This window comes from Apodemus sylvaticus, chromosome 4 (assembly GCF_947179515.1).
Source record: "Apodemus sylvaticus chromosome 4, mApoSyl1.1, whole genome shotgun sequence".
In the NCBI taxonomy this organism is placed as follows: Eukaryota; Metazoa; Chordata; class Mammalia; order Rodentia; family Muridae; genus Apodemus; species Apodemus sylvaticus.
In genome coordinates, this window is record NC_067475.1 from 110,519,422 (window position 1) to 110,590,571 (window position 71,150).

Sequence of the window (71,150 nt, forward strand, 5' to 3'; positions counted from 1 at the left end):
TTTCCTTCCCCCTTTCTGCCAACTCTCAATTTGCCTGTTTTCCCTGCTTATAAACTGAATGCTCTTTTAAAGAGTAGAATGGCGTCTATTTCTATTTCTCTCATTCTTGCAGTGGAGTTTTTTCTGAGTCATATTCTACATTGTTTTACTTATTAGTCTTGCATTACACCCTAATGTCTTATAAGTGAGTGCTTTTCATTATTTTTCTGTTTCTTATTCTTTGGCTATTTTTCTTTGTAAAAACAATTGCACTTACATTTTTTGGGCGTTAGGCAGGGGCAGGGAGAGGCAGTCACATGTCACAGCCCATGATAACCTTTAAGAAACTGTTGTCTCCATGTTCCACTATGTTCATAGCAGCCTTATTTATAATAGCCAGAAGCTGGAAAGAACCCAGATGCCCCTCAAAGGAGGAATGGATACAGAAAATGTGGTATATTTACACAATGGAATACTACTCAGCAATTAGAAACAATGAATTCACAAAATTTTTAGGCAAATGGTTTGATCTGGAAAATATCATCCTAAGTGAGGCAACCCAATCACAAAAGAATATTCATGGAATGCAATCTCTGATAAGTGGATATTAATTAGCCCAGAAGCCCTGAATACCCAAGGCACAAATCGCATAACAAATGACCCCCATGAAGAAGTATGGAGAAGGTACTGATCCTGGAAAGGATTGATCTAGCATTGGAGGGGAATATAAAGACAGAGAAAAGGGAGGGAGGTGATTGGAGAATGGATGGAGAGAAGAAGGTTTATGGGACATATGGGGAGGGGGGATCCGGGAAAGGGGAAATCATTTGGAATGTAAACAAAGAATATAGAAAATAAAAACATTAAAAAAAGAAAGAAAGAAACTGTTGTCTCTAGTTTATGGGTCTTAAGAATCAAACTCAGGTTGGCAGGATTAGGAACACATACCTTCACCCACGGAGCAACCGTGCCAGTCTCTGTTTATTTTCTATGCACATTTTAGGAGCATCTTTCCCAGATTAGAAAGATTGGGGGTAGAAGGAGAGAAACAAACCTTGTTAGTAGTTTTATTAAGTTAATGTTAACTTGTAGATTAGCTCAGGAAGAATTAGCTCGTTTCATGAGTTGGGCACTGTGTCTAAGGTCGTGTTATGCCAGTCCACCCTCCAAGTTCTGCTTCAGTCTTTATGTTCTGCAGACCTAACATGCTTCTCCTAAAGTCAATCTCTATGTGCCCTTTCTCTTTACCAGTGAAGAATTTTCTTCATTATGTCCTTACATCTATTCCTAAAAACTATTCACTTGTATGCAATCATCAAATTGAATAATTTACCATCATAAGATTGGCTGTGATTTTAAAATTTTATGATCAGTTCTTCTATAATAGGGATAATTTTAGTTACCGTTTTCCAATATTTATCTCTCTTTTTTGGAAAATTTTGCCTGGAATCCTAAGAATAACACAAAGTTACCAAGTTTAAAATCATAGACATCCCTGTTCTATCAGATACTGAATCTTGATGGATGGACAGTGACTAACTTGTACATGCTTAGAAAGAATGAGATGAGTTTATCTCATAAATGCATACTCTTACAAAATTCAAAGCAGTGGAAACCACAGGATTGTTCTCTCTCCCTCTCTTACCTTTCCCTTTTTCATCTGCACGTGTCCTTTTTCTCTCTCCCCCGCCCACCTGGCTGGAGGAATTGGTCTGGTGCTGCTTGTATTCAAATGAAAAACTCTGTACCCTAAGATCTTCTTGTTCCAAGACAAGTGATCCTCACATATACCAGCCTTTGTTGTGGAAGCGTTGCCCGACAAGTTATCCATGACTGGTTAGTAAAGATGACCTCAGCCTATAGATGGGCAAAAGAGAGCTATGCGGGGCTTCAGGTCCCGGGATTGGGCTTTCAAGCAGGGGCCATGAGAGAAAGAAGACAGGAGGAAGACATCACCATGTGTAGGTGGATCCTGAGCACATGACCATGAGGACCCACCTGTGGAGTAGGAGCAGCCCAGGCAGAACATAGGAAATGATAACTCAGGTCATTGACAGGGAAATAGACAAAGTAGTACAGAGGGTTGACATCTGCTCAGCTCTAAAGCTTTTAAGCTCATTATAAATATAAAAGGTTTTGTGTCTTTTATTTGGGAGCTATATGGTCTAAGTAGACTAAAAAAATAATATTTGCCACAACAGCTAACATCCCTTGAACTTGTCTACATATTGGAGTAAGATGATAGTTTGATCATAGTTCCTCATCTGAATGCTGCAATTCCAACCACTAACTGGTATTTACCTTCAGTGCAGAAAGCAAGGATTCTCACTGTTTAGTTATAGTTCAACCAGATGATGTTGAAATGAGGTTCACAGTACCAGCAGGCTGCCTGGGGTGGGGAGCAGCTACCTAACTCTAATTGACTTGCTCACGTCTTTCAAACGGCAGTTCAACAACAGTGTGACAAACAAACACTTGTAGGGAAAGAAACACGCAGTTCAGGAAGCTACAGATCACTTGGTTGTGGCTTTGTGGGGAGCATATAAGTTTCCTGAGGATCCTTTAGCTTAACGGGAATTCTCCAGAAGCAGAACCTGCAAAGGGGATTCCAATGTGTTCCAATGTGTAGCCCTGGAAGTCCATTAAGAGAAAGCTGGCACCTCACACCCTGAAGAACAGATGTGCCTCTGGGTGAAGGTTTGCATTGTCTCCTCCCTTAGGAACTGATCCAGGTGGAAAGGTCAGTTGTCTGGCTAAGGGAATAACCCTCAGGAGATGAATTCACCTAGCACTAAAGGAGAGATGGGAGAAATAGCTACACCTTCACCCTAGACAATGTTCTTTTCTTTCCCTGAACCCTTGTCTCAAGCGGTTGCTTACAGAGCTACAGCCAAGCAGCTTCCTTAGTTGACCTGCCTTTCCGAATTACTCAGAAACAGCTAACTTTACCTTTTCTTCTTTCTGTTTTCTACACATTTTCTCTCCCTCTTTCTCTAAACCCTCCCCACTACCCTTTACTATGTGGTGGTTTGTCGGCTATGGCTGCTTGCTAAACTTCCATGCCTAACTCAGAAAAGCCAGCTGCCAAGATTGACAGATCTCCTGCCTCAGGTTTTTTTCTCATAAATTCTAATGAAATTGTCCTCAAGGTTCCTTTTGAGAGGTTGGTCTTATGTTCTTTTACTAATGAAACTACGATCTTCTGTGGGGACCCTGATTCCTTAGTAACATAGAGACTCTGGTAGGACTCTCCTAAAGGTCCAGGGACAAATGCATGACACTTTCAGATGTAGTGCTCTTAAAATACAACTATAATGGCAGAAGAAAGGACTGAGCAAGGCTGTAAATATAAAGTCCATCCTGGAATATAAGGAACCTCTGCACAGCCACCTACTGTATTAGGTAGCATTCTCTAGAGTCACAGAACTTGTAGGATGTTTCTATAATATATTAAGGGAATTTATTGTCATGATAGTCTGTAGTTCAGCTAAGCCAACAATGGGCAGCTGTGGATGGGAAGTTCAACGATCTAGTCAGTCCTACAAAGCTAGTTGTTTCAGCTGGTCTTCTGTATAAGCTGGAATCCTGAAGAAGTAGGTTCCAACAGATGTGCTGTCAAGTAAATGCAAGCAGTCGAAGAAGAGTGATCTTCCTTCTTCTTCCAATGTCCTTATTTAGACCTCCAGCAGAAGTGTGACCCAGTGTGTGCCGCCATGTCTGAATCTTGAACTTGCTTTGTCCCAGGTGGGCCTTAAACTCAAAGATCTGTTTGCCTCAGTCTCCGGAGCTTAAATGTGTGCACTGCCTTGTCTGAGCTTAAGCATTTCATGGCCACTGGGCCTCAAGAGCTCCATGTCAAGATCTGGGTCAGAAGCCTGTGTCTTCTAGCCTCAAGATCTGGATCTCAGGTGTGCCTTCCATTTCTGGATTGTAGTTCATGCCACATGTAGTCACACCCTTAAGATAACAGGGTGATCTTGGCAGTCTTAGAGCAGTCATTCATTGAAAGAGTGCTTAACATCTGGAAAGTGCCACCCAACAACTGAAGACGATTTCTTCTTGTCACTTTTAGCAGTTGACCAACACGGTTGCTGAGGGAGGTGGGTGGAGGGGAATATTCAGAGAACCAAAGCATTAGCTGTATTCTGTGCTATTATGCTCTCTATCAAAATAGTGAATGCAAGGTTACCACTGTGTCAAAACACATTTGAAAATTATGTGATGTGATGTGTGTGTGTGTGTGTGTGTGTGAGAGAGAGAGAGAGGCACTCAACACCCCCCCCCAATTATACTTCCTACTCCCTCAAATTTCTTGCATCTGGAACTCAGGCAGGAAATGAGAAGGGACTCATAAACTGCCACATAAGTGTGTGGGAGTTTGTTTTCATTTGTGCTGTTGTTGCTGTTACTTTGTTTGGGGACAGAGTCTCATTCTACACCTCTGACTGGACTCCAAGTCATGACAAGCCTCCTTCTTCAGCCTTCTGAGCGCTGAGGTTACAAGCAAGAGCCACCACTGGATAACCATGCACCAAGTACCTATCATGTAACTGGAGTTGTGCTCAGTGCTGTTAAGAATCAAAGATAGTGGTCCTATCCTACACCGGATGTAATTCAGGAGGAAGGCAGATGTATACCTATGGGGAGAAAAAAAGATCAGACACTGAGCTGAGTGCCTCATACAGAGGATTAGAGGAAAGATTTTCAGCTCTAGGGAAATGCTTGCACTTTAACTTGAGCAATGGTGCGTCGTACCATCACTCGGTGAATAGGGTTTGAAAATAATTCCTGGACTGGAGAGATGGCTCAGCGGTTAAGAGCACTGGCCACTGACTGTTCTTCCAGAGATCCTGAGTTCAATTCCCAGCAACCACATGGTGGCTCACAACCATCTGTAATAAGATTGGATACCCTCTTCTGGTATGTCTGAAGACAGCCACAGTGTACTCACATACATAAGAAAGAAAGAAAGAAAGAAAGAAAGAAAGAAAGAAAGAAAGAAAGAAAGAAAGAAAGAAAGAAAAGAAAATAATTCCCACCCAACATTGGTTGGGCTCTCCCACATGTTCTGAACCACCATTTCCCCAGCTCACCTTGCCGGCAGGACAGATTGTAAGTAGAGAGTTACTTGGTGTCCAGGTTTCTTTTTCACTGGTCTGAGGAGTACCTTCTCATGCCAGAGACTAGAACAACAGTTCTCAGCCAGAGGGTCGAGATCCCTGTGAGGGTTAAACATCCCTTTCTCCCTGGTCACATATCAGATATGCTCCATATTGGATATTTTCATTATGATTCATAACAATAGCACAATTACAATTGTAAAGCAGCAATGAAAATATGTTTATGGCTACAGATCACCACAGCATGAAGTTGTGTATAAGTTTGCAGCGTTAGGAAGGGTGCACCGCAAAAAAGGGTGATGGCTCCATGCAGGTACTATCTTGACCTCTCTACATCCTATGAGTCATGTGGATGTTGTCCTCGGCAATATTTGGTTTAAATTAAGGCTCATTCCATGAGAGGGATCCTATTCTCTACACTGCCTAGATAGCCCTGAGATGTTGGGTAGAACCAAACACAACTGATAGGAAGAAAGAAAGAAAGAAAGAAAGAAAGAAAGAAAGAAAGAAAGAAAGAAAGAAAGAAAGAAAGAAAGAAAGAAAGAAGGAAGGAGGAAGGAAGAAAAGAAGGAGGGAAGGAAGGAAGGGAGGGATGGAAGAAAGGAAGGAAGGAGAAATGAAGGAAGGAGAGAAAGAGGAAGGAAGGAAAGATAAAAGAAAGAATGAAAGAGAAAGGAAGGAAGCACAGAAAGAGAGAGAGAAAGAAAGAAAGAAAAAGAAAGAAAGAAAGAAAGAAAGAGAGAAAGAAAGAAAGAAGGAAAGAAGGAAAGAAAGAAAGATTAAGTGATTTCTAATAATATTCTGCTATACTCATAGATTGGTGCTTTGTTCAGGTGTCATCAGAGAAGTTTCCTCTGGCCACAGAGCAGAGCAGGTGCAGAGACACATAGGCAGGCGACACACAGAGAGAGTCTAAATTTGAGGTCTCTGTTGCATCCCTCCTCTGGGAAATAAGGGAATCCAACAGAAGACTGGAAGGAAAGATTGTATGAGTCACAGGGGATGGAGGACAGCAGGAGAACATGGCCTACTGAGTCAACTACTGAGCAGGGCTCACGTGGCCTCTCAGAGACTGAAGTGGCCAGCATGAGACCTGCATGCATCTGCACCAGGTCTTCTGTGTCTATGTATGCTATGGTTGTTAGCTTAGTGTTGTTGTGGGACTCCTAACAGTAGGAGCGGGTATATCTCTGACTCTCTTGTCTGCTCTTGGAACTCTTTTCCTCCTATTGGGTTACCTTGTCCAGCCTTGATATGAGAGCTTTGGCCTTGTCTTATTGTGTTTTATTTTGTCCTGTTTAGCTGTTGGAAAGAAAGAAAGAAAGAAAGAAAGAAAGAAAGAAAGAAAGAAAGAAAGAAAGAAAGAAAGAAAGAAAGAAAGAAAGAAAGAAAGAGAATTCCTACTGACGCCAAGAGGGGTAGAAAGAGATCACAACAGCAAATCATTCTGAGTAGTACAAAGACTAAAAGAAATATCAATTATATTGTGTTGCTGTGCAGCAGATTTGATTATGCAAGGATGGGAAGGGAAAGGCCACTTTCATTTTCCTGGCACAACTGGGTATTATTCTGTAAACCCATGGCAGAATTGGATACACTGCCAGAGAACAAGTACACAAAGTTGTTATGGAAACTAGAATGCTTCCAGGCAGACATTTTACAAAGAATTTGCAGGGCCACCTCATTCAACAAAATCAACTTTCTTTGCTTCGCTGTACGCCACTGCACCCTAATGAAGCCCATATTCTGATGGGTTCTTTTGCTAGGCTTTTCTTGACTGATAAATTCAAAGGTCAGGGAGGGCAATTACAACACCCAAGTGTCACTTGTGTGTAGGATATTTGTGCTATGTGTCAGAAGCCTGCTCACACTTGCCTCAGCCATTGTCAGGTGCGCTGGTTTCTGTAATCTGAGAACCAGGTGGCTGTCGTGATTGTGCTGAGAGAAACATTCCCTCCCACAGAGCCATGGTCTAGGCTGTCCCTGCTGGGATACCGACCTTGGATGTGCTGCTTTATGCTCTTTCAAGTCGCTGTGGAGACAGACAATGACAGATGCCACTGCACATCCATTTGGTGCTCAATTGTGAATTGGAAATTTTTTCCAACTATCTTTAAAAACAGGGTGGTTTCTTTTTCTTTTTCTTTTCTTTTCTTTCTTCTTCTTCTTCTTCTTCTTCTTCTTCTTCTTCTTCTTCTTCTTCTTCTTCTTCTTTTTTTTTGTCTTGCTTTTGAGAAGATAACTTCATGATGAGGATTTTCATAGCCTTTGAAGGATCTTTTGAGGCGTTTGATGTTGAAGCGCATACGTCAGTGGGAGCTATCAAGCAGATGGTAAAGGTATGTGTTTGCTCAAGGGTCACTAGGATGTGTGTGGGTTTAATTACGCTTAACAGATCTGCATAGGATAGGGATATGATTGGGTATATTTTTAACACAAGGAACAAAGAGGTTTTGGAAAATATCACTACTTGTTTGCATACTAGATGATAAGAATATGGTATATTTGGGGATCTTAGATAAGAAAAACAAACTGAGCTAGTAAATTCTTGATGGTGGGCAAGGAAGCTCACTGTTAAGTTTCACTTCTCTTTAGTGAATTCATGGGTTGTGCCTGGACCAGATAGCTTACTGCAATTATTCATAAAAAGACAAAAGTATAGCACTAACTCTAGCACCTGCAAAGAGTGTGCCAGTTTTCAGACAAATGCCTTGTTTGGTAAGCAAACAGGTACAAGGAAACAAAGGATTTTGGAGACTTAGAAGACATCGGTGAACCTGTGAGCTTCAATTTTATTTGGTATTCAGAGAAAACTGAAGCTCAGAGAAGGCATCTTAGCTCAAACCACACTGCCAGGATAAGAAACAGTTATGAAGTATTTAATTTAGATGTGGTCATTCTCATTTATTAAGAAGTATATCTTTTAGCCGGGCAGTGGTGGCACACGCCTGTAATCCCAGCACTCTGGGAGGTAGAGGCAGGCAGATTTCTGAGTTCAAGGCCAGCCTGGTCTACAGAGTGAGTTCCAGGACAGGCAGGGCTATACAGAGAAACCCTGTCTTAAAAAAACCAAACCCAAAAAATCAAAAAAGTGTATATATGTATATCTTTGTTTTGTTTTGTTAAGATGAGGTCTCACTATAGAGCTCTGGTGGTAGACCAGGCTGGCCTCAAACTCACAGTTCCTGCCTCTGTCTCCTAAGTTCTGGGATTAACAGCATGTCTCACCATGCCTAGCTTTATTGAGTATTTCCTGAGGATTATTAGTATTTGGTAGATTATTACAATCTAGATATCACATAGGAGATAATACCCAATATGTTTCATGGATCTATGTGGAAGTATGATAAAGTCTCTCAGAATGTTAAATGCATAACATATGTAAGGTAAAAATAGAACCACATAACATCCACGTGCGCGGACACACAGACAGAGAGAGACAGAGAGAGAGACATAGAGAGAGATAACCATGAAGGGCAAGCGATGCACACTTATAATCCTAGCACTATGACCTCTAAAGCAGGAGAAATGAGAGATTGGGGCCAGCCTAGGCTACAGAATAAAAGAGTCTCTCAAAGAAAACAAGAAAAAAAGTGAATTGGATTTAAATATAATCTTCAACTAACAATCAAATTTATGATATAGTGGCATGGGGTATGGGTATGGAGTTTAATTAACATTAGCTAACAGGTTTTAGGCACTTAACAACTAATATACTTTCAAATTAGTGATAAGTACACAGGATATTCTGAAATATCTGCAACAACAGGAACATAAAATGAAAGTAAATGTAATTTTCAATTAGCAACAAAGACATAGCTACAGATAATGACTCAAATAAACAGAATGAAAGAGGGAAAAAAAATCTCGATTTCATGTAGAGTTAACAAAAACAAAGCTGTAGGGACTGGAGACGTGGTTTAGTGGTTAAGCGGTGGCTGTTCTTTCAGAGGACCTGGATTCAGTTCCCAATACTCACAGAGAGCTGTAGCTGCAGTTTCAGGCTCTCCAGTGCTGTCTTCTAGCCCAGGTTCTAAGCACATGTGTAGCAGACAGACAGATGACAGACATGCAAGCAAACACTCACACACATAGAATGCAGATAACACATTTTTAAAAGAAGGAAGGTGTAGGGTTTTTTCCCCCAGCTAAAATCTATAAGCTTATGGGAACAATAGGATCCAGGTTAGGAAGCTTACCCAGTCTTTCTTCCTTGTTCTAAAACAATTTAACCCCTTATGGGGAGGGCGGGGAGAAGGGAGGAAGAAAGGAGAGGAGAGAAGAAGAGGGAAGGGGAGCACTGTAATTACAGTCTGCTAATAAGGAGACGGGCTGTCTTCATAAGATGTCATTGCTCTTTAAGGATCATTTCCACATTCCTCTTTCTGAAGACAAACAAGGCAGGTGGTATCTTGAGCTCATGTATGCTGGAGCGGCCCTAAGGAACAGCTGGAGTCTGTCGGATGTCGGGATATCTTTCTGTTCAACCCTCAAATGCTTTGTTAAGGTATGATAGAATAATGGCTGCCTCAGATGTCTCTCTCCGTTTGGAGAGAAAGTTGTGAATGGTTCAACTAAGTAATTTCATAACTCAGAGAGAGCTTCCCATAGGCTGGTGTGGCTGATGCATACCTATAATCCCAGCACTTGTGAATCAGAGACAGGACAATCGTAGGTTTGAGGGCAGCTTAGGCAATATGGCAAGATCCTACCAACAAGAATATAATAAAGAGGGCTTTCTGTTCTCTTTAAATTTTTAGATTTACTTATTTGATTCTATGCGTGTGAGTGCAGAAAAGGATGTTGGTGCTAGAGCTTCAGGTGATGGTGAGGCACTGGATGTGGGTTCTGAGAATCAAATTCAGGTCATCTATAAGCAGTACATTCTATTAACCTCCCAGCCATCTTTCTAGTCCCCTAGAGATTATGTATTGTGTACATGCATATGAGAGCAGTTACCAGCAGAGGCCGGTGCCGTTGGATTCCCTGAGAGCTGGAGTTAGAGACAGTTGTCAGCTGCTTTGCACGAGCACTGAGAACCTGACGTAGGCCATCTACAGGAGTGTACGCACTCTTAGCCACTGAACCATCTCTCCGGCCTTCCTTGTCTTCTGGCTTCTCCTGGGTACACATGGTCTTCTGCAGGCTTCGTACTTGTAAAGGGCAGTAAGATACAGATGCGCTATTTCCCCATCCCTCGCGGCTCCATCTCTCTTTCTTGCCCCATCCCTTGCCATCTGCCCCATCCCGTCATCCCAGGACTCACCACAGACCAGAATGTCTAAGGGTTGGCTCTGAAATAACTGTACAGAATGGAGCAGATGAGGCCACTTCCTGGGTCATAAGGATTACAGGTGGCGGTGTGATGAAGAGGAAATTCTAAGTAATAATAAGAATGATGGCGTCTTAGTCAGGGTTTCTATTCCTGTACAAACATCATGTCCAAGAAGCAAGTTGGGGAGGAAAGGGTTTACTGAGCTTACAATTCCACACTGCTGTTCATCACTAAAGGAAGTCAAAACTGGAACTCAAGCAGGTCAGGAAGCAGGAGCTGATGCAGAGGCCATGGAGGGATGTCCCTTACTGGCTTGCTCAGCCTGCTCTCTTATAGAACCCAAGAATACCAGCCCAGAGATGGTACCACCCACAAGGGACCCTCCCCCCTTGATCCCTAATTGAGAAAATGCCCCACAGCTGGATCTCATGGAGGCACTTCCCAACTGAAGCTCCTTTCTCTGTGATAACTCCAGCTGTTTCAGGTTGACACATAAAACCTATCAGTACAGATAGGCAAGCATCTGTACTGTCTAGTTATGTGTTAACTTGACATGAGGTAAAATTATCTAAAATGAGGGATCCACAAATGAGGAAATGACCCTATCAGACTGGCCTGTGGACAAGCCTGTGTGGCACGCTTTTGATTGATAGTTGGTGTAGGAGGACCCATCCCACAGGAGGTACTACCACATTTGGGTTGGTTCTATAAGACCAGAGACTATTGGGTTATATCCTTCAGTGATGGACTGTGATGTGAAAGTACAAGTCAAAATAAATCCTTTACCCAGCAAGTTGCTTTTGGTTATTGTGTTTATCACAATACTAGAAACCCTAAAACAGTGTCTATATCTGAGTTCAGACAAAGCCGCCATTTGGACTAGATATATATACAGGAGAAACATCTTTCCCATTTTGGGGGGAGGGGGGTGTCCTTAACTGATGGTACATAACTTGGAATCCTGAACTCAGCTTTCTTCACTAAGCACTTGACAGAACCCTAACCCTAAAGTATACAAACTGTGTACTTTGCAGTTTCCTGGGCTCAATATCTCCAATTTTCAGTTAATTTTTACTGGGACAAGTGACCCAACTAAGAGCTGCTGTTCAGGCCAGGTGCCTTATGCTCTTTTTCAACCCCTGTAAGTCATCCCTTTTAAACATGACACTTATTCTCTCATATTCAGCATCAAAAATTTTTATGAGACCCAAAATTTACTCTCAATATGCTTATGTTTTAAAAAAAACACTCTCTCATATTAAAAATTAAGCACTAGTCATGAATGGTATTGCATGACTCCATTTATATAATTTTAATGTTTTCTGGGCATTTATTATTCATGTATTCTTTATATTTTTGAGGAATATTTAACTACCAAAAGTTGAAGTCACAGAGACTATGACTCTAATTTCATTCCTCTAATACTCAGAAACTACTTTTAAAGCACACCAAATTACCTTTCTTTTCTTTTCTTTTCTTTTCTTTTCTTTTCTTTTCTTTTCTTTTCTTTTCTTTTCTTTTTTAATAGCATCTTGCCATGTACCCAAGGCTGGTCTCAAGCTTTTGATTCAAGGTGTGAGGATTACAAGAGTATAGCATTACATCTAATGTCTTTGTCTTTTCTTAAACAGCTTCTCTGTATGCCTTTCCTGTAATATGTTCAGGCACTGTAGAGCCACACAGAATCAACTCCTTACAATCTCTAACTACTGTCAAATGACAATGAAGAGGGTCTAGATTTTTTTTAATTTGTTATTTTATTTGATGCGTGTGGTATTTTGCTTGCATGTTTTTCTGTGTACCACATTGTGCCGGATGCCCATGGAGGCCAGAAGGGGTGTCAGATCACCTGGAACTGGATTTGCAGATGGTTTTGAACTGCCATGTGGGTGCTAGGACCCATAATTCCAACTGGGTCCCCTGGAAGATCAGCCCTCAAGCCCTGTCCAGCCCCAAGGTTGGTTGGTTTGCTTTAGTTTAATTGTTGGGTTGCTTAGAGACAGTGTGGTAAGTTCAATTCTAACTTTTGAGCTGGCAGGAGGGATTTAATGGCTGGATATATAGAATGTATTAAGAGTGCTTTTATTTAACTAAGACCCTCCTTAGTCTTCATATTTAAAACAAATTTTATATATTTTCAACTATTTAATATATTCTTATGGTTCTCAATTCAAAAGATACAAAAGGATATTGTGAATTCCAGTGGGCAAAAATAAGACCACTATCAAGATTTAAAGTCAAATTTGAAGCAAGCTTTAATTAAATACTGGGCAGGAGGATACGTCTCTGGCCAGGTCCATCTCTAGGTCCCCAGAAAATGGCCAGAGGTAGCACCTTGTAGGGGCTTAAAAAGGCAACTAACTCCACAAGCTCACCCTGTTTCCCACCAGGTCCAGTCAGGGGCAAACTTCGATCCTGATGTATTTCCTGCCTTTGTATCTCCCACCCACATCCAATCAGAGACAAGAAAACACCCTGCTGTATTTCCTGCCCACATACCTCCCACCCACATGAGATCAAGCACATCTGGTGCAGGTGCAAATGGGTCAAACAAATGTGTTTAGGGAAGTGAAAATATAAATAGCCTCCAGAATTTAACTTCGGTGGTTCCCAGTTCCCTCCCTACAGCCAGTCTATATACATAGTTATACCAAGAAAAACATTTCCTAAGTCCTGCCAAGAAAACATCCCTCTGAGTGCTGCAAGCTCTGAACTGAACTCTAACCTTTTTATGGGGTTCAAACTTACAAAGCAGGGAATAGACTTTAGTGGCAAAACAGTTTTTGAGAGAATCCAGACAGAGCACGGCCATCATTGGCACGCTGACTGACACAGGGTTTCATTAGAAACTCGCCCTTGCCTTTATGAGAAGCTTACAGATCTTCCTCTTCTTCATTCTGTCCACTGGGGTCACATCTAGAGTTATTAGAAACAAGAAGGAAAATGGTGTCTTTAAACTAAAGAAAAATAATTATTTAACAGTTGATTCTTATTTCAATTAGACAGGCTATTACTAAAATCCACAGAATTTACTCTATGTATATGATAGCATCTGAAAATGGATTTACAATAATAAAAATTTCCCATTGAAAAAAGACCCCACGTCCTGAAGAATGCAGACATGTATTTGGTCTATCTCAGGTAACCAGAGACTGCAGTGCAAACACATTATTGCTTTGTTGCATAACTATATGCATACAAATATAAGTAAAATGTCCGTGTTCTGTAACATTTAATTATGTTGCTGTGTGCAAATTAGTTCTGCCTTCTGAGAATCTAGGAAAGCCTTTTAACTTATTTAGCATAAGTTAGAAATATAAAAGATAGAAACTCTTGCTGAAGTCAAAAGCTTACCAAATAAGTAGTTTTTTTTTTTTTCTAAAACACATACAAGTAGGGAGGCAGAGGCAGGTGGCTCTCTATAAGTTCAAGGACAGCCTGGTTCACAGAGCAAGTTCCAGGACAGCCAGGACTACACAAAGAAACCCTCTCTTGACAAAGAAAAACAAAACAAACAAACACACACACACACACACACAAAACCACAAAACAAAAAGAAAATACGAGTAGACATATGTCATGAAATTAAACCAGGGTACCTGCTTCTTTTTTGTTTGTTTGTTTTCAAGATAGGGTTTCTCTGTGTAGCCCTGGCTGTCCTGGAACTCACTTTGTAGACCAGGCTGACCTCGAACTCAGAAATCTGCCTGCCTCTGCCTCCCAAGTGCTGGGATCACAGGCGTGCGCCACCACTGCCCAGCAGGTACCCACTTCTTATTGTGCTTATATTTTTGTGCAGTTTATGAAGTATTGTTTATGTGATAAAGAGACCTTATGTAAATATTTAGCTGATGTACTGTTAAATACATTTTAAAATAATCTAATCCCCAGTTTTTGTGTATATGAAAGCATCCAAAGCCAAGTAAGAAAGTTAATAAAACAGTACATGACTACTGTTCAGACTTTACTGCAGGACACTGATGTTTTCAGGGCCTGGAGTCCCTCCTTCTCTAATCCCAAGGCAACACACTCCCTGATATTCCTGGATTTTTCTCTTTCTACAGCACTGTCCTTAGTTACAAGCACCAGAAACAAACCACAGAAAATTAAAACAGAAAAGAAACCTATTCAAAGCCTATTGGGCAGTTGCCAATATTTTGAGGAAGAACAGAAAGTCAGGATCTGCAGTTACCTAGCCGAAAACGACATCTAAATCCTGCCAGAGAACTAGTTCTGAGAGGCTGCCCTTGGCTTTGAACATTTTTCATTTTAAACTATTTATTTGTGTTTTTCTTTATGTGTATGTGTGTCTGGATCCCCTGAAAAGAGAAGAGGGCACTGGGTCCCCTAGTGCTGCAGTTCTAGGAGGGTCTAAGCTGCTATGTGGGTGCTGGGAACTGAACTCAGGTTCTCTGCAAAAGCAGCAAGTGCTCTTAACAGCTGGGCATGTGCACAGCCATCTATTACTCTTTACACAAGGCACTGGTCGGCTGTCAGCCTTGTGACCAGGCCAGGCTGCTTCTGGACCACTGTCACTAGGATAACCCCAAGGTCTGCTGTTACTTCTTGGTTTCTAATTTTTTTCAACAAAATGAAATATAATTAAATAAAACAAAATCATCATACCAAAGTTAGACAAAACAAGCCCACAGTAAAATAAAAGAGCTACAAGAGAAGGCACAAGAATCAGAGATGTCCTCTTTTTCACATTCAGGACTCCTGTGAGGTACTAAACTGAAAACTAACAGTATACTTGCAGAGGACCTGGCACAGGCATGTGTAGGCTGAGATTGCTGCTTCAGTCTCTGTGAGTTCAGATGAGCTTTGCTCGGTTGGTTTACAGAGCCTTGTTCTCCTGGGGTCCTGACCCCTCTGACTCCACTCTTCCCTCTAGCTTCTCTTCTGTGGGGTTCTTTGAGCTCTGAGGGGAGGGATTTCCCAGTGATGGCTCACTTAGAGCTGTGTGTTTTAAGCTTGCGCTGTCTCTCTCTGTCACATGTGCGTGCTCTCTGGCTGTGGATGTCTGTATTTTTTTCCTGTTTGCTGCAAGAGGAAGCCTTAGCCGTATATCATTAGGAGTCGTTTTATTGTTTTTTGTTTTGTTTTGTTTTTTAGACTAGTGTATCAGATTTTCACCCCAGATTCCTTGACTATGTAGACTCTGGTTCTTGGTTACCCTAGCAATGCCAGGTATGTGTTCTAGCGCATGGAATGGTATGTCTAAATCAGACGTTGGCTGGTTTCTCCAACAGTGTGTGCTGCCATGACCTGGCATGTTGTAGAGGCGGGAAGATTATAGATCCATGATTTTGTGTTTGAGTTGGTGTTTCCATTTCTCTTTTGGTAGCCTGTAGACTACCTTTCTGTGTCATAGACACAGAGTCAGAACAAAATTACAGAAATAACTGGTTGATCCATCTTCCAAGCACACCTTTTTCTGGACTGCTGCTGTCCAAAAAGGGAACATCTTTTGATTTCTCAAGTGGACTTCAGTTCATTTAACAAAACCAGGCGGCGTCCCTTCCCACTTTGTGCCCTCTGGAACAGGCTGGGCAGGTTGCTGCTTCTTTGGTTTCTGCAAATTTTTTGAGGCAGAACGATAGCAGAATTCAGATCCACACCAACCTCCATTTGTACTGTCTGGTTTTGGTAAGATATTTTCCATCTCGTTGCTAATGTACATATATTATTTTTAGTGTGTTTGCATCTACTTTTTGAAGACAAAAAGGAATTATGATCTTGAGATAGAATACTTTTGTTTGAACTGAAGAGTTGAAACTTTGAGTTTGTTCTTCACTATAGTGTACTGGTTTGTTTGTGGTTTTATTTCCAATGGAAAAAAATCTAATCTTTTTTGTTTGTTTGTTTTTGAGACAGGGTTTCTCTGTGTAGCCCTGGCTGTCCTGGAACTCACTTTGTAGACCAGGCTGGCCTCGAACTCAGAAACCCACCTGCCTCTGCCTCCCAAGTGCTGGGATTAAAGGCGTGCGCCACCGCCACTACCGCCCGCTGCCACCGCTGCCACCACCACCACCACCACCCAGCTTGTTAGTGCTTTCTTATTCATTTATTTATTTATTTGTTTGTTTATTTGTAACCCTGGGTGTTGGGGATTGATTGCAGAACTCCATACCAGGCAATCAAGCTCTTTATTACTAAGTTCCATTCCAAGTGAATTATTTGTTATTTCCACAAAAGAGAAAAAACAAATCATGGACACATATAGAATTAGATTTTGCCAGAGATGCTCGTTGGTTTTGGTGGTTGTTGTTGGAAGAGGTTGAAAGACCTGCTCCTGTTCAGTGTGTAGTTCACTGTCTCTTGTAAGAAGAAGTTGTGTGTATCATACTAAAAAAAAAAAAAAAAAAAAAAAACTTTTTATTGATTCTTTGTGAATCTCACATCATTCACCACAACCCCAGTCATCCCCTTCCCTCTCATATCCATCCTCAACCCTTGCAACCTCTGTCTCAAAAGAAAACAAAAAATAAAAATAACAAAATAAACAAAACACATCAGTAGTGTGTCACAAAGTGTCACACAGTATACACTTTTGTCCAAACATCTTCACTTGCAAATACTCATTGCAGTGAGTCATTGATCTGTTTCAAGACCTCTCGCTCTGCTACACTGTCAATACTGGATCCTTATTCGGACTCCCCTGGGATATCCTGTTGTTGCCCTATGTCATGGAGATTCTGGAGTTTTGGAGAGCAGGACTGGCCCCTTCATGCATTCCAGCAGTTCATAGATGGGGTAAATGTTGGGGTGGATCAACTCATAGCCCTAGACCTGGCTTGGGCAGTAGCTGAGTTGGTCAGCCTGCCAGTTCTCATGCACCCATACAATCAGGGCAAGCTTTCTAGCACTGCCTCTGCTAGTTCATCCACGTGCCACAGCTGGCAAGGGGTGGGGCCAGCCCTCAAGCTCTCCAACCCTCATGACCAGCTCTCTTGTCTGGTGCAGGTGGTGAGAGGCAGAGGAGAGCATTTCTCCCAGGCCCTGTTCCCCTCAGTGCTGCAGCCAGCTAGGGGAGGGGCCAGCTCTCCTGAGTGACACAGCTAGTGAGAGGCAAGGCCAACTCTGCACAGCTCTTGGAAATCAACTTGACCTCAAGTAGCAGGACAGACTAGGAACATTCACATGGCCTTTGATGGTGACATGGCCATGGACATCAACACAAACACCTGATGCTGCAAGGCCATGGAGCACAGTGGTATCACAAGCTGAGACTTGACCATGGCCTCAGATGGCAGCTCACATCAGGCTGTTCCTTGCCTCCCTCACAGTTTGTCCCTTCTTCATAGTGCTCAAACCATTCTACTTCTCTTTTTCTCCCATCTCTCTACCACATATTGGCACTTGCAGATAAATCATAGTGGCATCCATGACTGGCAGGCCACATAGAAGTGGGTGCCTTCTGCCTGCCTATGCCAGCTGCCACGTGGCAGCAGGTGGTCCTCTGAAAAAGCCCATTCTTATATGTGTCTAACTGTGATTTATTTATGGTTTTGTTTATCTAGTAGCATCTGTCTTAGTTAGGGCTTTCATTGCTGTGAAAAGACACCGTGACCAAGACAACTCTTATCAAGGACAACATTTAGTTGAGACTGGCTTGCGGTTATGGCAGGAAGCATGGCAGCACGCAGGCAGATATGGTGCTGGAGAAGCTAAGAGTTCTACGTCCTGACCCAAAGGCAGCCAGGAGAAAACTTTCTCTTCTGCACTGGGTGGAACTTGAGCGTAGAACTTCAAGGCCCATCCGCACAGTGACACACATCCTCCAACAAGGCCACACCTACTCCAACATTGCCACACCTCCTAATAGTGCTACTCCCTGGGCCAAGTATATTCAAACCACCACAGCATCTGACATACTTGGGCATAACTAAGCAACCTGTCTTAGTTTAGATGCTTGGGGAGGAATATCATGTATGGAGGCAGAAAGATGCCTTTGCTTTCGGGCACCTCTCTATAAAAATATTTATGTATTTGAGTGTGTGTGCATATGTGAGTACATTCATGCACATATGCTATAGTTTCATGTGGAGGTCAGTAGACAACTGGAAGGAGTTGGTTATCTCCTTCCATCATGTGTGTCTCAGGTATTGAACTCAAGTCATTAGAGTTGGCAGTAAGTGTGTCTATCCATGGACCCATCCTGTTGGCCCATAGATATCTTATCTTACAGAGAGATGCCTATTTTATGATGTTTTCTATTATATTATTATGTTAACAGGTACTATTTATTGGCATCTTCAGGGGTGGTAGGCAAGAGGCAAAAAGGTAGTTTGGTTCAACATGACTAAGTAGCCAGTGCTGGTTGAAACTTCAAGAGTCTGAACCTGAGTAGTTTCGTGACACTTTTTTTCTGGTGGTAAATAATTCAATCCCATGTGTACAATAAAAAGACATAGCTACATTAAAACTCTTTGTAAAAGCACATGTGATATGTCTATAAAGATCGGTTCTCTAGATCAACTACATGTGACGCCTTCCATAGAGATAGGTTCTATAGATTGACAAGCTTGTGATAAGGGGGTATAGGGAAGGATTCAGTGTGGTCTCAGCCACGCAGATAGCACAAAGGTCACCAAGCTACTAACCACAACTGTGCAAAGCCTTCTGGGTGAATAACAGATCGTATATCCCTCCCTTTGATGGAGTAATCCCGTATAATTAACATTCCTAGTTCTCCTACTGCTTCTCTTTAAGCACAAGGACCACTGTGCCTCCCACGGGCATCTATATGCTCCTTTTTCCATACATTCAAGGGCAGAACTCTCTTCTGTCACTACACCACATTACAGTTCAAACTACTAAATGAACACAACACAAAATTTATAAAATAGTAGACGTATGGTTACAATAGCACAATGGAAACTATTTTCTCCCTACATAAGAAATGCAATGAGCCTGGGATCTCATCTGTGTTCTTTGATAAAAGCTATGATACAAAGTACCAAAAAAGGGGGTGGGAGCAGACTTGAAGGCATTTCCAGAGACTTAAGATTCATTGGTAGCAATTTTTTCTAGTCGCTTCTGATTTTCATCTAAAGCTGCCAGCTCTTTTGCTGCCCCCCCTTGTTATTACTTGCTGCAGAGTTTTCTATATGTATGCACAGACTAGAGACCTTTTTCTTTATAATCATAGGATAATTACTATTCTGACCTGCTTTTAATCTTACTTATCTAATGTTATTATGTAGAAGTTTGCTGTTGAGATCAATTCAGTTAACTGGTAAGATCAACCTAAACCTCTAGAGTTTTGTTTACATGTTGTTACCTGTTTATTTGCCTTTCATTTGTCATTTGTTTGCATTAATTGATAAATATAGATTAGAGCGCACTAAAGAGAAATTAGGGGATTCTAAGGAAATAACAGTCTGGTGTTATGTAAATTATAATTTTTCTTTTTCCTCCACTAACTTTAAAAAATGTATATGGGGTTAGAGAGATGAGTCAGCAGTTAGGAGCACTGGCTGCTCTTTCAGAGGTCCTGAGTTCAGTTCCCAGCAACCACATGGTGGCTCACAGCCATCAGTGATAGAATCTGATGCCCTCTTCTGGTGTGTCTGAAGACAGCTACAGTGTACTCATACAGGTAAAATAAATACATAAATCTAAAAAATGTGTATGTATGTGTAGCTGCTTGTAAAATGTATGCTAATTACATCTCCCAAAAACTGCTTTCGTGAGAAGGTCCACCTGTAGCTTCTAGGAACCTGCTCCCAGTTGGTTCTGATTAGTAAAGATGCCAGCAGCCAACGGCTGGGGAAGAAAGACGGAGGTGGGATTTCTGGATTTTCTGGGCTTGGGCACGGGAGGAAGAAGGAGAGCCACCATGCTGGACCATCCACAGAGCCGGCCATGGACTAGAGCAGCAAGAAGAGAGGCCCGGAATACGGCTGATCAATTAGAGTTAAGAGCAGCCAAGACAGAACATAGGAAATAGAAAGCAGTAACTCAGAATTTTCAGGGGGAGGTAAATTCTAGCAGCATGGAGGTTAGGAAGTCTCTCCACTATTGTGAAGCTTAAGGCCCATTAAAAATATAAACACTGTGTGTGTGTGTGTGTGTGTGTTTCATTCAAGAACATCAACCATTTGAGGCAGGAAGTAACCCAGGCACACACACCACCACTACCACACTACCACATGTGTGGGGCCCACAGAGACTAGAAAAAACATCAGAGACCCCAAACTGGATTTACAGGTATTTGTGAGCTGCCTGGTGTGTTGATACCTGTGCTGGGAACTGAACTTGGGTCCTCTGGAAAAGCAGCAAGCGCTCGTAAACACTAAAGTCCCTCTCCACTGCCTCTTAATTACATTATATAGTAATTTCTGCCTGACTATAAATATCTCTGGGATAAACTTGGCAGATACTGACCTGAGGGAGCCAACGGGAAACATGAGTATTCTTACTGGGTGAGATTACCACAGCCTATGCTCAGAACACTTAGCACACTGGGTGCAGCTTGCTGGGCTGGCTTCATACATAACAGAAGCAGAAGAAACCCTGAACTTGTTCAACTGGTTTGAGTCAATGAAATGCGCTCTCAGTCAAAACACTGGAAACTCATATTTCATCAGTAATATGGTTCCTCTAAGCATTTCTGAGATGTGTATATTATATTATGACAGTGGTATCCGGGAAGAGGAATGGACTCAACATACTGTAAGTTTGGAGCAGGATCAGGCTCCAGAGAATGTAGCTTTGGGTTGGCTTCTGTCTTTTGAGACAGTTAAGTAGAAAACTTTCTATGTAGATGAGGCTGGTGTTGAACTCCTGATCCTACCGCCTCTACCTCCCAACCCCTCGTGAAGGACTTGGAACCCAGGTAGCCACTTCTGTGAGAGCCTCTGTGGTGGACACAGTGTGGGGCAGTGCCACTCCCTTGCATGTGCTCGGCCAATGGCAGGCGGCTGAAGGAAAAGGTCACAGTCCTGCAACCACTGAAGAGGAAGTAGAGCGGGTTTCACTTCTCTAGACCGCAAGAAAGGCACGCCTCTTTCCCCGCCCCCTTCCTGGGCTTGGTTGGTTCAACTGTTGCTGAGAAGTTTAACATTCCCCAAACTTAAAAATTTTTCTTTTAACTTCTGATGTCTCAATTCTACTTGCTTTCCTATTTGGACTCTAAAATAAAGGGAATAAATGAAACTTAAAAGACAAACAAGCTGTATTACGCATTTCCATTTTACAGTATTGGTATTTTGTATTCCATGCTATAGCAATAGTAAATGTATGTGTCTAGTGTGCTCAGTAAGAAGCAGACCACGCAGCCAAGGAAGAACACACACAGTGAGAAAACTGTTCCTTGTGCTCTTCCTCGGATCCCACCACCAGAGAGAACCCCAGAAAAGGGACTTTTTTAATTGGCCAAAGGTTAAAAGCCCACAGTCTCTCTGCATTAAACACAGAATAGTGGAGGAGTGTTCTCTGTACTGTTTCCTCTGTAAGCACATGACTCAAGCTGGCAGCACCCCACTTCTGGATCTGGATCTGTAGCATGAATGCCAGAGCCCCGAGCCTTCATCCCTTGACTCAAGCAGGCGCCATGTTATGTCCTCAGGGCGGGGAGTGAAACAAAACCACAGAAGAAAACTGGCTTTCTTTTTCCACACTTTACATACACACGTCATGGGAAGAAGAAAGGCTCAGAGTCCAGCGTCCCTAGCAACCTTCAGACAGTGAGTGTCCCCATTTCTCTCCTGCAGAAAGAAGACAAGCCCACGCTCTATGTGTTCAATGCTGTGACCAAGGAGATGATGCCAATAATGGAGAACACATCGATCCTGGATAAAAAGGTGTCTGACCTGAGAAGGCTGGTGACTCTGAGGTGTGGCTTCCCTGTGGGCGTCTACTGTCTCCGGACACCCGCGGGACTGGAGATGTATGACCGCAACACCCTCAAGGATTACCAGACCGATATCGGTACTGCCCGCCACATTTCATATCAGCTGCCACCCACAACCAGGGCTCTTATGCCAGGCTTTGCAGATTTTCCAGAGGGAACGGAAACTTAGGTTTTTATTTGCAGATTGTTAGGCTTATTTATTTACCCTAAAATAGCTAAGACATTATGTGATTTAACTATAAGAAGTATAAAAAGATGTAGAGTGACAACTCTCCCCGGCCTTCTGGCCTCCTGGCCCCCTGGGCCCCTGAGCACTCTGTCCCCTCCCTACAGGAAACCCTGGTTACTATCAAGAGTTAAAATTACAAATTACATCACTCCAAATGGAACTGTTGCAAATTGAAACCTCAGAAGGCACCCTGAGGATGTAAATTATCAATACTTTGCTTTTTCATCTGGGTCTGTAGAATAAGAAATTAAGGTCTCACAATTCTGCTTATTCCTCTATGTGATTTTAGAATTTTTATTTGTGTGTGTGTGTGTGCATATGTATGTGTGAACATATATATGTGTGTATGTGTACAGGTGCCTTTGGAGGCCAGAAGAGGGAGTCAGACCCCCTAGAGTTGGGGTTACAAGTGGATATGAGTTGCTTGAGCTGAGTTCTGGAAACTGATTCTCAGGTTCTTTACAAGAGCACCTCCCATGCTCTGTACTGCCAAGCCAGCTCTCTAATTCTTAAAGCAACATTTTGGTAATATCATCAGGCTAGAAGAACAAAACTCAAATAACATCATCGTTGTCTTCTAAAGTACATTTCAAGCACATACAGGAGTTCAGATGTTCTTTCTTAATGCGGGTGGCAGCACTATAATACAGTGTTCTGAAACTTGCTTTGTATAATTTCACTTTAAAATGTTGACAGTTATATTAAAACACCCTGTTTAACGGCAGTGATGTGCAGGATGAAGAGCTGCCTTAGCTGATTAGCATTTGCCCAACAAAAAGATTATAACTTCTCTTTCAGTGTCATGCATTCAGGTCGCATCTTCTGTGGCCAAATGTCAAGGACAAAAAGTACTAGATTTGTCTTACCTATGCTAGAAAGTGACTTGGATCTTGAATTGTTATTGAAAGGTGAATGAGTCCTTGCTGAAGATCAGGCCGCCTCAGGGTGTGAGGACGCTGTAACATTTGCTGAAGGGATTTAGAGTTCTAACAGAAACTCAGGGCTCTCTAGGCATGCTTGAGTTAAATAGTTTTGCTCTCTGTAACTGCTAAATCTACACTTATTGACGCTTCTCCCAGCTTTTACTTTGCTTAGCAATCTTCTTCCGTGTCCTTTGGAACTGAGGATCTAAAACTGTTGATACCAATTATTGTCTCTGTCTTTGATTAGAGAAAGTGAAGCTGTAGGATTTGTCCCTGGAGTGCTACTCTAGTTCTGAGTGCCTGCTGGAGGCTTTCAAGGCCCGGAATGTGGGGCTCACTGTCATTTGTGCTCCAGCAGCTGATAATCCAATGTTTCAATTAAAGATCAAAAGATAGAACAACACTGGAATGCTTTTTGGAGGGCATTCACTCACTCACTTCTTGGATTGTGACATTTTAAAGCTGGAAAGAATTTGGAAATTACCTGCTCCAAACCCACTTTTCCAAGATTAAAAACAAAACAGTTTCTAAATTTTTCACAAGATCTTGAAGAATCCCTTAAAATATGCATTTGAATGTGTGGGGGCGGGTGGGAATGGACGGTACTTGAAAGAGAGGATTTCAGATGCAAAGTCTAGAGACTAGAAATCATAGGTAGATCTCCTGGGTACCTAGAGAACACATAGGACAGTGGAGCAAAGGCTCAAAGAGAAGGGTGGGGTTAGGGAGGTGACTTTGGCCTGCGTCTTTCCATTCCCAAGGCATAACCAGCATTCCCTAGGTAGCCAGCCAGCCCATTAGCTTTAACTAGAGGAATCCTGGCCTGAATTCTGCTCATTGGAGGAACCTCTCCACCTTCTCTACTCAATAAACCACCCTTGCTGCTATCTATAGGGAAACTCTGAATCATTCTCCGAAAGCAGTGGGAAACAAAATTTTGGAAATGCAATCACATCCTCATTGAAAAAACAGATTTGAGTTTCTCAGTGAGCCAGCATACACACTACCTCATACAGAAATGCACAAAGTTGACCCTGCATGCTACCATTTGTAGTGAAGTGGAAGAAATGAGCTGTGGTCATATGATCAGTCGTAATCCAACAAACTACATTGGTGTGAGCCAATGGGATCACAAGGAAACGTTCAGGAAAATGTGGGCTGTGGTGCACGGGATGCAGAACCATATCAAAGGTCAGAGAGGAAAGGATGGAAGGCATTCTGGGCTTCCCGGATGCTAGCTGCAGGGTTGTGAACATACACTATGTAGTGGGAAATTGTTAATATATAGTACCACCCTGCTGGGCCTCTGCTCCAAGTCCTGGCGGGTCTCAATCTCCTGCCCAGCACCCACTACTTCCAAGTATCTAGTAAAGCATGACTCTTAAACTTGAGTAGTTAACCAAATATATTCAAATATATGTAACTCCCAATTACATAATGCCAAATTACAATGATAAAGTTTTATCCCAAAATTTCTAACTTCTCAGCACACCAGAAACATACCTGGCACCATCAGGATCTGCACCACCTCCTCCCCCTCCTCCTCCCGTCCTCCTTCTCCCCCTCCTCCTCCCCCTCATGCAGCTCCCAGGCCCCCTCTCACTCCGCCCCTCCTCTTAGCTCCTCCTCCTCTCTCCCCTCCAATCACTGGCCTCTCACTGTTTCAATATGAATGGATAGGAAATATCTTCCATCAACACTGATCCTAAGGAGAGGCTGAAAATAAAAGACTAAATTGAAAGGATTTCCCTGACAACACAGCCAAGCACAGTCCAAGGAGTTAGCCATGATGGTGCATGCCTATAATCCTAGCACTCACAAGACATAGACAAGAGGATCGCCACAATTTTTTTTTTTTGTTTGTTTTGTTTTTTTTTTGAGACAGGGTTTCTCTGTGTAGCCCTGGCTGTCCTGGAACTCACTCTGTAGACCAGGCTGGCCTCGAACTCAGAAATCCACCTGCCTCTGCCTCCCAAGTGCTGGGATTATAGACGCGTGCCACCACGCCCGGCTGAATCGCTACAAATTTAAGGTCACTCTCATCTATGAGGCAAGTTCCAAGTTGGCTAGGGTTACATAGGGAGAGACTGACTGTCCCCACCTCCAAAAGAATAAAACTTAGATGAGGAGCTGAGGAGATGATGACTCAACTGACAAAGACCTTGTCACACAAACAGGAGGACCCAGGTGTGATTCCCCACTACCCACATAAAATCCACGTGCAATGAATGATGCATGCCTATAGCCCGAGATCTAGAGAGCACACACAGAAGGCTCTATGGAGCCTGCTGGACGGCTTGTCTGGTCGAATTGCTAAGGTTTTGATCAAGTATGAGGTCTTGTCTCAAAAAATAAGGTAAAAAATAGATTAAGAAAGATTCTCATTGTGATCTCTAGCCTCTATACACATGCACCTGCACATCCACACTGTTAAATGAATTTTGGCTTGGGATTGAGGACCTAAACATCCCTCAGCATTTGTAGTGCATGGTTATGTGAAGCAACTCTCTTGACAGTGACAGTTATAAAGTTAAAATGTCAGTTAACTCTGGCAAAACTTGCAGATGATCTGCACCTGCATCAAATATTCATCCAAGATAAATGTATCTGTCAGGTGGTGGCAGTGGTGGTGGCAATGCATGTCTTTAATCCCAACACTTGGGAGACAGAGGCAAGCCAACCTCAGAGTTCCAAGCCAGCCTGGTCTACAGAGTGAGTTTCAGGACAGTCAGAGCTACAAAGAGAAACTCTGTCTTTAAAAAAAAAAAAAAATCTTTTTTTAAATTAATGTTTATGTGTGTGTTTCCGGGTGTGTCCACAGAAGCCAGAAGAGGGCATCAGGTCCCTTGGAACTTGAGTTACAGGCAATTGTGAGCCACCATCTGGGTGGTGGGAACCAGATTCGGGTTCCCAGCAAGGCCAGTAAGAGCCTTGAACCACTGAACCCCAAGATTCAAATTTGATTTAAATTTTTAGGTCAAAGTAAATAAAATTTTAGGTCTTCATGTCAGAACCTTTTATGTCAGAGGAGAGTTTGCAGGAGTCGGTCCTTTCCTTCCACTGTAGAGACCCCGGGATCGGCCCCGGGCAGGCGGGCTTGGCCTCACGCGCCCGAGTCGGTCCTTTCCTTCTACTGTACAGACCCCGGGATAGGCCCCGGGCAGGCGGGCTTGGCCTCACGCGCCCGAGTCGGTCCTTTCCTTCTACTGTACAGACCCCGGGATAGGCCCCGGGCAGGTGTGCTTGGCCCCACGTGCCTTTGCTTATGAGCCGCCTCACTGGCTCCTAAATAAACTCTTTAGGATTGATTATAAGTAAATGTCTGGCATGGATACTTATTGATATACCTATTCACCCAAAACTGCATAAAATTTGCTTGGCAACAAGGACTTGCTAATGAAAATAAGTCCAGGTTTGGATGTGGGCATAAAAAAATGAGAAGAATGAAAAACTATTCCTAAGTGTGGGATATTTTCTTATAAAATCCCTGGCATTTAGCATTAAATGCACTCACTGAGAAGAGGGAAAAGTCCAAGTACACGAACGTTAGTGGGCTTTCCCCGCCCAGGAAAGGCCCAAACAGAAATCTCTCCCCTGCTTCCTGATAAAAAGTTTCATCTTACTGTGCGTCTTGCTATGTTTGGAGAAATGCAACATTAAAATTTAATGTATTGCTGAGTCACAGTGAGAGACTGGATCATAACCAGTCTTTTGTTTGTTTGTTTTTGTTTTTGTTTTCAGTTTTTCGAGACAGGGTTTCTCTGTGTAGCCCTGGCTGTCCTGGAACTCACTCTGTAGACCAGGCTGGCCTAGAACTCAGAAATCCTCCTGCCTCTGTCTCCCAAGTGCTGGGATTAAAAGCGTGCACCACCACTGCCTGGCATAAACTGTCTTTCTTGACCCACAGGCACAACACTTCGTTTGGATGTCTGGGATGGATGGAAGGAATTTCTCATGGGATGTCTTCTTGGGCAAAAACCTAAAGTACAACGCTACTTATCAAAAGAAGGACCAGTCCTCAAGTACGGAAGCTAAAGCAGACATTAGATGGACTTAAGTCACTTAGTTCTAAGCCTCTATTTGACCGTGAACCGGACATAGTCCTGGGGCAAACCAGTTTCACCTTATACAATTTGATAAGATATTATCATTATTATTATTATCATCATCATCATTATCATTATTATTACTGAGATATTTGAAAACTCAAGATAACAAGAGTCACTAGGACTGGTAATGGGTTGCAATTCAGGCAGATTTTTCTCTGAGACACTAAATTAATCTATGACAAGTTTAGTTTGCATAGCATTGCTTCTCGGCTTTTTGGCTAAGATCAAGTGTGCATATCATACAAACTTGGTTTGTTTGTTTGTTTGTTTGGTTGGTTGGTTGGTTGGCTGGCTGGTTGGTTTTTTGAGACAGGGTTTCTCTGTGCGGCCCTGGCTGTCCTGGAACTTGCTGTGTAGACCAGGCTGGCCTCCAACTCAGATATCTGCCTGCCTCTGCCTACTGGGTGCCGGGATTAAGGCATGTGCCACCATCACCCAGCACATATCATACTCAAAATAACACTCAATATCCTTATCTTCAGAATAAATATCTTGCCATACATGTTTAATTATTTTATTAAGCAACAATTTAAAAAAAAATCTGCCAAGTGATAGTCTGAAAACTATGGCCACTTCTTCCCAAGCCTACATCATTTTATTAGCTAAATTTAATTGTTAAAGCAACGTAACTCCAAATACAACTGTTGAATTTGCATTGAGTTATAACTGTAATTGCTTTTTAATTGAAAAAAAAAAAAACCCGGGGCTTAACAACAGACATTGTTACAAAACCATAAGCTGCTGTTGGACTTTAAATGTTTGGTTGTATTCGAGCTTTGAAATGACGAGTCTAGCTTCTCCTTTAGAGGCCTTATTAAGAACTGACTTGGCTAACACCCACTTATTAGTGAGTGCATACCATGATTCCTCTTTGTGACTGGGTTACCTCACTTAGTATGATGTTCTCCAGCTCCATCCATTTGCCTAAGAATTTCGTGAATTCATTGTTTCTAATGGCTGAATAGTACTCCATTGTGTATATATACCACATTTTTTGCATCCACTCTTCTGTTGAGGGATACCTGGGTTCTTTCCAGCATCTGGCTATTATAAATAAGGCTGCTATGAACATAGTGGAACATGTATCCTTATTACATGCTGGGGAATCTTCTGGGTATATGCCCAGGAGTGGTATAGCAGGATCTTCTGGAAGTGAGGTGCCCAGTTTTCGGAGGAACAGAAACATAATCCATACATCAAATGAGGTACAAGAAGAACGGAGGAGTGGCCCCTTGTTCTGGAAAGACTCAGTGAAGCAGTATAGGGCAAAACCAGAACAGGGAAGTGGGAAGGGTTGGGTGGGAAAACAGGGGGAGGGAAGGGGGCTAATGGGACTTTTGGGGAGTGGGGGGTCCAGAAAAGGGGAAATCATTTGAAATGTAAATAAAAAATATATCAATAATTTTTTAAAAAAAGATATTACAATAAAAATATTTTCCAATTTTATAAAAAAAAAAAAAAAAAAAAAAAAAAAAAAAAAAAAAGAACTGACTTGACTGCCTGTCATTACCTCCACCCAGCCGCTTCGCACACAGTGGCCATAGTTACACCCCAAACAGGACACCGAGCTGCCTTCTCTCTGTGTTCCTCTGACATGAATCTCACTCTGCTCAAATGAATGTGTTTGCTGAGAACCAGATAAAAAGCTCTCCTCCCAATAGAGCAATAGTTCGCACTTTTTTTCCTTATGTGAAGGGTAATGTGTGTCTAGGGCTGTGGAAGTGGCTAACTTGGAGACGCTGCTGGGCATTTGTTTTATTTTGTTAACTACCAGCTGCTACACAAGAATCGGTTGAATTGTTTGGGATATGGTGTTTTAGGACAGCGCCCTCTTGTGGGCAATTTAACCATGCTTGACTAAAGTGTAGACATCCACAGTAGCTCCAAAGGCTCCACAGAGTGAACACAGGAGGCAGAGTTCTTTTTTTTTTTTTTTTTTTTAATATTTTTATTTTCTATATTCTTTGTTTACATTCCAAATGATTTCCCCTTTCCTGGATCCCCCCTCTCCATATGTCCCATAAACCTTCTTCTCTCCATCCCTTCTCCAATCACCTCCCTCCTTTTTCTCTGTCCTTATATTCCCCTCCAATGCTAGATCAATCCTTTCCAGGATCAGGACCTTCTCCATACTTCTTCATGGGAGTCATTTGTTATGCGATTTGTGCCTTGGGTATTCAGGGCTTCTGGGCTAATTAATATCCACTTATCAGAGATTGCATTCCATGTGTATTCTTTTGTGACTGGGTTACCTCACTTAGGATGATATTTTCCAGATCAAACCATTTGCCTAAAAATTTTGTGAATTCATTGTTTCTAATTGCTGAGTAGTATTCCATTGTATAAATATACCACATTTTCTGTATCCATTCCTCCTTTGAGGGGCATCTGGGTTCTTTCCAGCTTCTGGCTATTATAAATAAGGCTGCTATGAACATAATGGAGCATGTGCCTTTATTGCATGCCGGGGAATCCTTTGGGTATATGCCCAGGAGAGGTATAGCAGGGTCCTCCGGGCAGAGTTCTTACAACCACGAAATGTATAAAAGTTCCCATCAGTGTCTGTTTAAGGGTAGTTGTAATACTGTTTAATATTCCAAATCTGAACAAATAGTTGTATTGCTTTTAATACAACTGTGTTACTGAGTGCATTGCTCAAGATCAAACACTTTACTATGTCTATCGTCTTTATAAATACAGTAGTCCTATGGGTAGGTAAAGCTGTAGAAGGTCAGGCTGAAATGCTTTTTAGTCCTCTCTAGATAATCAGCACATCTTTATTGAGCACCTACTATGTACTGTATTGTGAATCCTAAGAATTCAACAGTAAGAAAAGATGGTTGTTGTATTCTGTAAGCTTACAGTCCAGAAGCTTTCTAGGGATTAAATAAGTCAATAATTGTAAGTATGCTTGGCCCACTGTAAGCAGGCCATAAAGTTAAGCTTCACTGCTATTATTATCTGGTCAGTATGAGAGGGGCTGTGCCGGGGCGAGCACACTGCAGGTGGCACAGCAGTGCGCGTGTGCAGCATGGGGACAGAATGAGAGTGCCTTGAGAGGGTAAATAAGAGTTGAGCACTACAGGTTTGCATTCCGGTAGGAAAAAGAAAATAAATCAGTGTGTTGAAGTAGGTATCCCAGAACCATATGCCAAGACCTGGGAGCAAGACAACAGCTTCAAGGAACTGGGTGACCCATGAGGAAAGGAGGCAGTCGGTAGGCAGAGGAAGTCTGAGACCTCTTCATGGAGAAGTGTGAAGGGATTTTGACTTGCCTACCAAACTTTGAGAAGACATTGGGAGTGGGAAGGAGCAAGACTGACCTTTAAAAACTAGCTCATGCTGGCTGTAATAGCCCCTACCGGCAACCCCAGCACTCAAGAAGGTAGAGGCAGGATCAGGGCCCAAGGCCAGATTTAACTACACAGTGAGTTCAAAACTAGAGTGGGCTATAGGAGACCTTGTCTCAAAAAAATATGGAACCAATTGCGGGATGTGTGTGTGTGTGTATGTGTTGTACATGTGTGTGGTGGGTATACATGTGTGAGCTCATGCATGCAAGATCAAGGAAGGTGTCATGTGGCTCCTGAGACAGGGTCTCTCTCTGGCCCTCCAGCCAGGCTAGTGGGCAGCTAGTCCTAGCAATTCTGTCTCTGCCCTCACAGAGCTGTATTACAGGTTCACCTGGAGCACTTTACCCACTGCACCAATATCCCAAACCTTCTAAACCCTGCTTACTGTTAGTGTGAGGAATGAGCACTGTTTTTGTCTAACGTAACCGCTTTTGTCATTTGGCTGACTCGCTAACCCTCTGTACCAAACTTTTTCCACTCGTTCAGGTACCAGAAAAGGGTCGCCCTGTACATCGCTGCTTTTCACGGACACACTGAGCTCACTGAATGGGCTCTGAAACAGGGGGTGCAGCCCCACGAGGCAGTTGGGGTTCACCCTTATCGAGCATGGTGCTATGAAGCCCTTCACGCAGATGTCTCTAACTGCCCTATTCACGCAGCTGCAGAAGCTGGCCAGCTGTTAATTCTGAAGGCCTTTGTCAACTGCAGTGTCCTGTGCCTGGTATGTAAGAACGCAGCAGGACAATCTCCTCTGGCCATCGCATCGAAACACCAGCGTAAAGACTGTGTGTTGTATTTACTGAGTAAAATGTGGTCCACGGTGTCTTTTCTAAAACTTTCAGTCCCGATGAGGATTTATATTAAAATAAAGCAGTGGATTCTCCGAGCTCAGAATCGTAGGTGCCATGAAAGCCAGCTTGGCAGAGCGAGGGTCTCTGGGGCAAAAGTTGGAGACACTGTGATGGTGGACGGTTTCACCAAACCCAAAATGACCTCCAAGAGCTGGCATAAGGCTGAAGACAAGAGCTGGCAAACTGCCCAGAGCAAACCGCCACCCTGCAAGCAACAGTTAATCAGGAAACCTCCTGATTCTTTACCAACCTCACAGCGAGACACCAGCAAACAAATCGTCACATTCCCATCCTTAGGGGATGCAAAGAGCCTTTCAGAAGTGCAAAGTCATCAACAAGAAAACCAGAAAAAAATCCCTGCCACAGCTCGAAAAGAAAAGCACATCAAAAACCCTTATCTCCCCCAGGTCCCCCTCCCTCCAGTTTCAAGAGTGGATTATGCACACCCTCTGTTCTACCGCGCTCCGCCCAGGGCTGACCCTTTGCTAAGGTCCCTCTTCACATCTTTCTCGGAGCACAGCGGGAGGACTCCTTGCGAGAATGCCATCTACTGCTTAGCTGTGGCCAGGTAATGGTTTCTCTTTAAATATACAAGGGCAAATCCTAAAGGAGACAGAAATGTTCACGAAGCCCTGCAAAGGCATACTGAGTAATACAAATTGTTTTAAAATGTCAATACTTAATTAGCATCAGAGACTTTGTCTCACTGAGCCTAGTCTCTCTTGCCTGTAGTTACTTGGGAGTCAAGGTCAGGGGAATTTCAAGCCTGGGATTCACAGTAAGACTCTGTCTCAGAAAACAAAATAACAGTAACAGACAGATCTCCCCTCAGCCTTAGATCTAAAGAAAATCTCAATTGGTGCTGTTACCCAGTCCATGTGACTATCTTTACTCCGAAAGATCTCAGGAAGGGACACAGGACAAGGAAACTTGAATATGGGAGGGTGTCATCAAAACTGCCCCCAAAGACAGAACAGCCATGAAAGTAGAAGTGGGGGGGGGGGGACAAATTAATAACAAGTTGAAAAATAAAAACTTAAGAAGGTTTACAAGACAAAATTTACAGGAGAGAGGACATCTGTCCTCAGTAGAATGGTAGGATTGGCCCCGGAATTTCAGATGAGGGGCTATCACAGTTGGGGCACACACAGGGTAAAGGGGGGCTTTCTGGAACAGTCACTGCTATAACTGAAAAGAGAAACTTCCCCATTAAAGCACTTATGCTCTATTTTACATGTGGGGCCCAGCTGGGTACCTAGGTTAGAGAACTACAGAGGGCCTTTTCAATTGCTCAGGATCAGGAGTCAGAAATCTAAAATGAGATGTTCCTGTCTGGACTGGTTTTGTTGTTTTCCTTCCTAAGTTGCTGCCACCTAGTGGTGAGAGTAATTCAGCCTGTAAATTTCAAAATTAAGAGATCCAGGTTTATATGTCAATTAAAAAATATTTTGCCAGGCGGTGGTGGCACACGCCTGTAATCCCAGCACTCTGGGAGGCAAAGGCAGAGGCAGCCGGATTTCTGAGTTCGAGGCCATACTGGTCTACAGAGTGAGTTCCAGGACAGCCAGAGCTATACAGAGAAACCCTGTCTCGAAAAACCAAATCCAAAAAACCAGAAAAAAAAATTAATAATAAGAATAAGAATAGGAATAGGAATAATAAGAATAAGAATAAGAATGAAAAAATCCAACATATCTCAGTGTGGTGGATCATGCCTATGATCCTAGCCTCTTTTTTAACTGAATCCAGTTAAAAAAAACTATTCACTTTCTATATTTTGTCTGTATTTACTAAACTATGTTCTAATGAAGAAATACTAGTTCAGTGGAAAGACACTGTGTTGCTCGACCTAGTTAACATCATGGTAGATTCTGTTTCCTCTTCTTTAAACTAGGTTTAAATAAACAGTAAGTCCTTTCAGAGACACTCTCAGTCTTACTAAAGTTTCATCCTGTTCTTTAATTTCTCTATCTGGCCGTTTGCTAACATATGACCTATGAAACTAATTTATATTTTGTGTATATATTTTTTTAATTCTATGTATTCCAACTCTATGTAATATCCCATATCCTAATATATTTATCCATTTTATTGGAGGGAATCTGGGTTGTCTTTAACTCAGAGGCTGTTTTGAATTAATATACATGATTTTTTAATAATATTTTTTATTCCTCTCTCATAGATTATATCCTGACCACAGCTTCCCTCTCCCTAGCCTTTCCTCCAACCCCCATCACCAATCACCTCCTCTCCTCCCCAGTTCACCTCCTCTTCCTCTTTCCAGAGAAGAGCAGGCCTCCCAGGTACATCCACCAAACACATTGTAACAAGCTACACTAACACCAGGCACATACGGTCACATTACTGCTGAGCAAGGCAAACCAGTAGGAGGAAAGCGGTCACACAAGAAGGCAAAACAGGCAGGAACAGCCCCTGCTTTCACTGTTAGGATTCCCACAAGAATCCCAAGCTGCTCAGTCACATCCCGTGTTCCCAGGAGCTAAGCCAGACCCCATAGAGGCTCCCTGACCTCTGCGAGACCCTTACCCCTCCGTTTATTTCTTCTCCTCTTGAGTACACGTGTTTGCTTCTTTTTGTTCTAGAGCTTTGAGATGTGCTGTTAATTTGCTAGTGTGAGATCTTACCAATTTCTTTATAAAGATACCTGGTGCTATAAATTTTCCTCGTAGCACTGCTTTCATTGTGTCCCATAAGTTAGGGTATGTTGTGACTTCATTTTCACTGAACTCTAGGAAGTCTTTTAATTTCTTTTTTCTTCCTTTCTTTCTTATTTCTTCTTTGACCCACTGGTCATTCAGTAGAGAGTTTCCATGAGTGTGTTGTTTCTGTTGTTGAAGCCCAGCCTTAATCCATGGTGGTCTGATAAGATACAAGGGTTTTTTTTCCAATATTATTGGATCTGTTGAAACTTGCTTTGTGATGGAGTATGTGGCCAGTTTTCGAGACTCTCCCATGAGGTGCTGAGCAAAGATGGTATTCTTTTGTGTCTGGGTAAAATGATCTGTAGGTATCTGTTAGGTCCATTTGGTTCATAATATCAGTTAGCTCCATTATTCATTTATTTAGTTTCTGTCTAGATGACTTGTCCATTAGTGAGAGCTAGACATTGAAGTCTCTATTATTTTGTGAGGTTCAATGTGTGATTTAAGCTTTAGTAATGTTTCCTTTACAAATGTGGGTGCCCTTTCATTTGGGACATAGATGTTAAGAATTAAAACATCACCTTGATGGATTTTTCCATTTTCATGACTATGAAATGTCCTTCTCAATCTCTTTTGATTAATTTTTGTTTGAAGTCTATTTTGTTAGAATATTAAAATGACTACACCAGCTTGTTTCTTAAGTCCATTTTCTTGGAAAAGCTTTTTCCAACCCTTTACTCGGAGGTAATGTCTGTCTTTGGTGTTGAGATGTGTTTCTTGTATGCAGCAGAAGGATGGATTCTGTTTTTGTATCCATTCTGTTAGCCTGTGTCTTTTTATTGGGGTATTGAGTCCACTGATATTAATGACCAATGAGTGTTAATTCCTAATGTTATGTTGTTGTTGTTGTTGTTGTTGTTGGTGGTGGTGGTGGTGGTGGTGGTGATGTGTGTGTATGTGTGTCCCTTCTTTGGGTTTTGCTGCTGTGAGATTATTTTCTTTGTTTTTGTGGGTGTAGTTAAGCTTCTTGGGTTAGAGTCTTCTAGGACTCTTTGTAGGACTGGATTTGTGGATAGATATTGTTTAATTTTGACTTTGTCATGAAATGTCTTGTTTTCTCCATCTATGTGATTGAGAGTTTTGTTAGGTATGGTAGTCTGAGCTGTTGTTGATTGTGTTCTTACACTGGAGCTTAGGTGTCTAGATTTAGGATGAGTATAGGTCTAGGCGCTGATTACTGGGTTTGTCTCTGTTGGATGGATGTTTCCCCCTACATTTCTGTTTCCTCTTTAGTTTTCTCACTTTTTCACTGTTTGGCCTCTGATCCACAAGGGAATCTCTGACCACACTGGAGTCTTGACTTCTGGTAACTTGCTTGGCTTTGGTGCAGTGGGGGTTCTCTGTTCTTCTGACTGGTGTGGCCTGCACCTGAGCAGCTGTAGTCTGATGGAATTGGGGGCAAGGGCCTGGCCACCAATACACAATTACTTTCGTGTAAGTCCTTTGGTGATATCAGTATTTCTTTCTCTTGTTCTGTATCTAGGAATGAATAGACAACAGGATATGCTTATGGTTGGATTTTGTAAGTACTTCTGGGCAGTTTTCTCTGTTAAGATGCTGGGTTTTTGCAGCTGTGTAAGACGGGAACTATCAAATAATCAATTCAAGGTTGAGAAGAAATTTCTAGAAAAAAATTGTTCAATAAAAAGGATTAGTGCAGAAAGGAGAGTCCCATGAGGGGTGGCCTTCCTGGCTGTTTTTCTTTGTCAGTTACTTCAGGCAAATCCATGTTCTGGTTCTCATTTCTCAATATATTACTCTTTCACTTCAACACATTTGTCTCTGCCCACTTTCCATGGTGCCTTTCCTAGGATCTGTTTAGTCTTTCTGGGCTGCTAGGCCCAGAAAGAAAGAGAGAGACCACCTATGGTCTCATGCCCCTGTATTCTCTTGTCATCTTGTTGGTCTAGTTTACATGCATTATGACAGTCATAGGAGTCAGGGGGTCTATTTGAATCATCCAGTCAGTCAACCCAGACAATCAGAGGCTCTAAGTAACTATCTCCAAATAACCACTGCAGCTCTTTTGTCAAAAAGGCATACACATGTGATCAGCACACATGCTCTTACTGCAGTGAGCTCTAATACTGAACTGCTATTACAGGTAGAAACTAAGCAAGAACTGCACTGTCCATAATGGGTCAGGTCAGTTAAAGCAGCCACTGGAAGGCTAGTCTCCCAACCCAGAACTCCAGAAAACTCACTTAACACACTATGTAGAAGTGCTGGGTGGACCAATGGTCACTAACGAACTCTACATTTAGAGTAATAAAAGTGGAGCTTCTACAGTTGAGTCAACAAGGATCACATTGCTGCAGTTATCACAGACACAGGCTAATACGAGCTAGCTTGGTGAGTTTGTATGGCTTTTGTAGGGATGGGACTGACTGAGACCAAAGGTCACAGAGTCTTGGAGTAGAAGACAGTGTAGGATTAAGATAGGTCAAAGGAAATGTCTATAGTGTTGAACAAAACATCCAATGAGCTTCATGTGATCCAAAGTCCAGGTGAGTGACTATTCAAATATAGGAGACCGGTTCAGAAAGCTGGGTTAAAAGCACACGGACATCAGACATCGTGCCGGGCGTGGTGTCACACACCTATAATCCCAGCACTCGGGAGGCAGAGGCAGGCGGATTTCTGAGTTCGAGGCCAGCCTGGTCTACAGAATGAGTCACAGGACAGCCAGGGCTACACAGAGAAACCCTGACTCAAAAAACCAAATACCAAAACAAAACGGAAGTCAGACATCAGCCTGAATGTTTACTCTGAACAGTGTCTGTGCTTGAGGAGCGACCAGAGCTCTCTATTCTGTTTTGTTTGTAGTTTTAAAAAGGCATACCTTATGTGTTTTGTCCACGTTTTTGTGTTTTCGGTGGATAAAACAGTTCTTGGTGTATAGGTGGTATACAACCTACCGCATGTGCATGAATGTAGAAGGGCCAGAGTTCGGACATCAAGGTAGAGCAAAGGATAAGCTCTGCGCAGGGTGAGTGGAGAGGAGCGTCAGGAGAAGGAGAGAGGGCCGCAGGTTAAGTCAGACGGCATATGAAGAAAAGATGACTAAGTGTGGGTGACTGTTTCCAGGTTCAAGAGTCAATCATACGGGCAGCACAGATGGGTTAACGCACTTTAGGGGATTCAGAGAGACATAACCACTGAGATAAAGCAAGAAGTTAGACCCAACATTTTAAAGCCTAAAGAAAGGACTGGATCCATGGCTCAGTGGTTAAGAGAACTTACCATTCTTGCAGAAGACCCAAGGGTTTGGTTCCTGGTGTCTACATGCAGTTAACAACCCTCTCTAACTCCAGTTCCCAGGAATTCAATAATCCAATATGCTGTTCTAACCTACGTGGTCAGAAGCCACATACATACATACATACATACATACATATGGTATATATGATATGTATATATATACATACAGATGTATAAAGATGCAGGAAACTACAAAAATAAAATAAAATTTAATTTAACTTTAAAGCAAAGAAAGGGACTGGAGAGATGGCTCAGAGGTTAAGAGCACTGACTGCTCTTCCAGAGGTACTAAGTTCAAATCCCAGCAACCACATGATGGCTCACAGCCATCTGTAATGGAATCTGACACCCTCTTCTGGTATGTCTAAAGAGAACAACATTTACTCACATAAAAATAAATAAATAAATCTTTTTTTTTTAAAAAGGGGGGGCACGCTTCATCAGACAAACGGAATGATTAAGAAAAGGATCTAGGCAAGGTGATAGACTGTTAGATAGAGTTGAGTACACTGCTTGAGGACCCAGGGAGAGATTGGCTGGAGATGGAATTGGCAGGTAGACTATATCTACATTAAACAGCACCGCCATCTCTGTCCAAGAGGTGTAGGAGTCTTATTCTTGCCCCCATAGCTTAGGGAGTTAATCAGGGAGACCACAGAGGTGGGATTTTAGTAAGGCGAGCGGAAGAGTCAAAAGTGTTTGCTTTTGGAGACAAATCTGGTGGATAAAAGCAAAACCCCAGGAGGAAGCACGCAGCCACGTGGCAAAGAAGAGACAGTGCAGACGAGGATGGTAGCAGTCAGGGGAGAGCACTGCTGCCTAATACAGGGAAATGCTTCGGAGGAAGAGGCTCTGGGCGAGGAGAGGGAGAAGAGAGCAGGGGGTTGGTTCTTCTTTTGTAGGTGGGGAGGGGAGAGGAGAACATCGGTGCAAGCACAAAGGTGTTGTGAAGGGAACACATTCACAGAGGCTGCAAACGATGTGTTAAATTGTATGCGTATGGAGAAATAGTCCTGCTTGCTAACTGAGGGGTATGAAACTTGAAAGAAATAGCAGGATGTGAGAGTCAGGGGCCTAGGACCCGACTTGATGAGTGAAGGGGGCCAGGATAAGAGCACTGCAGGTCTGTGTACCAGATGCTCTCTAAGGACATCTGCGGGGCTCTCCGAAGGGACTTCTAAGGATAGGATAAGATCTCGGATGACACCAAGATTTAATAAGGTGTAAAAATCCTTTTTAAAATAATAAAAAATTATTTGTATTTTATGTGTATGGGTGTTTTGCCAGCACGGATAGCTGTGTACGATACACATGCAGTGCCTGTAGGGGCCAGAAGAGGGCCTCTGCTCCCCCAGAATGGGAGTTAGAAAGGACTGTGAGCTGCCTTGTGGGGCTGGAACCAAGGTCCACCGCAGGAGTAGCCGGTGCTTTTAACCACGAGCTGTCTCTACAATCTGTAAGATCCTTCCCTAATGAATCTCATTTTAACCATTCAAAGTAGCGTTGTATTGAAATTTAAAACTCTTTCTTAATATTGATCCAGGGCAAGTACAGTAAAGAATTATTTCTAACATTTCACTTAAAGACTGTCAAAACCAAGCTTGTTGTTGTTGTTGTTTTTTGTTTGTTTGTTTTCTTTTTTTTAATTTAAGAATCTACTTGGATCATAAAGGAAAAGTGATGAACGTGAATGTGCTACATAGAGGTGCCTATGGAGGATGGATAGAAAATGTGACAACCCAGAAAGTTCTTCATGGCTTTGTGTGGCTTTCGGTTTCTAGGTGGGCTCTGAACCCCTAGCACTAACTTGGAGGGCTATCCTTCCTCCCTCATCGTAAGGAATTAGCTTTAGAAAGACTGCTGCTTATATTTCCCCTCTGACCTATGTGACAAGAGAATTAAACGGTAATGAAGATACCTTCAAGATTTCCATTCAGCCGCTTACAGGGAAGAGACTGAGCTTCCTTTAGAATTATGTCACTGTATTTTTTTTTATTTGTGTTGTTTTGCTTTGTTTTGTTTTGTTTTTGCAGTGCCTTTAAAGAGAAGAGATGGCTTCAGCAGTTAGAAATAGCAAGAGTCCTAGCCAAAAGGAGCATTTCTAACCTGACAATCAAAGGAGGTCCAGCAAAGTGTGAAAACTGAACACTATCCAGAAATTGTGCTTTGAAAAGTCACAGCAGCCCTGGTTTGAATAGAGATCTGGCCAAACAGAAGTTCCAATTCTGATGGCAACATATCTAATAATAGTTCTAATGCTACACATCTTCAACCTGATGAGGGGCAATGTTTAACTGCAAGCTTTCGTGAACACTGTACTATTCAGAACTCTCTGGAAAGCAGAACCTATAGATTGAGTGTGTATTAAAAGGGTTTATTGGATTGGTTTACAAGATGTAGTTTGGATAGTCCAACAACAGGTGCCTTCATACTGAAGAACCAGATGCCTGCTCCACCCAGAGGCTGGATAATCCCACAATTCCAACAAACTGCCAAAGGCATGAAGGATTCTCAGTCTTCCCTCCTCGTCAGCAGCCAGAAGAAGATGGAGTTTTCTATCAGGAGAGGAATGCAGCTGCAGGAACAGCAAGGACAGGGGAAATTGGGGCACAAAGTCAAGCAGGCAAGAAGCAAAGGATACCCCCCCACCTACTTACATTATGATGATTTGAAAAAGAATGGGGCTCATATATTTGAATGCTTAGTAGTATGCATGTGTTGTTGTTGTTTTGTTTGTTGAGGAAGTGTGTCGCTAGGGGTGGGCTTTGAGGTTTCAAACGCCCATGCCAGACCCAGTTTCTCTCTGCCTATGCATCAGAAGGTAGCTCTCAGCTAATATCTGTAAGTTTGCTTCCAACTAAATGGTTTCATTCATAAGAGTTACCTTCTGCAGGGGGTGGGGTGGGGGGATGGGGGGTGGGGGAGTTGGGGGGTGGCACACGCCTATAATCCCAGCACTTGGGAGGCAGAGGCAGGCGGATTTCTGAGTTCGAAGCCAGCCTGATCTACAGAGTGAGTTCCAGGACAGCCAAGGCTACACAGAGAAACCCTGCCTTGAAAAAAACCTTCCATTTAAGGTAGGCCTACTCACTTTTTAAACGACCCAATCAAGAAAACCCCTTCCACACATCCTCAGGGGCTAACATTTGTCTAGATAACCCCTGACAGGTAAGCTTTGGAGGCTTACCTCTTAGTCAATTCCAGATACAGTCAAGTGGACATTCAAGGTTAAACATCAGGGATAAAATATCACTTAAACTCTTAAAAGACAGTATTGTTCTGATGTTAAAATTTAAGGACCTGCGGACCATTAGAGTCTCAAAAAGAACTCATAGGAAAACAAACAAAAGCTGACACCAGAAGTTGCCTGTGGGGTTAGGAAACTAAGGAGGATATAAGATTAAGAATTCAGAGGGCTTGAGAGATGGCTCAGCGGTTAAGAGCATTGACTGCTCTTCCAGAGGCCTTGAATTCAATTCCCAGCTACCACACAGTGCCTTACAGTCATCTGTAAAGGGATCTGATTCCCTCTTCTGGTGTGCCTGAAGACGGCTGCAGTGTACTCACACATATAAGATAAACCTTAAAAGAAAAGAAAAAGACTGGGAATTTAGAATTTTTATTGCATTTTTTACCTTTGTTTTTCTTGAGTTTGTTTTAATTCTCTGAGGTTTAAAAGTCATATAAATAAAGATGTAATAAGATAACTTTTAAACAAAAGTCTATATAACAAGGTCTTTGAGAGAGTTACCAAAGTTTGTAAGTTCAGACATTTTAGCTTCTGCTGGAACATTTCTTGCTATTATCATTTTTTTCAAACTGAAGTAAAGCTTACATACAATGAACCATGTGGATGTTATATGTAACAGGTATGATCTATGAAGCATGTATCTGTGTAAGAACACACCAGTCAACATGTAGAACAGCTGAGTTACCCCTAGGAAGTTGGTTAAGCGTTGAATAAATCTCAACCTTGAAGGACATGCTGTTCAGACAGTAGTTTCTAGACAGAAGATTTGCCAAGCACTTAGAACACTATTGTGCACTTGAGATCCGATGGTTTGTGATTAGTACACATTGATGCATTTATCAATGGCATTTTTTGTTAGGAATTTGATTGTTTTTATGGGGCATGATTTAATATGTAGTCCTGGCTGGCCTGGAACTAATTTTGTAGTCCAAATTATTCAAACATTATTGCTGTGGCAATCCTCCTGCCTCGGCTTCCCAAGTGCTAGGAATTAGAGGTATGAGCCACTACAATACAACCAGTACAGATTTTTAAAAAAAGTTTATTTATTTTATGTATTTGAGTACACTGTGAGATTGAGATTGTGGCTGTCTTCAGACACACCAGAAGAGGGTGTTAGATCTTATTACAGATGGTTATGAGTCACATGTGTTTGCTGGGAATTGAACTCAGGACCCCTGGAAGAGAAGACAGTACTCTTAACCACGGAGCTATGTCTTCAGCACTAGATTTTTTTCATTACTTCCTTAGTAGTTAGAATTCTGTTTGTGGATGTATTGTATTATCTATTGGCATGCATAGAAATTTAGACTGTCACAATTTCTGAGATATTATGAATAAAGCATTTATGGACAGTATCATCAAAGTCAAAGTGTTGTCTGGATATCTGTTTTCAGTGTTTTGGGGAGGGAGGGGTAAATACCTAGGAATGGAATTATTTGATAACAAGGTGAGTACAAAATTAGCATTGAAAGAAATTGTCTAAGAGTTTTTTGGGTGCCTTTGCAATTTCACACTTCCACCACAACAGCAAAGAACTCTCATTTGGCATGCTTCTAACCCTTGCTTCAAGGTCTAACAAACAAGTTCAAATGTTTCCAAGCAGCTGGCCAGAGGGGCCTTCAGCCCTCCTCAGAAATCACGGGTAAGAAAGAAATTCTTCAGTTGCTAGCCTCTGGCAGTTTTTATAACCCTTGGCAGCAGAAGGCAGCAGAAGATGGGCCCAGTATCCAGTGGCAGCCTCTACTGTTACATCTCCTGTGCAGATTTCTGATAGTAACACTCTTAACCCTGCAAGTGTTATGACCCCTGGGCAGGCCTTGGGTATTGGACTAGACCTTGAACAGACAATGTCAGACTCCGACTAAGGAACTTTTCTCCCCCGAAGCTTGCTGAGATCCCCTGATACTATGTTTAAACTCCAACCTCTTGCCAGGCATGGTGGGGCATGGCTTTAATTCCTGCAATCTGGAGGCAGAGGCAGGCTGACCTCTGAGTTCATGGCCAGCCTTTCTACATAGCAAGTCCCAGGACAGCCAGGACTATGAAGAGAGACCCTGTCTCAGAAAACCACAAAAACAAACAAAACAAAACTCTCCAGTTCTTCCCCCCTCGCTGCCATTGCCAAACTCATTTGCCCACTCTGCCCTCACATCCTGATATCCAGGCACGGCAGTCTCTAAAGGCAAACAGACCTGTCTGCATCAACAGCTCCAGTGGGGAGAAACTACAGAGGGAGAAACTACAGGCCTGCCCTAGTGGTTGCATCCCCAAACTGCCCACATGAGCCCCACGCATCCCCTTTTTCTTTCTGAAGACCCTGCCTTCATCCTGTACTTGTCCTTACTGTTTGAAATAAAGAGTTCCATCTGCTGAGGTCAGACTGGTCTGCTTTCTGCCTCTTTAAGCTGCCTCCAAAATTATTGTTGTGCTGCTTCAGAAATCTAACATTAGGCAGTGGAATCCTTCTACAAGGTTCATGGCTCTTATGTAGGTCTATAGTACCAGGACCCTTGGTGCTACACGGATTACAACTCTTTTATAGGTATAAAAAATAATCAAGATTCCTTAGTGCTGGGCAGTAGCCAGCACTGAAGATTCTAAATAGGCGGGTATCCAATTCCTCACCCCTGGGTGATAGCCAGTTTTGCAGTTCCTCGAGCGGGAGTATTTAAAAACATCAGCTGCCTAGACTCAAGAACTTTTCCATCAACCAAAGCCTGCAGTTACTCTTTGATAATTTCAAAAATAATTTTTTATTATATTAGGAAGGGACAGAGAGTGAGAAAGAGGGAGAGGGAGGGGGAGTGTGTTTATATGTGAACCCATGTGCTTCAGTGTACTTTGGCAAGTCAGGGAACAAATCATAGGAGTCCGTTTTCTCTTCTATCATGAGGGTCCCAGGCTTAAACTCAGGTCCTCGGGCTTCATAGGAAGCGACTTTTACCCACTGAGCCATCTTGCCCAGCTTACAATCTTCTATCCCTCTTCAGTTCCTAAGAAACTGGCTATCTTCCCACTCTTGCCTCTCAGCGCTCCCTCTTCTGCTGGCAAGGATCAGGCTGTGCTGTCACTTCTATGGCTTGCTGTTCAGGACACTCAGGTTGCGGCTGTTCCCACTTGGCTGCTTTTCTCCTTGCTGCTACAGCACTGTATCTGCTTCTAGAAGAGGACAAAAAAAGCTAGAGAGAAGGCTTTTATTGGGTCCAAAGTTGTAGCAGCAAGGGACACAGTGTAGGGCGTGTCTATCCCTACCCGCTCACCAACTGAACAGCCAGCTTCTGAATCTGAAGAAATGGTGTTTGCACCATTCGAGGCAAACCTCACATGAAAATGAGGGTTTGTTTGTTCAACAGCTTCCCTTTTATATATTCCCCTACAAGTAGAGTTAGTGATGGTTGCGTGAATGCTGGAACTGAACCTGGGTCCTCTGCAAGAGCAACACGAGATCTTAACCACTGAGCCATCTCACCAGCACCACATATTTCACTTTTGCAGGACAGTTCATGAATGAGTGGAAGACTTGTACCTTCAACTCCTTTTACCAGCGTTCACTGCCTCCCTTCACTCTATAGAATGAACCCCGTGCTATCGCGCTCCTAGGACTGCCAGAAACCGGAACCCAAAGTACAGGCTGTACAGCGGCACCGCCGGAGCTTCTTTGTGCCTGCACAGAGGGTCGGAAGTGGTGAGGGCGGGGCCGGCGCCAAGTGGCAAAGTCAGAAGACCTGCTAAGATGCTGCTGGACTTGTCCGAGGAGCACAAGGAGCACCTGGCCTTCCTCCCGCAAGTGGACACCGCGGGTAAGGGAGTGCGGGGTGCTTGCGGCGGGGACAGCCCGGGGACTGCCAGGCACTCACGGCCTGCTGACTTACTTCTGTTGCAGTGGTCGCCGAGTTCGGGAGGATCGCCGTGGAGTTCCTCAGACGGGGATCAAACCCGAAGATCTACGAAGGCGCCGCCAGTAAGGAAGGGAGAGGACAGGCTCTGTCTGTGGAGCTGGAAAGTGCTGTCCCTTCTTTCTCCGCAGGAGCCTTTGCAAGTCCCACGGTCTTGTTCCCATTGCAGCCCTTTAAAAACCCGCAGGGCAGTCAATCAAGGCGCTAACTCTGCAAGTAGCTGCGTGATTTTAAAGCTAGTATGAAACAAATGACTTCACATATAAAATGAATACAGTATCATCTGCCTTTCAGAAATACTATGGTGCTTAATAAAATGCTGCCTTCTAAAGAAATGGAACTGTCATTGAAGTGTTTAGTAAACACTGGCTGCCCAGAAACTGCTTTTGCTAAACTGGAGGAGGGTGGGGGCAAGATTAAGGACATCAATCTCTGTTGACTTCTCCTTCTGCCTGGCTTGAGCATCTGTTCACAGGGTTGTGTTTTGTTATGCTTGCTTGGAGGGAAATATCCAAAGCCTCTGTTAGTGGAGCAGGTTGAGAAGGAACAGTAGTCTCTACTTTACTCATTTTCATTGTACTGTTTGAAAACATAGATTAATTGAATGTGTTTATTTTTAAACAAAGGATAATCTGTTTATCTCCCCACTCCCTCTTTAGGGAAACTCAATGTGAGTAGTGACACTATCCAGCATGGTGTGGAAGGATTAATATATCTCCTCACTGAGAGCTCAAAGCTCATGGTAAGGCGTCTGAGAACTGCATTGTATTACCCAGATCCTTTAAAACAGGCACCTATTACAGTATTCCTAACTCATAATCAAATTTGTGAAGTATTAACCAAAACAGTGTTACTGGCGTTATCTAATATGAATACCTCTTGCTGGTTTAAATTATAATTGTCTCTATTTCTGTATCATATGCCATCATCTGTGTAACCTAGGAGAAGGGAGAATGAAATATTGCATTTGTTAAAAAAATGTATCAGCAGTCAGTATCTGGCTTGATGGAAAAATAGTAAATAAAATTAGGCATCTTAATTTCTTTCATATTTTAATAAGGTTATTTTGTTTATTAGTAACTTGGATTTCCAAATGGTAGGCAAAGATTGTCTTTAACTATAAGGAATGTTCTAGACAGAAATAAAGGATAAATATATGTGTGTGTGTGTGTGTGTGTGTATGCGTGTGTGTATGCATATACTTTTGTGTGTAGAAATGGTTTAGCATGTACTAGACAAAGATAAATTCCAGTATTCTGTTGAACTCAATTTATCTTTAGATTTCGGAACTGGATTTCCAAGACTCTGTTTTTGTTCTGGGATTCTCTGAAGAATTGAACAAATTATTGCTTCAGCTCTACCTGGACAACAGAAAGGAGATCAGAACAATCCTGAAGGAGTTAGCGCCTTGTCCCCCCAGTTATCGTAGTCTTGAGTGGCGGCTAGATGTACAGGTGTGACTTGTTCTTACTTTAAATGCGACATAGACCTCAAGAATTGTTTATATGCTCTATTATTTACCAACTTAACCAAGCTCTGTTGTGGAAACAAAAATGTAAATTTTAATGGTCATTTTTGGGTCATTTCACAAATAGCTCATTTCCTTTTATTTCTAACGTGATTTACCGAGTTTAATTTGCAAGTTTTTAATTTGTTTTTATTATGTGTATTTACTTAATGTATGTGTACATGAATGTCACTTGGGTAGAGGTCAGAGGATAACTTTCAGAAGTGTGTCCTAAGGGACTGAACTGAGGTAGTCAGGCATAACAGCAAGTGAACCATCCCAAAGACCCTTAAAAATTTGCAAAATTTTTAAGAAATCATTTTAGGAAAAAAATATGGTTTAAAAGGCAGACTTGTTTGTTTTGCTTTGTTTTTTGGCAATGCTTAGTTTGAAAACAATTCTCTTTAAACACACACACAAAAAAGTGTACAAATCAGTGTACTCAATAAATATCACATAGTCACATACTCAAATGTGACTGTGACCAGGACCCCAGAGACATCTCTTTTACCTCCTCCTAGTGATGGTTTCGTCCCTCCACTCCAAAGGTAACCAGCATCCAAAGTATTTAACACAGTTTTATTTATTTATTTTTTAACCCATTTTAGCTGTGTGCACATGCAGTGATTGAGGCAACACTCATCTGTAGGGCTGGCGTCTAGTTCTGAAGTAGAGCATCCCCTAGTGTATGTGAGGCCCAGGCTTCAACCTCTAGCACCGGAACAAAAGAACTTACACAGAACACAAAAAAATCTTTGGTCTGGCTACTTTTGTAAAACAAACTTATAGGTGAAAAATATACAGTCTCACTAATAAAATAGCAACTGATTGTTTCAAAAGGTTTATAGCTTGTGATCTATATGGGCTCACATAAACTGAAATAACTGTTTTAACAAAACATACATTTCTGAATAAAAATTGACATAGAAAACAAAGGTCTGTATTTTTGACAGAAGAGAGAAGCTAGGTTTTAAAGGCTCATAGGAATTCAGGGATTGAAATCCAAGGTAGATTGTATAAGAGTGTCCTGGTTCTCTGACTTAAATAATCTAATGTTAGTGCCCCATTTTTGATGATACTAGTATACAGTTTGGCCTAGAGAGCAGAAACTTTAAAATCTCCCTTTTAATCCAGATATTGCTAATAGGAATCAAAGTTTGTGAGCCCTTATCACAGAGGAGTCTTTGTGATTGAAATAAGAAAGCCAAAATGGGTTACAGAAATGTAAGAATTTAGATGTCATATAGCAGACAATAGGAAGCCCTTGTAAATTCTTTGATAAACATGTAACATTGAAACAGTTGTTTAAGCAATTAATTTGGCATCTGTGGATGAATCAGATCAAAAGTGAGAATTTAGAAATATAAAGAATGTAAGTCTTTACAATCATTTTCCCCTTTCTATATGATACACCCTTTTTGTCTTACACTTAGTATCTTTTTGCTCTTTTTCTTACCTTTTTAAATTATAGTGTATTTTTTTTATTCATTCATTCATTCATTTCGTTTTGGGGGCAGGGTTTCTCTGTAGTCCTGACTGTCATGAAACTCTCTCTGTAGACCAAGCAAACATTAAACTCAGAGATCCACGTACTCCCGCCTCTTGAGTACTAGATTTAAAGGCATTTACCACCACTGCCTGCCTTAAATTACAGTTTGAATCAGACTCAGCATACTGGCCACATCTGACTTGTTACTTCTCTCTATAAAGTTTTAGTTGGTATAGCCATGTTTGCTTGCATATAGTAGCTACTCTTAAAATACAAAGTCAGAATTGAGTTATTGTACCAGAAACCATATGGTGTGTACAACCTAAAATACTTGTAATCTGGCTACTTACAGGGGAAAAATTACCAACCTCTGCTTTATTTAATATTTAATTGAATGAATGTATTTATTTATATTTGGCTTTTTGACAGGGTTCCACTGTGTAGCATTGGCTGGCCTAGAACTTGCTATATAGACCATGCTGACCTTGAACTTGTAATGTGTGTCCTTTTATCCCGTGTAAGGAATCTTTCCATACAATAAGGTTTCATTTACAATCTTGTTGTTTTTCTTTCCAACTGTTTTAAGGTTCACTTTTCATTCCGACATTTGTGACTCATGTACAGTTTGATTTTTACACGGCGGAGTGACCTGCTCTGTTTGTGTTTCCAAGCTTGCAAGCAGAAGTCTTCGGCAACAGATTAAACCGTCAGTGACTATGAAGCTGCACCTCGATCAGAATGGCGACCACAGCACTCATGTTTTGCAGACAGACCCGGCTACCCTACTTCATTTGGTTCAGCAGCTGGAGCAGGCGTTGGAGGCGATGAAAACGAACCACTGCAGGAGAGTAGTCCGCAGCATCAAGTAGCCCCGGGCTTCTCCTCCTTCCGGTTGGCAGCACCAGAGCGGCCGTGGTACGTCTGGACTTCTCGGGGTTTCCTTTCCTGCTCAGGATGTTGAAATCTTGATCAGAAGCTGAACTACAGTTCCTTTTGGGTGCTAAATGCAGTCAGCTTCTTGACAGGTTGAAAGCCTTTTTTTGTTTTAAGTGTGTAAATAGGATGGACCAACTAAGATGAATCAATACTGTTCCCATTTCTGTGTATATGTGACTCTTCTGACTTGGATTTTTTTTTAATCTACTTTATTTCCTTTGTCCTTGATCAAAATTTGAAAATAAAATACACTGTTACTACTTAGAACTATTCTAGACAGTTCAATATTTTTTTTTGATTCTAAAAGCACTATACAATTATAGCCATAGAAAAAGACAAATAGGATTTCTACAAGCTTTTCTATATTGTTACAGGTAGCATGTGTATTCTTGTTTGTATGTAAAGATAATAAATATCATTTACCTTATTGCTTACATTTGAGTTATTGGGGCAAATTGATTTAAGTGACATACAAGTTTGCGGGGTCTTAATGTGCATTTTATCAGGGACTAACTTCTCCCATTCCCAAAGCAACTAAAAGACACACCATCACGTACATTTAAAAACAATGATGTAAGAGTAGAATGATTAATTCTTTTTTATATTTTCATATTTATTTCCTGTGTATTGGTGTTTTGCCTACATGTATGTCTGTGGACCTTGTGTACTCAGTGCACACAGCAGCCAGAAAAGGGTATCGGATCCCTCGGAACTAGATTTACAAAGGGTTGTGAGCTGTGGATGCTGAGGCTCAAACCCAGGTCATCTAGAAGAGCAGTCAGTGCTCATAACCACCAAACCATCTCTCCAGCCCCAAAGCGGTTTTTGTTTTTTAATATTTATTTTATTTGTGTGCATTTTCGACCAAAGGCTAAAGTTAAGGACTTAGTTCTCTCTTCCTATCCTATGGGTCCTGAGGATAGAACTCAGGTTATCAGGCATACTGACAAAAACTTTTACCTACTAGTTATCTTAAATGTATAGACATAATTTTTAATTACACTAAGAACTAAGTTAATGAAGCTACCACATTAACAAACCCACAACTAAGGAAAGCATGAGTTAGCAGTGCATGTCACTGGGTTTAAGGGCAGCCTGCTTGCCAAGTTGGGGCTAGCTCTGTAAGGCTTGTTGTCCACAGCTGACAGAAGATGAACTAGACTGGCCCCCAGTGTTGAACTATTAGCCTGTGTCCCTCCAAGCAACCTTTCTCCCACCTCTTGGTTCATTGTCTTAGCCCAATCAAAAGATGAAAGCAATGGCGTAGTGATACATGACTGCAGTTCTAGTGCCTAGGAGACAGATCTCTGTGAGTTCCAAGACAGCTTGGTCTACAGATTCTAGGCCAGGTAGGGCTACATAAAGAGACCCTGCACACACACACACACACACACACACACACACACACACACCAAGATAAAAGCATATGCTACTTTAAAAAGGAAAAAAAAATCTTATCCTGACTGTTCTTGTCTTGATTATTTCTCTGATGATGGGCTGTTTGGGGGGCAAAAAAGGATTGTGGGTAATCCCTCTGTCTCCCCCCCCCCAACACCTTTTAGACCCTGTACACCATCAAGTAAGCATATTTGGTTTTTTGTTTGTCTTTTTCAGACATTGTTTTATGAAGCAGTGGGTAATTTTCAATTCTTAATTGCTTTTTAAAAAATAAATTAGCATGTAAGTTAAGGGGTTTGATGATGAAACCCCTCCTATGTTTCCATACACACACGTCACTGTGCTTTGCTTCCTTTCCCCTCCCCACCTTACTGGGCCCTCCCTGCCCACACCCCACTCCCTTCTTTCTGGTCACCTTCCCTGAGTCTACCCTCTGCTTTCATGTCATATGTAGTCCTCCATCTTTTCTTTGTTCCCCTTCTGTAAGCTCTCTTCTTAGGGTCCTCATATAGAAACACATTAATTTAAATCTAGATCCTGCATAATAAGAATATGGTATTTGCCTACATTTTTCTGTTTAACATAATGATCTACAGTTGTATCTATCTTCCTGCAAATGTCACAATTTCAGTTTTCTGTATAGCTGAATAAAATTCCAGTGTATTTGGGGCTTGGAGAGATGGCTCAGCAGTTATAGGTACTAGTACCTCTTGAAAATCTGAGTTCAGTTCCCAGCACCCACATGGCGGATCACAACTGCATATGTAAACTCTAGTTCCAGCGATCTGACACCCTCTTCTAGCTTCCATGTAGTGTACAAACATACATGCAAGCAAAACACCTATGTGAAAAGAAAACTCAAAAATTCCATTGTATTTATGTACTCCATTTTTTTATCCACTTACCAGTTAATGAGCATCTAGACTAGTTCCACTTTTTGGCTGAAATGAACGGTGCTGGTGTAAGCATGGCTATGATTGTATCTCCATATCATGTGGATTTAGAATCCTTTGGGTATACTCAAACAGTACAGCAGTTGTGGAGTAGTTCTTTCCTAGTTTTCTGAGAGACCTCTACACTGGCTTCCGTAGTGGCCGTATCCGGTCTACGTTTCCATCCATAGCATAGAGTACTTTGTTCTGACGTTCTCAGCCTTTGTTTTCTTTCTTTTTTTAGACAAGATTCACGCCCTGTAGCCTTGATTGGCCTGGAATTAAATATGTAGATCAGACTGACCTTGAATTTTAATTTGTTTTCTTAACGATACCCATTCTGATTTGGGAGACACAGAATCTCTAGGCAGTTTTAGTTTGAGATGTTTTTTGTTTGTTTTTTACTTGTTTTTTGACACTTGAATTTCTTCCTGTCTGTTCAGTTTACTGCCCTATTTATTGGTAGGTTGATTGACTTCAGTTTTTAGGTAGTGTTGTTTGTCGATTTGTTGTTGCTGCTGCTGTTGCTATTGAGACAGTCTCGTGTAGCCCAAGCTAGTCTTAAGCTTGTTTTGTAGCCTAATGATAACCTTGGATTTCTGATCCTCTTCTTCCAAGATCTGGTATTACAGTGCCACCACATTCAATTTTAGCATGCTTTGTGCATGCTAGGGAAACACTCTGACAACCGAGCTCCATTCCTTCCCTTTCTTTTTTTATTTTTTGTTTTGTTTTGTATTTTTGAGACAGGGTTATAACTGTCTGGGAGCTCACTCTGTAGACCAGCCTGACCTTGAACCTAGATATCTACCTGCCTATGCTTCCCAAGTGCTAGGGCCAAAGGTGAGTGCCACCACACCACATCCCATCCCTTTCATGTTTAAATTTTGTAGTTTTTTATACCTCCCTATCTGAATATAATTGGCACAGATTTTATTCTCATTCTGTCTTTCCATTGCTGATGGTTTTTCTTTGATGTACAGAAGCTTTTTAAAGTCATGTATTCCTGCTTGTCAGTTCTTGGCTCTTCTCCTATGCTGTTGGATCCTGATTTGAAAATCCTGGGCAGCCAGGCAGTGGTGGTGCATGCCTTTAGTCCCAGCACTTGGGAGGCAGAGGCAGGCAAATTTCTGAGTTCGAGGCCAGCCTGGTCTGCAGAGTGAGTTCAAGGACAGCCAAGGCTACACAGAGAAATCCTGTTTGGGCTGGAGAGGTGGCTAAGTGGTTGAGAGCACTGACTCCTCTTCCTGAGTTCAAATCCCAGCAACCACATGGTGGCCCACAACCATTTGTAATTATATCTGATGCCCTCTTCTGGAGTGTTTGAAGACAGCTACAGTGTACTCACATAAAATAAATAAATAAATCTTAAAAAAAAAAAAGAAAGAAAAGAAAAAGAAAAGAAAATCCTGGGCTATGTCTTGAAGTATTACCTATGTTTTTCTCTAAAACTGCCAGTTTCAAGACTTTAGTCCATGTGAATTATTTTTATGCAGAGTGAGAGACGTGTCGGTCCATTTTACAGTTTAGTTTTTCCGACACTATATGCTGAAGGGAGCTCCTTTTGTTATAATGTATGTTTATGGCTGCCTTGTGCTGAGGCTATGTGGGTTTCTGTCTGACTCCTCTGTTGGAGTCCATTGATCTACATGCCTGTTTTCATGTCAGTGTCTTTTTGTTTTTGTTACTATGGCTATATAGTATAATTTAGTATTGTGATATTTCTAGTATTGCTCTTTCTGATTACGATTGCTTTGGATGCTGGGTGTGCTGCTGTACACCTTTAACAAAAGTTCTCAGGAGGCGGAGGCTAGCCTGATCTACATAGTGAGCCGCAGTCCAGCCAAGGCTACATAATGAGACTCTGTCTCCAATAGACAAAGGCTGCTTTGGCTATTCTGGGTCCTTTGTGCTTCTGTATAAATTTCAGGGTTCTTTTTCTTTTTCTTTCCTTTTTTCTTTTCTTTTCTTTTTCTTTTTTTTTTTCTTTTTTCTTTTCTTTTTTTCTTTTTTTTTTTTTTTTTTTTTAGTTCTTTTAGTTCTTTAAAGAATGCCATTGGAATTTTGGTGCAGATTGTGTTGAATCTATAGAAAACTTTTGGGAAATCCCCGTTTGCACAGTATCATTTCTGCTGATACATGACCATGGAAAGTTTTCCATGTTCTAGGATCTTCTTTACTTTCTTCTTCAGGTTAATTGTAGAGGTCTTTCCCTCTGCATTAGTGACTTTTCTCTTGTGATAAAATGACCATAACTGAAGGCAACTTGAGAAAGGACGTTTATTGTGGCTCATGGTTCCAGAGGGTTAGTGCCATTGCGGTTGGGGGGCCTGCTAACATTGCAGCAGAGCAGGAAGCTGGGAGGGCACACATAGAATCAGAAGGAATGCATGTGTCTTAGTCAGGGTCCTATTCCTGCACAGACACCATGACCAAGAAGCAAGTTGGGGAGGAAAGGGTTTATTGAGCTTCCATTTCCACACAGCTGTTCATCACAAAAGGAAGTCAGGACTGGAACTCAAGCAGGTCAGGAAGCAGGAGCTGATGCAGAGGCCATGGAGGGATGTTTCTTACTGGCTTGCTTCCCCTGGCTTGTTCAGCCTGCTCTCTTATAGAACCCAAGAGCACCAGCCCAAAAGTGGCACCACCCACAAGGGACCCTCACCACTTGATCACTAATTGAGAAAATGCCCACAGCTGGATCTCATGGAGGCACTTCCCCAACTGAAGCTCCTTTCTCTGTGATAACTCCAGCCTGTGTCAAGTTGACACACAAAACCGGCCAGTACAGCATGGAAGGGAGGAAAAGCTATACATTCTCAAAACCTGCCCCAAGGATGTATTTCCTCAATCAAAGTTCACATTATCTCCAAACACTGCCAGCTAGGGACCAAGCGTTCAAACACATGAGCCTATTTTTCTTTCAAATCACTACCTTTTTTGGTTAGATTTCTTACTATTTTTTTTAAGCTATTGCGAATGGAATTTTTTTCTGATTTCCTTTTCAGCAAGTTCAATGTGTGTGTGTGTGTGTGTGTGTGTGTGTGTGTGTGTGTGTGTGAATTTTGTATCAGTTGTATCAGGTCTGAGTTTTCTGGTAGGGTCTTTAGGATTTTAAGTATAAGGTCGTGGCATCTATAAATAGGGAATAATTTGACTTTTTGTCCTATCTGTATCCCCTTTATTTCTCTCATTGTGCTGGTAAGGACTTTAAGCACTATATCAAATAAGATAGGAGTGGGTACCTTTGTCTCATTCCTGGCTTTAAGAAAAATGTCTTCAGGGCTGGAGAGATGGCTCAGCAGTTAAGAGCACTGACTGCTCTTCCAGAGGTCATGAGTTCAAATCCCAACAACCACATGGTGACTCATAACCATCAGTAAAAAGAAATAAATTTTAAAAAAACCCTATGCGTCAGAGCAAGAAGGAGAAGGGAAGGGGGGGGGAGAAGAAAAGAAAAATATCTTCCAATCCTTCCATTTAGTATAATGTGTTTTAGATTTATGCATAGCCTTATTGTGTTGCCATATGTTCCATCTATTTCTAGTTTCTTCAGGGATTTTTTTTGTTTGTTTTTTTGTTTTTTGTTTTTTGCTTGGAAACCTTTTTTCCAAGACAGGGTTTCTCTGTGTAGCCCTGGCTGTCCTGGAACTCACTCTGTAGACCAGACCAGGCTGGCCTCGAACTCAGAAATCTGCCTGCCTCTGCCTCCCAGTGCTGGGATTAAAGGCGTGCGCCACCACCGCCCAGCTTCTTCAGGGATTTTATTATGAAGGGAATGTTAATTTTGTCAGAGACCTTTTTCTGCATCTTTTGATATGAACATGTTATTTCTGTCCTTGAGTCTGTTTATATGTTGTATTACATTGATTTATGTATGTTGAAAGTTCCTTGCATTCCTGCAATGAAACCAACTTGAAAATGGTGTATGATTTCCCTCTGTGTGTGTGTGTGTGTGTGTGTGTGTGTGTGTATGTATGTGTGTTGTAATGTATGAGCATTTGAGCATGGTCTTGCACATATAACAAGTGGTTGCCAGAGGTTGATATTGAGTGTCTTCCTTTGTTCTATTATTATTATTATTATTATTATTATTATTATTTCATTAGCCATTGAGCTCCAGCCAACCTCCCTGCATCTCAAACCTGGTGTTACAGACCCATGCTGCCACATGGGTTTTCACGTGAGCTCTGGCGCTCCTAACTCAAATCCTCTGCTTGTGTATTGAGAACTTTGCTGACTCTGGTATTTCCCCTAGCCCCCTTAATTTTTAGTTTAATACTTTCTGAACATTTTATATATTTTTTATGTCTATGGATGCTTCACCTACATGTATGTCTGTGCACTATGTGTGAGCAGTAGTCATGGAGACCAGATGAATGCTTCAGATCCTCTGCGAGCAGAGTTACAGTTGTGAGCCAAGACGTAGGTGCCGAGAGTCCAGCCTGGGAGTCCGGAAGAGGACTGCGAGGCACTCCCAGCCCCTGAGCTACCTCTCCAAGGGACTTTAAGTTTGGGCTGTTACCATTCTCAACACTGTTACTATATGGCAATATTACCTTAGGAAGGCCAGAAGGCCCTGCTGCTAATGTGCCTTCCATGCAAGCTTGGGATCCCAAGCACCTGCATGAAAGTCTGGTGTTGGATCACGTGACTGTCACCTAGCCCTTCATCAGGGTAAGGAAAAACAAGTAGACCCCAAAAGCTGATGTTCAGCCAGCCTTGCAGAACCAGTGGGCACCGATGTCTGTGAGACCATCCTCTCTCGAACAGTAAAGGGGGAGGGCAACAAGGAAAGACACTTGACATCAGCACACGCATACATACATATACACACATGTCCATACATGTCCACCCACATCTATGTGAGCACTCACACATAAGATAATAGAAATTTAGAAACAACAACCATCCTCCTGTGTATGGATTAAATGGAACTGTGTGTGTGTGTGTGTGTGTGTGTGTGTGTGTGTGTGTGTGAGAGAGAGAGAGAGAGAGAGAGAGAGAAATATTAGCATTGTACCAGGCTTTTTTCTTTTTTTAAGATTTATTTATTTTAGCCAGGCAAAATAAATAATACCCTTAATCCCAACAGTCGGGAGGCAGAGGAAGGCAGATCTCAGAGTTCAAGGCCACCCTGGCTTTCCAGGACAGCTAGGCCTGTACAAGGAACCATGTCTTGGGAAAAAAATGAAAGTTTAAATAAGTCAAAACAAGATGAAAAGAATCACCTAAAAGTTTATTAAGTAACATTGAATATATAATTCCACACATTAACACAGAGACCACTGTGCTCGTTTTGAAACTTTTTGAACTTTTAAAAAATTATTTGTTTTTTTACTTGTTCACTTTACATTCCACCTTCTGTCCCCCCTCCCACAATTCTCCCCCCCCCCAATCCCTGTCTCCCATTCTCCTCTGAGCAGCTGGGAGCCCTCTTGGGTATTCCCTGACACATCAAGTCTCTGCAGGGCTAGTCACATCCTCTCCCACTGAGGCCAGACAAGGCGGCCCAGCTAGAAGAACATACCCCACATACAGGCTACAGGTCTTGTGATAGCCTCTGCTCCAGTTATTCAGGACCCACATGAAGACCAAGCTGCACATCTGCTACATATGTGCAGGGAGGCCAAGGTCTATCCTGTGATCGCTCTTTGGTTGGTGATTCAGTCTCGGAGACTCATTTTAAAAAATTATATATAATTTTGTTTGTTTGTTTTACATGCACTGGTGTTTTGTCTGCATGTATGTCTGTGTAGGGATGCTAGATTCCCAGAAACTGTAATGTTACAGAGCAATGTAAGCTTCTGTGTGGATGCTGGGAATTGAACTCAGGAAGAGCAGCAAGCGCTCTTAACCACTGAGCCATCTCTCCACGCCCCCCCCCACCTACCCCCCCTCTACTACCAGTCTTTTTAAAGTATTAAATAAATCTTTACTAGCATCAAATAGTTTTAGAGACTAAGGTTCTCATTATTTTATAGTTTTGCATTATATTCAATATACTCTAAGACACTAGAGCATGCTAACTTTGTTTCTGAATAATAACATTATGACTTTTAAAATATTTTCTATCTTGAGTTTGACTTTCAGAATGTTGTGGGAATATTTTTTTTTTAGAGATTTATTTATTTATTGTATATGAGTACACTGTTGCTGTCTTCAGACACACCAGAAGAGGGCATCAGATCTCATTACAAGTGGTTGTGAGCCACCATGTGGTTGCTGAGAATTGAACTCAGAAGCTCTGGAAGAACAGTCAGTGTTCTTATCTCTCCACTGAGCCATCTCTCCAGCCTGGAAAAATTTTAACAATATCTAAGCAAAGGAAAAGTGGGGGTGTGGGAAGGACTATGTATAATATGTAAATACTTAATAATTTGAATAAACCTGTTCTTTTTCATCTTTCCAAGATATATCATGAAGAAAAGCAGTGATACACTATGCACTAGGATGTGCATTTAATGATTTTTATATTTGTAGACTGATTCGTTTGGTTTTTCTGAGACAGGATCTTATTGTGTCACCTAAGGTGGCTTCACACGTTTCTTCCTGCTTCAGCCTCCGGAGCAGGGCAGGTTCTGCATGACCAGCTGTAACCGTTTCCAAAGACCTCTCCTGAGTCCTCTGGCTGCCACCCTTCCATAGTCGGCAGTCCATAATGGAACCTATCAAAAAACCAATTTTAATTTCTTAAATAGACTTAAAATACAAAGTAATAACTACAAATGCCTACATTAATACACTCTAAAACTGGTTATCAGACAGGCATAGTGGTGACCACCTTTAATCCCAGCACTCGGGAGGCAGAGACAGGTGGATCCCTGAGTTTGAAGACAGCTTGGTGTACAGAACGAGTCCCAGGACAGCCAGGGCTACACAGAGAAACCGTGTCTTAAAAATAATAAAATAAAGTAAACTCGGTTTTCAGTTAGATTGTTGCCATTCTAAACCCAAGAAACACTTGATACGATGAATTGTTATCTAATTTTAACATAAATTGTGTTTTTAATCATTATAAATATTTCTAATTACATGGTTGTTGAACTGACAGCCTATGTTCTTTGCTTGATTTTAAATCACTGTATTTTAGTGTAGGGAGTGAGTGACGTCCTGAGGGGAATGTGTTGACAGAGTCATGGCCGTGTCAAGAACTCCAACGCCTCAGCCCCATGAAGATGGCAAAGCCTTCCTGCATGACTCTCAAAGGGACATTAAAGCCTTCCTGTGGTGTGTGTGAAATGATATTTATACAGGAAATGTCCACCATAGTTTTCTCCCCTGAGCAATCCGTGGCCTAGAGACTGCTCCTGGGCACAGAGGGCTCCTACTGAGGAGCTAAACTGCCTTGTTGTGCTGTATCTGATTCCCTGGCTTCTCTTCCTGTCCAGCTGTCTGTGACACCTCCATCTCCCTGTTCAACTGTAATACAGCAAACGCGATGCTCTTCTGGGTATTGTGGTCTCTTCGTTTGTGAGCACAGACCACCTGGGTTTTCTGTGTGTATGCATTTATCATTTTAGTGTCTCAAGTCCTTCATCAACCCTACTGAGGGTTCTGGGATGGAAGCCAAAGGAGACTAGACTGTTCCTTTCCTCTTTGTGTGTAATAGAATAGTTTGCCCAGCTACCAGCTACAAGGAAAATCAACAGAACCAACCATATGAAGTTTACATCTCTTCCCGCCCCCCCCCCCCCCCGACTCTTTATTTTCTTAAAGGTATACTTCACTTATTTTTGGTATGCATACATGGGAGGAAATGCAGAACAATTTGAAACCTTTCTGCCTTCTTTTTAGACAGAGTACAGACAGGTTCAATTTTGTTAGTCATTTATTACATGCTTGGAGTGGTTCTTGTGTGTGGAATAGAGGATAATTTTCTGGTTTGGTGTGTTTAGCTCATTTCATCCTGCAGAGCTGTCTCCTCCAAAGCTCCTTAGGCTGCCTCACAGACTTCCTTCTTTAAGTGGGTGTTCTGATTAAAAGGAATGTTTCCACCCTACGTGTTGTCGGTGCTTCCAGCCACCGCCCTGTGGTCCAGAAGGCAGGGCAAAGCTGTAGTGCTCTCCAGTGGCCGGAGCCTCGGAGTGCTCGGAGGAACACAGATCCCTGCAGGACACTGAGCAGGACGTGGTCGTGCGTGGCTGGGCAGCAAGTGTCCTTGTGCCTTTTCCAGTGAAGTGGGGTTCCTCGGGGTAACTAGAGGTGTGATGGGAAAAACAAACTGAGTTCTCTTTCACCTGCATGCCAATGTGGTGATTGTCACGAATCCAACGTGCCTGTGGTTATAGAGAAATGTGCTTAGTTCACAGAATAAAAAGGCTTCTCAGTTAACTCAAAGACTAAATCCAGAGATGAAAATTCAGAGAATGAGGAAAAGAAAATCCAGAGTAACAGAATTGCACTGAGGCAAGTATAGATGGTTAGCCTATGGGTCTAGGGACATGATCTGAAAATGGTATAGTGTCACTCCAAATTAAAGAAAGAAATCCTTCAAAAGTCAGATTATTTGAAGTGCTGTAACATGATGAAACCACCACAAAAGAAGAGCTCAAGGAGGTTGTAAATTGTTCTGCTTTGCTTCATGTGTTAGGTATTTGTTTGTTTGTTGAGAGAGGGACTCACTTCCTGGCTGGCTCATAGCCCAGGCTGTTCTCAGACTCAGAGAACTACCTGCTTCTGCCTTCTGAATGCTGAGATTAATGCCAGTCACCTAACTGTTCCTTAGTTTTCTGTCTTTTTGTTTTGTTTTGTTTTGGTTTTTGGATTTGGTTCTTTCGAGACAGGGTTTCTCTGTATAGCCCTGGCTGTCCTGGAACTCACTCTGTAGACCAGGCTGGCCTCGAACTCAGAAATCCACCTGCCTCTGCCTTAAGTGCTGGGATTACAGGTGTGCGCCACCACGGCCCGGCTCTTTTTTATTTTTTTTAAATGAAACTGGGTCTCACTGCTTTCATAGCTTGCCTAACTTGGAATTCATTATGTAGACCATAATGGCCTCGAACTCACAGATATCTACCTGCTTTTGCCTCCTGAGTGCTGGGACTGAGGAGTTCAGCTTGTATGTTAGTCTTTTAAGACCGATCTCACTCTGTTATCTAGGCTGGCCTCAAATTTGGTGTGATGCTCTTCTTGGTTGTCAACTTGACCACATCTATAATTAACTAAAATCTGAAGGGGATGCCCGTGTGAAGGACTTGTTTCTTAATAAAATGATTTGAAGTGGGATAAATAATTTAATCCAGATACTTTGAAGTGACAGGAAATACCTTTAGTCCAGATCTTCTGAGGTTGGAAGACCCACCTTTCATCTGGGCCGCCCCTTCTGATGGCAGCCTCTATGAAGAACATGGAAAAAGGAAGCCTGCTCTCTCTCTTGCCTGCTCGCCCTCACCATCCATGGCAAGTCCAGGCCTTCACTGGCATTAGAGCCTACTTCTTCAGGATTCTGGTGTATACTGAAGACCAGCAGAGACATCCAACTTCATGAACTGAATAATACTGAACTTTTTGAACCTTCTGTTAGTAGACAGCCATTTCTGGACTACCTGGACCACAGCCTGCAACCCACTCTAATAAATACCCTTTTTACATATATATACATGTATATATGTATGTATATATGTATATGTCCTCTTCTGACCTCTATAGGCATTCATATACCCAAGGCAGGCATAATGCACACATCTTTAATCCCATCACTACAAAAAACAGATCTCTGTGAGTTCCATGCCAGCTACAGAGGGACACCTTGCCTGGTAATAAAGATCCAGACAGTTGTGAGCCACCATGTGGGTGCTGGGAAGAGAACTCAGGTTGTCTAGAAGAGCATCCTGCTTTTGTTTTGTTTTGTTTTGTTTTGTTTTGTTTTGTTTTGTTTTGGTTTGGTTTGGTTTGGTTTTTCAAGACAGGGTTTCTCTGTTTAGCCCTGGCTGTCTCACTCTGTAGATCAGGCTGGCCTCGAACTCAGAAATCCGCCTGCCTCTGCCTCCCAAGTGCTGGGATTACAGGCGTGCGCCCCCACCGCCCGGCTAAAACCTCTTTTTAAAAATCGTTTAAGTGCTTTAAAATGACTTAGTGATTTAGAATGCATACTGCCCTTGGGGAGGAGCCCGAATTTGGCTTCCAGCATCAAGCCTGACATTTCACAACCTCCCTGGTCTGATTTCTGCAGACACTCATACCATGAACACATACTACAAGCAGACACGCAAGTATACATCATTTAAAAATAAATTTTAAAACTTGTTCAAGGTCACAAAAATGTAACTACTGAATATTCCTGTCTGTGCTTTTTGTTTCCGTTCTTTGTCTTTGCCAAAACAACTGTGACTTCATGCCTTTGTTTGGCTTTTTTGTCTCATGCCAAGCCTCTCATTTAAATTTGTGCCCATCCTTTAAAAAACATGCTGTAAGATATATCACAGAACAGAAAATGTACCTGTACTGGCTGGTTGTGTCAACTTGACACAGGCTGGAGTTATCACAGAGAAAGAAGCTTCAGTTGGGAAAGTGCCTCCATGAGATCCAGCTGTGGGGCATTTTCTCAATTAGTGATCAAGGGGGGAGGGCCCCTTGCGGGTGGTGCCATCCCTGGGTTGGTATTCTTGGGTTCTATAAGAGAGCAGGCTGAGCAAGCCAGGGGAAGCAAGCCAGTAAGAGACATCCATCCATGGCCTCTGCATCAGCTCCTGCTTCCTGACCTGCTTGAGTTCCAGTCCTGACCTCCTCTGGTGATGAACAACAATGTGGAAGTGTAAGCTGAATAAACCCTTTCCTCCCCAACTTGCTTCTTGGTCGTGATGTTTGTGCAGGGATAGAAACCCTGACTAAGACAGTACCCTTTCAAAGTCTACAGTTCTGTGCGGTTTAGTATGTTTGTGAAGTTGTATGGCCACCTCTCTCATTTGATTAAAGAACATTTCATCATCCCTTTACAAACTGGTCTCATTAGCTGTCACTCGTCAATATTCTGTTGGCTTCTGGCCACCATGACGACTTTCTATGGATTTGCCAACTCTGCATATTTTATATAAGTTGTAAAGTAGATAGCCTTTGTGTTGGCTTCTTTTTCTTAATGTGTTCAATAATGTGTTCTTTCTCTTAATGTGTTCTGTACTGTAGCATGGCTCAGTATCTCCTGCCATTTTCTGACTGAACGATATTTGGTTGTTTAGATACAATATTTCTTTTTAATTATTTGAGGTTTCTTCCTAGTTGGTCTGTGAAATTAATGTATTGTGTTTTAATTTAGGTTCCTGAACCTCTAGCAACATAGTTCCTGTAATGATGGATTTCTATAATTCTTCCCAGATAATAGTTTAGTTGGGTCTGAGAGCAATTAAGTAAGAGTCATTCCAAAACAACAACAACAACAACAACAAAAAAGGTGGTGGCGCATGCTTTTAATCCCAGCGCTTGGGAGGCAGAGGAAGGTAGATTTCTGAGTTCGAGGCCAGCCTGGTCTACAGAGTGAGTTCCAGGATAGCCAAAGCTACACAGAGAAACCCTGTCTCAAAAAACAGAAAACAAAAACAAAAAACCAACAACAACAACAACAACAACAACAACAACAAAAAAAACCAAGAGTGGTTCCTCCTGGGCTGAGTGGCTTCGCTAGCCTAACATAAAAGCTGCAGTTATCCAGGTGGACGTTTATAGCTTCTTAGTTGAAATCAGCTTTAAGGAAATCATTCTATTTTTATATTCACTTTTATTTTACCCAAAAAGTTTTTTTTACTAAGATAAGAAATGTCCCATTTTGAGTTAGGAAAACCCATGTTAGTAAGTTTTAATTGTCTCTAGTGGAACAGAGGAAAGGCTTTTTTTAGCTTTTGCCAAAGTTGGCATCTTATATTTCTAAACTGATTTAAGGAGCCACACTGAGAGGTTCCCCCATGACACTGGTTTTCAGGTCATGTGACTCTGGTAGCCATGTTACGTGGGCAGACCTCCCTGGTACCTGGACTGATATTCTGGGATCTCTACTTATGAGCGATCTATTCCTCATGTTTTTGAGTATCATTCTTTCAACATCCTGACACCTTTTAAACTTCTACTTAGTCATTTTCATGATTTATTTTAAAGGAAAAAGAAACAGTTTGGAGTCTATACATCTTCACATCTTCTGGCCCACTTCCCATCTGTAGGGGCCACACACTCTTTTCCATTTTAGTAACTTAAGATAATTTGCCTCTCTCCCCAGACACTCATGGGACCATTGAGAACTTGCTGGGTTAAGTCCTGCTCTGACTTCTCAGGCATTGGATGTGGCTAATGACTTAAACAGTTTCCACAGCCCTTCTGTCTGACTGGCTGTTGTGTTTTTAATTCTACATGCATAGCACTGCATTCTTGTTTTTCCGTGTGGGATGCTCCCGGTGTCCCTCTTTCTTGTGAGTGTTTTCCAGCACTTTGTCCTAAGCCATTTTTCACAGACTGGATAACTTGGTTCGTTGTCTAGATTCCCTCCTGTAATCAAGTCAAGTCACATCGGCTGTACTCCCTAACCTGTCTCAGGTTTATCCCATGTCTCCCTATTCCCAGTGCCCTTTGCCCACTGAGTCCACACTGTTTCTTGCCCAGGTTCCTTTATCTGCCACCAGATCTGGGATTTCACTAGTCTCTGACTCACTCACAGCAAGCTCATTTCATTCCCCCTCTCAAAAAAAAATTTTTTTTTTCTCACGCAGCAGCCCAAATTCTATTTGTAGCTTCCTCTGAGCCAAGCAACTGCCATCTTGGAGTATTCAGCTGTGCCCCTTGAAGACGATCACGCCATCTGGGCTTTGGATAGAAAAACAGAGAAGAGTATGAGATTCTCATCTTAGAATCCAGTTGTTTCCTGCCACCTGGTGTAAGCAACTGTGCCTTAATTGCATGTGGTCTGCAAGAGGGGTTAGAGTGTATATAGGCTGAGTGGGGGTCACCCTGGGAAACCCTCATCCCTGCTGAGTAAAGGTTTTCTAGGTGCAGCTTGTTTGGGGCGTGTGATGCTTTGTATATGCTCAGCCCAGGAGGTGGCACTATTAGAAAGTGTGTCCTTGTTGGAGTAGGTGTGTCACTGTAGGCGTAGGCTTTAGTACATCTGACTGCCTGGAAGCCAGTCTTCCACTAGCAGTCTTTAAATGAAAATGCAGAACACTCAGCTCCTCCTGCACCACACCTGCCTAGATGCTGCCTGGATGATAATGGACTGAACCTCTGAATCTGTAAGCCAGCCCCAATTAAATGCTGTCCTTTATAAGACTTGACTTGGTCATGGTGTCTGTTCACAGCAGTAAAACCCAAGACAGGGAGAAAGTCCCCACACCCTGTAAATAACCCTCACCTATGCTCTTTAAAGGAAACCGAATAAACTCACTGGTTTTCCCAGCATGACTTTCAGTGGAATCATATCTTAGTTTGTTGATGGAACCTTAGGAGAAGGGGTAGGTCTTGATTTTAGGGGCATTTTAGCACAATCAAAATGAGAAATCCTACCCACTGGATGCTTAAAACTCTTCAGTTGATGTATAATGCTTTTTGGAATAAAGTCTAAACTTCTTTTTAAAAATAATTTTTTTGATTTTTTAAAGTGTACACTTGTTCTGGCCTCAAGCATGTCTGTGCAGCATGTGCATTCTGATGACAATGGAGGCCAGAGTGCAGTATGTGCATTCTGATGCCAAGGGAGGCCAGTGTGCAGCATGTGCATTCTGATGCCAAGGGAGGCCAGTGTGCAGTATGTGCATTCTGATGCCAAGGGAGGCCAGTGTGCAGCATGTGCATGCTGATGCCAATGGAGGCCAGAGTGCAGCATGTGCATTCTGATGCCAATGGAGGCCAGTGTGCAGTATGTGCATTCTGATGCCAAGGGAGGCCAGTGTGTGCATGTGCATGCTGATGCCAATGGAGGCCAGAGTGCAGTATGTGCATGTTGATGCCAAGGGAGGCCAGTGTGCAGCATGTGCATGCTGATGCCTATGGAGGCCTGAGTGCAGCATGTGCATTCTGATGCCAATGGAGGCCAGTGTGCAGCATGTGCATGCTGATGCCTATGGAGGCCTGAGTGCAGCATGTGCATTCTGATGCCAAGGGAGGCCAGAGTGAAGTATGTGCATGTTGATGCCAAGGGAGGCCAGAGTGCAGCATGTGCATGCTGATGCCAAGGGAGGCCAGAGTGCAGCATGTGCATGCTGATGACAAGGAGGCCAGTGTGCAGCATGTGCATGCTGATGACAATGGAGGCCATTGTGCAATATGTGCATGCTGATGACAATGGAGGCCAGTGTGTAGCATGTGCATGCTGATGACAATGGAGGCCAGAGTGCAGTATGTGCATGCTGATGACAATGGAGGCCAGTGTGTAGCATGTGCATGCTGATGCCAATGTAGGCCAGTATGCAGCATGTGTATGCTGATGCCAAGGGAGGCCAGAGTGCAGTATGTGCATGCTGATGCCAATGGAGGCCAGAGTGCAGCATGTGCATTCTGATGACAATGGAGGCCAGTGTGCAGCATGTACATGCTGATAACAATGGAGGCCAGTGTGCAGCATGTGCATACTGATGACAATGGAGGCCAGTGTGCAGCATGTGCATGCTGATGACAAAGGAGGCCAGAGTGCAGCATGTGCATGCTGATGCCAAGGGAGGCCAGAGGAAGGCATTAGATCCCCTGGAATTGTAGTTATAGACAGTTGTGAGCTGCCACATGGGTTCTGAGAATTGCAGTGAGGTCCTCTGAGGGAACAGCCAATGCTTTTAACCGTGGAGCCATTCTCTCTAGTCTGAGTCTGAACTTCCTTTTGGGGGTGGGGGTTGGGTTTTTTTTGAGACAGGGTTTCTCTGTATATCCCTGGCTGTCCTGAAACTCACTCTGTAGACCAGGCTGGCCTGGAACTCAGAAATCCACCTGCATCTGCCACCCAAGTGCTGGGATTAAAGGTGTGTGCTGCCACTGCCCGGCCTAGTGGTGAGTTCTTTAGCCTTTGCCTTTTCCAGCTTGGCAATGCCAGCCACAGACTTAGGACCCAAGACACTGCCTCCCCAGTGGCAGCAGATCTCGTCATATCTGTCATTATAATTGGTCCTAATAGCTTCTATTAGCTTAGCCAGAGCCATGATGCCGATCCCATTGAGCTGGTGGTTTTCCTGCCTGCCCTGTTTTCATCTTTCTGCTTCAAGTCTCCACCAATGTTTCTGACATGCGCCTTGACTTACGACTGTCTTTGTTACTGTAAAAATTCCATCAAACTACTAACATGTTAGAACATGAAATTTAAGAAGAGTTTAATGTGTGTCCCTAAAGCCATAGTTACTCATGTTTGACTCCAGAAAAAACTCTTTTTACTCCTCTGGAATGAGAGCTGTTTCTTTTGTTGATGATATATAAGTTTGAAAAGAAATAAAATTGTCTCTGTTTGCAAATGATTTGATATAAGAAAACACGTTTCCACCAAAAGAAAATTTTCACACATTGTTCTGGTTAAGTTTTGTCAATTTGATACACACCTAGGCATACTTGAAAGAGGGAATCTCACTTGAGAAATTGCCTCTCTCAATTGGCCTGTGGGCAAGTCTGTGGGTCATTCTCTTGATTAATGGTTGATGTGGGAGGGCCCAGCCCACTGTGGGCGGTCCATCCCTTAGACACGTAAGAAGTGTAGCTGAACTCACAGTGTTCCTCTGTGGTCTCTGCTTCAGTTCCCCAGGTTCCCACCGTGGCTTCCCGAAAAATGATAAACTGTAACCGGTAAGACAAACAAATCTTTTCCTCCTCAAACTGTTGTTGGTCAATGTTTACTGCAGCAACAGAATTGATCAGTCTGGAAAGAGAATGAATGGTGTTAGTTCTATGGCAAGAAAAATTATATGCTTAGGAAATGAACAATCTGTATGATGACAACTGCAAAAACACTTCTTAGGAAAATTAAAGAAGAAATAATTAAGTGAAGAGGCTGGAGAGATTGCTCAGCGTTTGAGAACTTTCTTGTTCAGAAAGTTTGAGTTCAGTTCCCAGCACCCACATGCAGCTAGCTTTTAACCATCTGTAACTCCCCTTTTAGGGGATCTAGCACCCTCTTCTTCTGATCTCTTCAGACTCCAGACATGCACACAATGCACATATATACGTGCAGGTAAAACACATACACATAAAATAAAAACATGTAAATCTAAAAAAATAAATTTTAAAGACAATATCAACAGTATACAAAGGCAACACAGAATGAGAGGATGTATTTGTTATGGTGTTCTGATCCCTGGAAAAAGACTCAATCCAATTATAATTAAAAGATTTTTGGGGGGCTAGAAAGGGGAAATCATTTGAAATGTAAATAAATTATATCAAATAAAAAAATTAAAAAAAAAAAAAGATTTAACCAGGCATGATGGCACATGCCTTTAATCCAGTCACTCAGGAGGCAGAGGCAGGCAGATCTCTGTGAGTGCCAGGACAGCCAGGGTTGCTAAGCAGAGAAACCCTGTCCTGGAAAAAAACAAACAAAATAATAATAATTAATAATTTAAAGATTTATTCATTACTGCTAGCAGGACAACAGTCTCTGAGACAAACTTCACATTGCCATGCACAAAGGGGTGAGGGAGGATTTTTTTAAGGGGAAATTCACAAGAAGACCTTGAGTATCTACACAAGCAAGCCAGGAGCTATTCTGCTCTGCCAACATTAGGTAATCAAGGCTACCTCAAAATAGTCCTTGAATGTCTGCATAAGCAGGTTAAGGAAGCTGGAAATGCAGTTAGTCAATCATAAGAAGTAGATGGTCCCAGATGTACATTTCTGGATGAAGGTAACTGAGTTAGGGTTACGGGTAACTTTTTTTCTTTTATTAGATAAATTATTTACACTTCAAATGTTGTCCCCTTTCCTGGTTCCCCCCCACCCGAAAACCCCCTATCCCATCCCCGCTCCCCCTGCCCATCAATCTACCCCCCCCCACTCCCACTTCCCTGTGTTAGGAACAGTTAGTCGGTGTTTGTCTCTGAGTCCAACATGGACTTAAAAAGTTTCTTCAGTCATCACACATTTGTGTATCACATGTTTGACAAAAAATAAATAGGTAGAACATACAAAGAACTCTGTAATTCCATAACAAAAATACCACCATTCTTACTCAAAAGTAGTCAAGGGCTTTGAATTTCTCCAAAGAAGATCTACAAATGACCACCAGGCATATAAAAATATGTTCAGGGTCACTAATCATTCAGGAAATCCAGGTCAAAAGTCCCATGGAAAGAACGGCAGGGTTAAACCCAGCACTGGAGAGGTAGAGGCAGAAGCAGAGGCTAGCCTGGTCTATATAGGAAATTCCAGGCCAGCCAGGGCTACTTAGTGAAACACTGTTTCCAGTAACAAAAACAAGAATACAAATAAAATACTATTTGATACCTGTTGGAGCATTACTAGCAAAACAATTGAAAAGAAGAATTAGTGAGGATATGGAGAAAGTGGAACCCGTGTGGCCTCACAGTGGGAATGTAAGCAGAATAGCTCCTGAAGAAGACATGTTAGCAGGTCTCAAAAATTAGAAATAGATTGCTATGTGATGATGGCGTGCTGTTTTTAGGTGTATGCCCCAAATATTTGAAAGTGAGGTCTTGAGGTATTGGCGCACTATCATCCATGGCTGCATCATTCACATAGGTATCTACTTCCTCATTTTCATGGAAACAGACCCCATCACCGGGTGAGGGAGAACCGTGTTCTTACAATAGAACAGAGGTTCTCGGAGGTCCCGATGCTTCAGCCCTTTAATACAGTGCCTCATGTTGTGGTAACGCCCAACAATAAAATTGTTTTATGGCTACTTCATAACTGTAATTTTGCCACTGTTACAAATCCTAATGTACACATCTGATATGGGACTTCTGTGAAAGGGTTCTTCAAAAGGGTCATGACCCACAAGTTGAGAACCACGGCAATCGACTATTACTCAACTTTAAGATAGCTCTGGCGTATGCTTCGAAAGAGTTAAATCCCGAGGCCGTGGTGCTATGTGAAATAAGTCTCTCACAATGCTGTCTGATTCCGCTTACCAGCCAAAAGCATGGAGACGCAAAGTGAGAGCACTCTTTGGGAGGCACTGCTAGGAGGGCAACGGAGAGTGCTTTAATAGGTGAGTGGTTTCACCTTTGCAAGATGAAAGGGATCTGGAGATGGGTGGTGGTGATAACGCACAGTATCGTGTACTTAATTCCATGGTGCTGTGCTTTTAAAGAGGGAGGACGGTGGATGATGCAATTCAGAAACGACCGGAGAGCCCAGGTCAGAGGCTAAGGTAGGAGGATGCCAAGTTCAGGATAAGCTGGAGTGCACAGGGAGACCTTGGAAGAGGTGTGTGAGGAAGAGACAGAAAAGAAGAGAAACAAAAAGAAAGAAGGTTCCAGATGAGGGAGCAGGAGACTGAGAACCACAGAGCTCGTTGGGGGGTAGGGCAGAGACCCCGTAGAGCTATATGGCTAAGTGGCTAGCGATGAGCCCCCCGCCCGCGATGTCCCCCCACGCATTTGCCCTTCCCTTTCTCAATTCTCATTCACGCATCTGCATTCCTGTACATTCATGCTTTTCGGAGATTAAAAAATTCCAAGTTGAGCTCTGAGTGTGGCGGCGCATGCGTCTGATCCTAGTTCAAGGCCAACCTGGTATACACGGAGAATTCCAGGCCAGTCAGAGCTACACGGTGAGACCCTGTGTCGAAGTGAATAAGTAAATTAAAACAAAATAAAATTCCAAGTTGAAAGTAGTGATTATGAGGAAAAAGAGAGAGAAAATAAATAATTTTGATTATCCTCCAGACCTCTCAATCCCCAGGGCCTGGTAACTTTATCATGTTCACACCGGGACAAGGAGAGAACAGAGATATATATGGGTTGAGATTTCAGTAGTTAAAACCATTTTTCCTTAATAGGTAGTCCGGGGGCATACTTTTATGTGAGTCCTAGCCTTAATGACATGGCGATTTTATTATTTCAAAATTGGGGGTGTTTTCTCCACGGCGGTTTGAAACCTAAGAAAGAAAAGTGTGCCAAAGTATTGTTTGTGACTTAGAAAATGTATGATTTCACAAGCTGTTGCTGACCTGTCTTCAGGGTTTATGTAGGTGCCTTTCCAGATGTATGAATTTTCATTTCTGTACTTCAGCTGAGGATATTTTCATTATCCCTTTTCCAAACATAATCCGGCAATTTCAGCCTCAGTCGGCCTCAGTTGGCCTCAGTCGGCTTTCCTCTTGTCCTTCGCTCCTTAAACACCAGAGGGCGCACGTCTTTAAGTATCACTTTATGGGACCATTTCAAGCCAGGATTTATCTTCTGGATTTGATCCAGAACCAACTTTGAGGGAACACTTAACCGGCCCATTGTTAACGACCTCACCTCTTAAGGTGAGTGCCTTAACTCACCACTGGACCCCAGGGACAGAAAGTTGGTAACTCAGAAGAAAGTCCCTCTTTATTAATCAGACTTAAACAGCATAGTCCCTAACAGGTCAGTGATCCCTCCGGCAGCTGTTCTAGCTGGCTTTTCTTTGTGTTTGGTTAAATACAGAGTGTCTTCAAAGCTAACGGGCGCCTGGACCGAAGAAGCTGCTTGCAGGAGGCGAGGGGCAGAGCGGCAGGTAATTACAAAGTGCTTAGGGTGGGGATGTTAGCGAGCCCACGCTTTTGCCAAATCGAAGAGTAAGTAATCTGTAAAAGATTTTACTAAAAGCACTTTATTATTCTAAAAAAGAAACGTCTCTCTCTCTCTCTCTCTCTCTCTCTCTCTCTCTCTCTCTCTGTCTCTCTCTCTGTGTGTGTGTGTGTGTGTGTGTGTGTGTGTGTGTGTGTGTGTATGTAGAAAGGTCAGAGATTACCTTGCAGGAGCCGGTTCTCTCCTACCATTTGGGACCTGGGGAATCAAACTAGGGCTTAAAGAATTGATATGAGGTGCCTTTCTTTACCCCCTGAGCCATTTTATCTGTTTTATTTTTATGAATGAAATTCTCACATTTATTCTTATAATTTTATGTTGATCATACCTAATAAAATATTTTATTGTCTACACCTGTTAATGTT

At 42.3% G+C, this 71,150-nt stretch overlaps 2 protein-coding genes and 1 long non-coding RNA gene across 5 annotated transcripts; 2 read left to right on the plus strand and 1 right to left on the minus strand.

Annotated features, from left to right (window-relative positions):
• Positions 1 to 6,845: 6,845 nt before the first annotated feature.
• On the plus strand, positions 6,846 to 40,568 carry Ankub1 (ankyrin repeat and ubiquitin domain containing 1). Of its 2 annotated transcripts, XM_052180483.1 has the most exons (6): positions 6,848 to 7,438; positions 9,463 to 9,606; positions 22,095 to 22,311; positions 27,294 to 27,408; positions 31,335 to 32,267; positions 39,717 to 40,568. In XM_052180483.1, the coding sequence occupies exons 1-6, from the start codon at positions 7,346 to 7,348 to the stop codon at positions 39,826 to 39,828; spliced, it is 1,614 nt and encodes a 537-aa protein (XP_052036443.1). In that variant the 5' UTR covers positions 6,848 to 7,345; the 3' UTR covers positions 39,829 to 40,568. The 2 variants fall into 2 exon arrangements, with proteins under 2 accessions (XP_052036444.1, XP_052036443.1); XM_052180484.1 differs by lacking the exon at positions 9,463 to 9,606 and having other exon boundaries at positions 6,846 to 7,438.
• Positions 7,329 to 10,656, minus strand: LOC127683332 (uncharacterized). 2 transcript variants are annotated; one of them, XR_007977524.1, is made up of 4 exons: positions 10,583 to 10,656; positions 10,366 to 10,478; positions 10,059 to 10,252; positions 7,329 to 7,418 (listed from the first exon to the last, which is right to left on the minus strand). It is a non-coding gene; the product is annotated as an uncharacterized LOC127683332 (long non-coding RNA). The 2 variants fall into 2 exon arrangements; XR_007977523.1 differs by lacking the exon at positions 7,329 to 7,418 and adding an exon at positions 8,992 to 9,537.
• A 4,052-nt stretch (positions 40,569 to 44,620) lies between the features above and the next one.
• Positions 44,621 to 49,191, plus strand: Commd2 (COMM domain containing 2). The gene is made up of 5 exons (XM_052180485.1): positions 44,621 to 44,736; positions 44,820 to 44,897; positions 45,492 to 45,574; positions 46,113 to 46,286; positions 48,500 to 49,191. Exons 1-5 carry the CDS (start codon positions 44,670 to 44,672, stop codon positions 48,695 to 48,697), a joined length of 600 nt encoding a protein of 199 aa, XP_052036445.1. The 5' UTR covers positions 44,621 to 44,669; the 3' UTR covers positions 48,698 to 49,191.
• Positions 49,192 to 71,150: the final 21,959 nt, after the last annotated feature.

What these genes read in the sequence shown, in the direction of transcription:
- Ankub1 (XM_052180483.1), top strand. Translation starts at nt 7,346, where the DNA reads ATGATGAGGATTTTCATAGCCTTTGAAGGATCTTTTGAGGCGTTTGAT. An exon ending in CTATCAAGCAGATGGTAAAG is followed by an intron (nt 7,439 to 9,462) that starts GTATGTGTTTGC and finishes TTGCTCTTTAAG; the next exon opens with GATCATTTCCACATTCCTCT. An exon ending in CCCTCAAATGCTTTGTTAAG is followed by an intron (nt 9,607 to 22,094) that starts GTATGATAGAAT and finishes TCTCTCCTGCAG; the next exon opens with AAAGAAGACAAGCCCACGCT.
- Commd2 (XM_052180485.1), top strand. Translation starts at nt 44,670, where the DNA reads ATGCTGCTGGACTTGTCCGAGGAGCACAAGGAGCACCTGGCCTTCCTC. An exon ending in CTGAGAGCTCAAAGCTCATG is followed by an intron (nt 45,575 to 46,112) that starts GTAAGGCGTCTG and finishes ATTTATCTTTAG; the next exon opens with ATTTCGGAACTGGATTTCCA. An exon ending in AGTGGCGGCTAGATGTACAG is followed by an intron (nt 46,287 to 48,499) that starts GTGTGACTTGTT and finishes TGTGTTTCCAAG; the next exon opens with CTTGCAAGCAGAAGTCTTCG.